At 37.0% G+C, this 66,067-nt stretch overlaps 4 protein-coding genes across 4 annotated transcripts in view; 2 read left to right on the top strand and 2 right to left on the bottom strand.

Moving 5' to 3' along the window:
• Window positions 1-1,856: 1,856 nt before the first annotated feature.
• LOC145219454 (G-protein coupled receptor GRL101-like) lies at window positions 1,857-3,832 on the top strand. The gene is made up of 7 exons (XM_080086818.1): window positions 1,857-2,055; window positions 2,123-2,287; window positions 2,381-2,677; window positions 2,742-2,922; window positions 2,994-3,171; window positions 3,249-3,460; window positions 3,521-3,832. Exons 1-7 carry the CDS (start codon window positions 1,870-1,872, stop codon window positions 3,811-3,813), a joined length of 1,512 nt encoding a protein of 503 aa, XP_079942944.1. The 5' UTR covers window positions 1,857-1,869; the 3' UTR covers window positions 3,814-3,832.
• A 20,280-nt stretch (window positions 3,833-24,112) lies between these two features.
• On the top strand, window positions 24,113-47,417 carry LOC145218152 (matrix metalloproteinase-14-like). Its single transcript, XM_080085548.1, has 11 exons — window positions 24,113-24,374; window positions 34,578-34,766; window positions 36,594-36,673; window positions 40,032-40,318; window positions 41,523-41,684; window positions 42,827-42,935; window positions 43,445-43,573; window positions 43,935-44,077; window positions 44,686-44,823; window positions 45,130-45,249; window positions 45,632-47,417. Exons 1-11 carry the CDS (start codon window positions 24,195-24,197, stop codon window positions 46,036-46,038), a joined length of 1,944 nt encoding a protein of 647 aa, XP_079941674.1. The 5' UTR covers window positions 24,113-24,194; the 3' UTR covers window positions 46,039-47,417.
• Window positions 47,418-49,108: 1,691 nt separating this feature from the next.
• LOC145218795 (protein O-glucosyltransferase 2-like) lies at window positions 49,109-60,819 on the bottom strand. The gene is made up of 10 exons (XM_080086200.1): window positions 60,605-60,819; window positions 59,119-59,324; window positions 57,316-57,515; window positions 54,444-54,521; window positions 53,563-53,729; window positions 52,172-52,409; window positions 51,449-51,658; window positions 50,266-50,355; window positions 49,827-49,934; window positions 49,109-49,216 (listed from the first exon to the last, which is right to left on the bottom strand). Exons 1-10 carry the CDS (start codon window positions 60,766-60,768, stop codon window positions 49,199-49,201), a joined length of 1,479 nt encoding a protein of 492 aa, XP_079942326.1. The 5' UTR covers window positions 60,769-60,819; the 3' UTR covers window positions 49,109-49,198.
• Window positions 60,820-64,422: 3,603 nt separating this feature from the next.
• Window positions 64,423-66,067, bottom strand: part of LOC145219453 (colipase-like) — a 2,473-nt gene continuing 828 nt past the window's right edge. Inside the window, exons 2-3 of the mRNA XM_080086817.1 lie at window positions 65,741-65,860; window positions 64,423-64,527 (exon numbers count right to left, since the gene is read on the bottom strand). Of these exons, the coding sequence (XP_079942943.1) occupies window positions 64,423-64,527; window positions 65,741-65,860 (225 nt within the window). The remainder of the gene's footprint in view (window positions 64,528-65,740; window positions 65,861-66,067) is intronic.

The raw sequence follows: 66,067 nt of genomic DNA, 5'->3' as shown, positions 1-66,067 counted from the left end.
GTCACAAGTGACATTTGGTTGCTAAAATGGGTCGCGACAAAAAAAGGTTGAAAACCACTGGTTTACTACGTGGACATAGTAAATGGTTTTGTGGTAAATAATATGCATGTGTTTAGTGGCAATGAGAGTGTGGAGGCCGATTGCTCAACCTCAACAACAACCGACACCATTCTTAAAATCAATTGGAAATGTTATTTTCCATACGTAAGCATATACGTTGTGTTATATTGTTTTATGCTCTGAATCAAGATGCTAATCTATCCACTTGAATGCAGTAGATAATTGTTGTAGAATCAATAGTTATATAGGAGCATGCGTGGATGAAAGTTATAAAACGAAATAAAGTTGTCTAAACATTGTTACTACCTTTTTTGAGGACATAATTCTGTCATTGCATGTTTAGCAATTAAAAAACGTAAAAAACTGTAATATGAACAAAATAGTTGATGGAAGAAAAAATGTTGTTTTCGTTTTTGCACTTATTCTCGGCCGTGGATTTAAATCTATTCGCTTTAATGCGGCAGAGAAACAAGTTAGTTGGTACTCGCCACGCAATGTAAATAATCGCACTAAAATAACACATAACCACCACGATTTATGCTTCAGAGTTTCAATCTCGCAGTAAACAAATGTTAACATGGGCACAAAATAATAAATTCACGATGCTGATAGAAAATTTGCAAATGTAAAGTTGATTAATTTGTCCCAATCTGATAAAGATTAATCTTAAAATTTTGTTTGTGGTTTAATAATTGCTTTTTCGCACTGATTTCGTACCAAATATTTAAACCAAGCAAACTAGACTTTACACTGGTGACAAGGGTTTCAAATCCCACACTGTTACGATGGTAAGAAACTAGCGCGACAAGAGCATCTCCATATCACTTAAATGTTGATTTTTGATTGGTTTGTATCTTTATGTTGGTCGATAAGCGCCACTATTTATACTTGACATACACTGTATTGCTGCAACATCATTAAACGTTTTGTTTACTTATTGGACTGAATTTTTAATATTTTGTTTTTCGTTTCGTTGCTTTTGGTGAAGTTTTAGTTTGATAATTTGCGATTTAACTTGGTATGCCATATTTATATACATTTTATTATTGCTTGTTTTTCATTATTTTTTATCACGAGGAAGTTGTAAGATGAGCCCAGCTTTTTCCATTTTATTGAAACGGGTGTGTCGATAACTGGGTGATTTCCCCAACTTAATTCGAGCACGACATCACACTCGGCCACATAGCTGTAGTAATTTTACTTTCGTTGTTATAATTTTTGATACTTTTTTGAGTTTAATTTTAACGAATTTTTCTGTTTGGGCTGCAGTTTCAAGACTCCATACTCTTCTCGATCACGAACCGACATTTTATCATAAATACGTCTTTTATGTTTCCATTGAGCGAAGTAAATTAAAGTATAATTGAGGGCAGCTGTTTATACAAGCTTGTTTATCACAACATATGTAGGGTAACAAGTGTTTTTATTGGCAAAATTGTTTGCATGTTTTGGTTGGAAGATTTATCCAAACACCGAACTGTTGTGCGACGGGAAAAGAGATTGTCCATATAAAATTAACTACTTCTACGGTCGTCGACACTTCGCTCACGATGAGGATCCTCGTCTTTGCAAAGGTTTAAAATATTGTCCAACGCCTGATGGACTTTTTCACATCCTTCAATCTCAAGTTTGCGATGGCGCCATCCACTGTCAAGACGGAAGTGACGAAACTGCATCCGAAATTCCAAAAAAATATCTTTTAAAAGTTTGCGACGGTTTTGTCCAATGTAAAGACAAGAGTGACGAACATCCTGAAAATTGTGCAAATCATGATAGATTTTATTGCTCAGCGTTAAATGGAGCTAAGGTATGCTGTTTTGTAAGGTAATGATTTTTAATTGCAACATAATTCATTGTTTTCAGGTTTCCATTAGCAACGCAGAGGTTTGTGATTTCACTATAAACTGCGATGATGGAAGTGATGAAAAAAACTGCACGAGTGACGGAAGGTTCTATTGCGAAAACAAACAACCACTCTTTGTTAAAAAGGAAAAGGTATTACTAAATTAAATGACTACTGAGTGATTTCGTTCTTAAACATAGAAATGTTTCCAACCAAAAGAAATTCAATGGATTTGGAGATTGTTCTGACTGGAGCGACGAATGTCCATCAAAGTCGACCAGAACAGATGAGAACATTTTTTCCTCGCGATACGAGCTGATTGCTAATCCATTCCTACGAGCTGTTGTGTGGATCATGGGCTTTCTTGCAATCTTTGGAAATTTGGTATGTTTAGACTTGATTTACTTATACCGCATGAAATGCAAAATAAAAACAACACATGAAGAATTACAGTTGAATTTTGCATTTACATCACAGGTCGTCATGGTAACGGAAGCAAAAACTCTGATGACAACAGAATCACAAACTACTGCATTTCGCACCAACCATCTTCTTGTCCTCAATCTTTCTGTTTCTGACCTGCTCATGGGAGTTTATCTGATCATGCTGGGCGCAGCTGGTGTTAACTACTCTGGAAAATACTGCGCCAATGACCTTGTTTGGAGGTCAAGTGGAAGTTGCACTACAATGGGAATATTGGTTTTGCTTTCCAGCGAAACCTCAGTATTTACAATGGTTCTGCTGACATCATTTCGACTCTATGCTGTAAAATACGTAAGTAACTCAGTTCTGTATGTGCAGATCCATGCTTTGTCAAACAATGAAAGATATTTTGCAGCCTTTCAACGCATCTCTACACCCAAAGCTTAAAGTTGTCATCCTTACCATTCTATTGTCGTGGTCAATTTCATTCACTCTGGCATTTATTCCTCTCACATCTGAATTCCAACATTTGTTTGAAACCAAAGCGTGGATGAAGGAAAACCCGTTTTTCCAAAGTGCTGCAGTGGACTATTCAAGTAAGATTTTGTACATCCATTCAAATCATAGTTATTTATTGGTTCGGTTTAAAATGTTACATTTGGTGTAGGCATGGAAAATTTCATGGAACAGTTTGTACATTTTCAACACAATTTCACTATTAACGATTCCCAGCAGTATGAAACTGCAATTGCGAAGCTAGAAAATGCTTATTCCTGGCTGGATTTTGTGAATGTTCTCAAAGATTATAACTACACTGATATGTTTGGCATTGCAGGATATTTCGGGTATGTGGTTGCAAATACTGATGGTTTGTAAAGTATTGAGTGTTTTATTACCTTAATATTTTTTATTACCTTAATAGATACTACAGCACCAACAGCGTTTGCATCAGTAAACTTTACGTGAAACAAACAGACAAGGCTTGGGCATACTCACTTGGTATCATCATACTCAACTTCTTGGCTTTTCTATTTGTGGCAGTGACGTACATTTGGATTTACAAAAAGTCAACGGCCAGTGGCAGGAAAGTAAATGAGAGGGCGAGAAACCCAAGAGCGGAAAAACAATACCAAGGTAAACCTAATGAGATGTGTTTGTGTAAGAAAAACAGCAAAACTGTTTTGTTTTTCACAGAAATGCAGAAGAAAATCATCCGACTGATCTTCACCGATTTCTTCTGCTGGATTCCAATTTCGATCATGGCTTTCTTGAACTTCGGTGGAACAACTGTACCTCCAGTGATCTACGCAGTTTCGGCAATAATCCTGCTTCCCATCAACAGCTCCCTTAATCCTCTCATCTACTCAAACGCACCGAAAATGCTCTTTGATTATATTCGGGAGCGTTTGCATGAGTTTCGTCCACGTCAACAGCCAGAAGCCGACCGACGAGTGAACGTGATAGTAGTGGACGAAACCCCACTTTAAATGATACATGACCATGTTGTAGGATTGCCAATCGGACTTGTATACCGAACTGACAATATCTTGTGAGCCTTGTACATATTTATCTTCCTGTGTTTACTGTTTCAGTTGCTGGAAAATGTTTTAACTCTTCAAGATGATTTTTCCACGTTGTTTACGTTGATTGTTCCTTTGCATTTCTGTGCAAAATCAACCTGTGGTAAATTGTTTTAAGGCCTAATAAAGTGTAAATACGTTTTTGGTTTAATGTGGGAATAGGTTTGTTAGTTTGCAGGTTTCGGTTTCAGGCTGTTGGGTTTGTTTTGCTTTTGTCATTAGTATTAATGCATTGACATCTCTTCCTATTACAAAGACCTTGCGCATGATTTCGACTTGGTTAAAAATATTGGCTAAAACTTGTTTGCCATAATGATACCAGCTCGTTGTGGACATAAACAATATCAATCCAAATTGTTTTGCTAAACACACTTTAGCCTTATTTTTGATATGCAGATACTTTGATCCGTTATGTGAAACCACCAAGCCCTCAGTATGGTTGCATTAGCAAAAATCCTGACAACAGGAATATCCTAAAGTCATTTATGTCTTGGTATATTTAAAATCATATTTATATATACATTGAAACACAAACAGTCATTTGGACATCGCCATCACACACAGTTGAGCACCGAACTTGGAAATGTCCTTGCTATTACAAAGAGATTTTTCACATAGAAAACACCTATGGCAGACACTTCTGTTGAATATGAGCCTAAAAATTAACATTAAGTATTGAATTAATCATAAAGTTTCTTGATGTATTGGAAATGCCAATACTGTATTGGAAATAACACGAATGACTGAATGCTCGACAAAATATTTGTTTGAAACTTTGGCTTATTTTTAGCTTCCATGATTCTGAAGTAATTTCTATTTTTTCAATTGATAATTAGGATTTCCTTTCTTACATCAAGGTAAACACAACGTTTGTTCCCGTGTAAATAGTCTCTGAAATATATCGAATGGCATCATACAAAATTGTATATCACACCATGTCAGACTATTTTTCAACACTCGGCAACCGAAAAATTTGTTTTTTTCTTGTGTCTGAAATGTTTTCACTGATTTTGACTAATTCTAGTGCCCTGATTTCAAAAATGCAATATGTTTATTTGTATCACGTCTAGTTTTCTTGTTATGGTACATCCACGTTTGAAAAACAATATATATGTATACACTATAGTGAAACTGGTTTTGAGAATTTTATTTGGAATTAACGTTATTGCCAGAACAAAATTTCAAATTTAGTTTTAAATGTAACAGGTGGACACTCCTAACAAACAAAATTCAACAAATAAACCAAAAAAAGGTTTCAAATTTGTAAGTCATCAGGTATAGGCCTACATATGTACTTCTGAAACTTTCGAAACTTACTGGCAGCAATATCGTCAAGTTTAATTGACCAACAGTAATTTGCTAGGATCACATTATTCCCTCTTCCCTGATACAGTCCATTTCACCGATATCCTGTTGGAACCAACAGCTTAATTCTCATCATTTATATCCCCAACGTTTTAGGACAGTATAGCTTTATACTCATTTTTGTACCGAATTTTTTTGACCGCTTAATACTTAATTATGTACTCTTTCTCATAATTTTAGTCCCTTTCTACTGTTTTTCTCCATTACTGCAATATTCCAATCAATATTAGGTAGTGGAGCCCATTGCTTGTCCTAAACCTTAAAAGCCACATCGAAGTGTGCAAATGATATGCACATTTGATACAGATCTTTTTTTTTCTTTTTAGTTGTGTTGTATGGGTGTTCACCAGTAATGTAGCATAAAACATCTTGGCAATTCATGCAACACCTTATAGATGGCCTAGCCACTACTAATTTTAGTTGTACCACCTTGCTTTACTAAAAAAAATCACCCCACAAAACACGTATAGTTTAAAGTTACCACTAGCCTCCCCCAACCATTTTCAGACAGAGCATAAGCACAGAACACATATTCATGCTATGAAACTGACTGCACTGTAGGAAATTGATGTGTATAATGTAAAAAAAACTTTAAAAACGCACAAAAGCGTGATTTCAAAGTTATTGAATCAATATGGTCATAAATTTTGATTTTGTAAAAAACTTAAAAAGTTGATCTGATTGAAGAAAACCGTAATGATTTTTGAAACCAGTACCCCAGAATTAGTCAATATCAGTTTAAACATTTATGACACCAAAAATTGTGTGGGCCAGTGATATAATTATAATTTGAGGACTTCTGTAACGGCTAATAAATGAAAAAAAGAAGATTAAATGTTCCGAACCACACTACTTATGGTTAAATTCTAGTACATGTTCCTACACCATTTCACGAAAAAATCTTCTAAACATATCATTGAAAAAAAGAAACATGATAGACCGCAGAAAAAAGTAAAACTAAGAAAGCAGAATAAAAATTTTGTACTGTCATTGATTATCGATTTTATCAAAAAGTATTTTACCAAATCAAAAATACAAAATCACTATCTATCGTATTTGTGTCGTCACAATCCATCGCATATAACTTAGAAGAATATATTTTTTAATGAAATTAATGATTGATGACATTAATAATTGAAATCTACTGAAAAAAAGTAAAAACATATAACTTAGTAAAACTTTGTACGTGCATGGCCGCACATTAAAATAGCGTGTATCAATTGACTGTGTGATTGAATACAAGCAATATATAGGGGCTGTATGAAATGCACGACCAATCCCTTTGTAGAAAATTTTGCTTGGAGATTGACTTAACTGGCAGAAAAATACAATGATTTAGTTTCATCCGATGAAAAAAATGAAAAATAGATTTGAAAATAAGATTGCCAAAAATAAAATGAAAATAAGATTGCCATCAAACCAGCAGCCTCTACTAGTATAAGACCGTTTGCACAATCGCAGAAAGACGCTCTCTGGGAAATTAACCAGTACACAAACTGAAATTAGGTAGGATAAAATCTAACGATTTTAACAAACTAAGTAAGTTGAAATTACTTCTAAACGGTTGCATAGTTTTAGTTTATAGCAAATAGAATAAATTGCGATAAAAAAGGATTGAACTTGCAAACTTGTAATTGTAGCCAGATACTCTTTTTATCCGATGAGTGCAGCAATAATGCGAAACGAACACTTCATTATTCGCGCAGCATTGTCGATCGCCCGTTAGTAAATAATCGCATTTGCCAACAGGCTGTAAATACTGATTAGATTCAACTAAACGCGTTATACAAACCAACTAGAAATGGAAGTTGGAACCTGCTTGAAAAGTTGCAGTTGCATCTCATCATCGGATAAAAAAAACGGACATTCACATGTTTCTAACTATCTCGAAGGGATTTTACAAACTTGATATCATGGTCAGAAATCGCTTGCACAGTTTGGTACGCAAATGAGAAGCTATCACCTTCATTGTTTGCGCAGAAAAACCGCTTGAATAGAAATCGATTTTTATTTTAAACAAGAAAAAGACAACAACAAAAAAGGGATTTAAAAACGAAACAGAAACGGATTATTTTTGAGGACTACGCGGCCGATAACATGATTGAAGCAGGTCGCTACACCTTATTGGCATCAAAGCACGAACGAACGGATACAAAACAAAACGGTTTTTAAGAGTCAACATGAAATTGCAGTCACAAACAGCTCGCAAAGTTTAAATTTGTCCAGGTTAGTAAAACAGAAATGACAAGCGAATATACTACATATTTTCGTGGGCACGAGCGTTAACGCGATCGAAGCCGATCGCTGTCAGTATATTAGAAATTACTAAGAAACAAAGATAAAATTGAACGGTTTTTATGAGCCAACTTGGAATTGCAGTCAGAAACTGCTCGCAAAGGGGCAATTTGATGAGGTTAGCAAAACAGAAATACCATCATTTTTATCATTGCAGGCACGACACTTAACGCAACAGAAGCACGTCGCTGTTATCATACATAATTGGGTCTAAAACAAGCACAAACTAAGAAAAAAAATTGAACGGATTTCAAGTTTTGACTTGAAATTACATTCAGATACTCCCTACAAAGTTTCAGTTTGTTCAGGTTAGCAAAACCGAAATAGTATCATATTTATTTCTGCAGGCACGACCGCGATAGAAGTACCTAGCTGTTACCATACCTAATTGGTTCCATAACATGAACGAACCTAGATAAAATTAAACGGTTTGCACAAGCCAACTTGGAATTGCAGTGAGAAAAGGTTTGCAAAGTTTCAAAATGTTCAGATTAGCAAAACGGAAATGACAAACGAAGGTCATACTTATTTTCATGGCCACAATGGTTAACGCGATAGAAGGAAGTCGCATATGGCATACCTTATTGGCTACAAAACACGAACGAACTGAGATGAAATTCAACGGATTACACAAGCCAATCTTGAATTGCAGTCAAATTCTGCTCGCAAAGTTCCAGATTGTTCAAGTTAGCAAAACAAAAATCACAAGCGTTCATCATTCTTAATTTCGTAGGCACTGAAGTTAAAGCTCTAAAACACGAACAAACAGAGATAAAATTAAACGGTTTACACGAGTCAACTTGGAATTGCTGTGAGTATATGCTCGAAAACTCTCAGATTGTTCAGGTTGGCAAAACGGAAATGATGAACGAACGTCATACTTATTTTCATGGGCACAATGGTTAACGCGATAGAAGGAGTTCGCATTTAGTATACATTATTGGCTACAAAACAACAACAAACTGAAATAAAACGGATTTTACAAGTCAACTGAAAATTGCAGTGAGAAAATGCTCAAAAGTTTCACATTGTTCAGGTTAGCGAAACGGAAGTCACAAGCATACATCATTCTTATTTTGGTAGGAACGACCGTTAAAACGATAGAATAGTTCGCTTTCTCTATACCTTATTAGCTCTAAAACACGAACAAACAGAGATAAAATGAATTGGTTTGCACGAGCCAACTTGGAATTGCAGTCAGATACTGCTCACAAAGTTTCAGTTTGTTCAGGTTAGCAAAACCGAAATAACATTATATTTTTTTCTGCTAACGCGACTGTTAACGCAATAAGAGCACCTCGCTGTTACCATAACTTATTGGTTCGAAAACACGAACGAACAAAGATAAAATTAAACGGTTTTCACGAGCCAACTTGGAAATGCAGTGAGAAAATGCTCGCGAAGTTTTTTGTCGTTCAGATTACCGAGACGGGAATCACAAGCGTACACTATTCTTATTTTCGTAGGTATCGTCGTTAAAGCAATAGAATAGTTCGCTTTCAGCATACGTTATTGACTACCAAACACGAACGAATTGAGTAAAAATTAAACGGTTTTCACTAACCAACTTGGAATTGCAGTCAGATACTTCTCCCAAAGTTTTAGTTTCTTTAGGATAGGGAACCAAAAATTACCAGCGAACGTCATATTTATTTTCATGGGCACAATGGTTAGCGCGATAAAAAGAGGTCGTATTTAGCATATCTTAATGGCTACAAAACACGAACGAATTTAGATCAAATTACTGCTCGCCAATTTTCTGTTTCTTTAGGATACTAAGCCGGAAATCACAAGCGAACACCATTCTTATTTTCGTACGGCCTATCGTCAAATGTATAGAATTGTTCGCTTTCTGTATACCTTGTTAGCTCCAAAACACGAACAAACAGAGATAAAATTCAACAGTTTACACGAGCCAAACTTTTGTATTGTTCAGGTTAGCGAAACGGAAATCACGAGCGAACGTCATACTTATTTTCATAGGCACAATGGTTAACGCGATAAAAGGACGTCGCATTTAGTATACCTTATTGGCTACAAAACAAGAACTAACTGAAATGAAATTAAACGATTTTTACGAGTTAACTTGGAATTGCAGTCAGATACTTCTCAAAGTTTCAGTTTCTTCAGGTTAGCATCACCGAAATAACATCATATTTATTTCTGCTAACACGACCGTTAACGCGATAGAAGCACCTCGCTCTTACCATAACTTATTGGTTCCAAAAAACGAACTATAAAATTAAACGGTTTTCAAGCGACAACTTGGAATTGCCGTGAAAAAATGCGCGCAAACTTTCATGTTGTTCAGAATACCGAGACTGAAATCACAAGCGTACATCATTCTTATTTTCGTAGGTATCACCGTTAAAGCAATAGAGTAGTTCGCTTTCTTCATACCTTATTGACTACAAAACGCGAACGAATTGAGATAAAATTAAACGATTTTTACAAGTCAACTCGGAATTGCAGTTAGAAAATGCTCGCAAAGTTTCAGATTGTTTGGGTTAGCGAGACGGAAAGCACAAGCGTACATAATTCTTATTTTCGTAGATATTGCCGTTAAAGCGATAGAATAGTTTGCTTTTGGTATACCTTGTCAGCACTAAAACACAAACAAACAGAGATAAAATTAAACAGTTTTCACGAGTCAACTTGGAATTGCAGTCAGATACTGCTCGCAAAGTTTCAGAATCTTCATGATAGCGAAACGGAAATGACAAGCGAAGGTCATACTTATTTTCAATGTCACATTGGTTAACGCAATAGATGGGGGTTGCATTTCGCATACCTCTCTGGCTACAAAATACGAACAAATTGAGATAAAATTAAACGGTTTACACAATCCAATTTTGAATTGCAGTCAGATACTGCTAGCGAAGTTTCAGTTTGTTCAGGTTAGCGAGACGGAAGTCACAAGCGGACATCATTCTTATTTTGGAGGAACGACCGTTAAAACGATAGAATAGTTCGCCATCTGTATACCTTATTAGCTCAAAAATAGGAACAAACAGAGATAAAATTAATTGGTTTGCACGAGCCAACTTGGAATTGCAGTTAGAAAATGCTCGCCAAGTTTCAGACTGTTTGGGTTAGCGAGACGGAAAGCACAAGCGTACATAATTCTTTTTTTCGTAGGTATTGCCGTTAAAGCGATAGAATAGTTCGCTTTCGGTATACCTTGTTTGCTCTAAAAAACAAACAAACAAAGATAAAATTAAACAGTTTTCACGAGTCAACTTGGAATTGCAGTCAGATACTGCTCGCAAAGTTTCAGTTTCTTCAGGATAGTGAAACGGAAATGACAAGCGAAGGTCATACTTATTTTCAATGGCACATTGCTCAAAGCGACAAAAGAAGGGCGCATTTAGCATACCTCATTGGCTACATAACATGAACGAATTGAGATTAAATTAAGCTGTTTACACAAGCAAATTTTGAATTGCAGTCAGATACTGCTGGCAAAGTTTCAGTTTCTTCAGGTTGGCAAAACTAAAATAGCATCATATTTGTTTCTGCAAACACGACGGTTAACGCGATAGAAGCACCTCGCTGTTACCATAACTTATTGGTTCCAAAACACGAAAGAACAAAGATAAAATTAAAAGGTTTTTACGAGCCAACTTGGAATTGCCGTGAGAGAATGCTCGTGAAGTTTCAGATTGTTCAGGTCAGCGAGACTGGAATCACAAACGTACATCTTTTCTATTTTTGTACAAACGACCCTTAAAGCGGCAAAATAGTTCGCTTTCTGCATAACTTGATAGCTCTAAAACACCAACAAACAAAGATAAAATTAAACGGATTTTACAAGCCAACTGAAAATTGCAGTTATAAAATGCTCCAAAAGTTTCACATTGTTCAGGTTTGCGAAACGGAAATGACAATCGCACATCATTCTTATTTTGGTGGGATCGACTGTGAAAACGATAGAATAGTTCACTTTCTGTATACCTTATTAGCTTTGAAACACGAAAAAACAGAAATGAAATTAAACGGTTTTCATGAGCCAACTTGGAATTGCAGCCAGATACTGCTCACAAAGTTTCAGATTGTTCAAGATAGCAAATCGGAAACGACAAGCGAAAGCCATACTTATTTTTATGGGCACGATGGGTAACGCGATAAAAGGAGTTCGCTTTTAGCACACCTTATTGCCTGCAAAACACGAACGAATTGAAATAAAATTGAACGGTTTTGCAAGCCAACTTGGAATTGCAGTGAGAAAATGCTAGCGAAGTTTCAGATTGTTCAGGTTAGCGAGATGGAAATCACATGCGTACACCATTCTTATTTTCGTAGGTACTGCCATAACGGCGATAGAATAGTTTACTTTCTGTATACCTTGTTAGCTCCAAAAGGCGAACAAACAGAGATAAAATTAAATGGTTTTCACGAGTCAATTCGGAATTGCAGTCAGGTACTGCTCGCAAAGTTTCAGTTTGTTCAGGTTGGCAAAATCGAAATAACATCATATTTGTTTCTGCAAACACGACGGTTAACGCGATAGAAGCACCTCGCTGTTACCATAACTTATTGGTTCCCAAACACGAAAGAACAAAGATAAAATTAAACGGTTTTGACGAGCCAACTTGGAATTGCAGTGAGAAAATTCTCTCAAACTTTCAGTTTGTTCAGGTAAGCAAAACGGAAATGACAAGCGAAGGTCATACTTATTTTCATTGGCGCGATGATTAAAGCGACAAAAGGAGGTCGCATTCAGCATACCATATTGGCTACAAAACACGAACGAATTGAGATAAAAATAAACGGTCCACACAAGCCAGCTTGGAATTGCATTTTGAAACTGCTCGCAAAGTTTCAGTTTGTTCAGGTTAGCAAAGCTGAAATAACATTATACTTAATTCTCGAAAGACGACCGTTAACGCAGCAGAAGCACCTCGCTGTTACCATATATCTTATTGGTTCCAAAACACGAACGAACCGAGATAAAATTATACAGTTTTCACGAGCCAACTTAGAATAGCAGTGAGAAAATTTTTGTAAAGTTTCAGATTGTTTAGGTTAGCGAGACGGAAAACACAAGCGCACATCATTCTTATTTTCGTAGGTTCTGTCGTTAAAGCGACAGAATAGTTCGCTTTCTGTAGTGTTAAATAAGGTGTCTCGGTACAAGCTATAAACCGAGTCACTACAAATTAAAAGAGGTATACCACCGTCCTTAACATCCCAAGCTCCTGAGCTTGTCAGGACAGAGTCCTGGAAACTCCACACACGTGTCTTGCACTTCGGTTCGTTTGTTTATTGGAGAGAATGAGAAACATAAGAAGAGAGCGAAAAAGATAGAAATGAACGAGTGCGGTTTTATATATACCCCGGATAAAGGCGTTAAATCGTACACATGTGCTCTTGCGATTGGCTCTTGCACAATTCCCACACAAAGCAGTGTCACAGCATGAGACAAAACATACGGTTAAAGTTCGCAAACACCAAATCACAAAGTCGCATCCTAATTAACCGCGACAGGAAATATTACAAGGTCCGAACATGATTTCTCAATACAGTGGGATTTGGTGCTACACATTTTAACTTCCTCGCAAGCTTTGAGCTAGCGAGTCAAAAACGAGCTACTTTGGTAAACAATTATCGCAAAGTTTGTACAAATTATGTCGCAATCGCTACAACCTTGTTAGCTATAAACCACGAACAAACAGAGACAAAATTATACGGTTTGCTCTTGAAACGAGTCAACTTATAATTGCAGTCAGATACTGCTCTCAAACTTTCAGATTGTTCAGGTTAGCGAAACGGAAATGACAAGCGTAGGTCATACTTATTTTCATGGGCACAATGGTTATATCGCGATAAAAGTAAGTCGCATTTAGCATTGCTTATTCGTTTCACTCATCGGATAAAACAGACATCGGAGACGAAATTTCTCATTATTCGCGCAGCAAGACCACTCACGCAATAACATAAACTCGCTCTTGGCATAACTAACTATCTCTCAAACACGGTCGGATTTAGGCAAAAATTAAATGGTTTTCTCAAGTCAACAAACTGCTAGCCGAATTTCAAATTGTTGCCAAAAGTTAAACGAAAACGAAGAACATACATTCTTAATATGAGCGCAATTGGGCTGTTGCTTTACATAGGAAATTCGCTCTTGATATAACTAACTGGCACGAGGGTGCTCAGATAAAATCTTATCTGATGAGCGAAAAGAAATTCGGAAACTCCCGGTTTTCACTAGCCAAGTTATAACTGAATTCTGCAACAACTTGCAAAGTTGTAGGTAAACCGATAAAACTTTTTCTGTTTTCAGTTTCAATTTTCATTTTGTGGCGATCAGTTAAACGGAAATAAAAAGTGAACAGAATTAAATGAACAAATGTTTGAAATGAACCATTACTCGGAAATATTGATGCTGTGTTGTAAAGGTATCTTAATTGTTTGCAGCAATAAAACTCCTCTTACATTGGTATATTTTGGAAATAAATATTTACGATCCTGGAAATTTCGGATCGAAATATATGATTGCCATTTCCATGTCTGTTGTTCCGCATCAAAAATGCAAACCGACATAAATAACGTATTATTTCGTATGCTAAAAATTGTCTGCAAATTGATTATGATTATAGTGAGCATCTAATCATTTAGTTGAAAAGACTAAACAGGCGTTTCGCCCACAAGGTTGCATATTTAACAATTTTTTGTTCAACTGTTGTAATGCTAAACAAAATACTAGTTGTTGTTTCGAGAACTATTTAAAATTTGATTTAAGTAGCTCTGTTTAGACACCTAGTGGAAAAGCATCAAACAAAACCATATTAGACTCAAAAAGACATTGCCATGCATTATATATGATCGTTGCTTACAAAATGAATCTCATAACTGTGTTGTGTAAGTCAGTTATTATGTAGTCGTCACTCAACAACGTCGACCTACGATAATGAATTTCGCCTGTCAATGGGCTCATCATGGTTAATATAAATGTATATCAAACCTGCGTATGACGATTAAATATTCGAATACAAATGCAATTACCGGGTAGTTTGTAGCATAATTAATGCATTCCTGTGTTGGTATTTTATAAACTTTATGTTATTAAAATCCTAAAATCACGTAAAATATAAACTAATCAAACTGGGTTCATAGATTTTTAGCGATTGGTAATAAATGTCATAGTTTTGTTGTGTCAAGCTATATCCAATGCCGATTGCTTGTCTAATATGAAAAACCTAAAATCGGTCATCTTGTGCCCATCGCATTACGAAACAATTTTAACGCATCACATCACGCCACCAAATCTTACATGAATGGTTTGGCGCAGTGCGCTATCAAAACATTTTGGACCAGTTTAAAACCAAATGGCACGTTTGACAAGAAACGCTCTCACGTATATACGCATCTATCTGTTGGTTATGTGGAAAAATAATTAAAAGTCAATGTAATGAGCAAAACTTTAAAGTTATCCAATACTTGAAAAAGTTGATGTTATGATTAAACGCACTACAGTCTTTACGTGGGACGCCAGAATACACAGTTTGTAACAGCATATAAATTGTTAAATGCAGTAAACATGCGCTGGGTTTGAAGTTTTTTGAGCAAGTATTAAACTTCCCAGAATTTCAATTATTATTAAATATATGATTGACATTTCCATGTCTGTTGTTCCGCATCACAAATTCAATCCGAACGGCTCAATGTTATTTGTGGCTCAACATCGCACATCATGTCACGCAAGAAGTTAATTTACCACATAAAATACGTAGGTTTTTTGCAAAGAAAATTCTCTACAAAACAAGAACACAAGTCACACCTTTAATAGTCAAGTACTTTGTTGGGTAAAATGGTAAAAGATGCTGACATTCATCATTCCTGTTTTCCCAGAATTATAATATATTTAATGGTGAAAACAACCGCCCAAATAGACGTGAAAGACGACATGCTTTATATTTCCTTCGTTTCGGCAAATGCTCATGCCATCATCAGTGAAACCAGGCGAAACCTTGGAACGCGAGTAATCGAACACCAACAAAGCGAAACGTTCGAGGTTTATCAACACCTTCAGACCAGCAAAGGCCATGTAGTGTTTCTTTTTACTTATTTATTACTGGACTTATTGCTCATTTTGATGTTACGTGTTGTCCTATTATTGTAATCTTTGCTTGAAATTGTATATTGTTGTAGTTGCTACGCCCCTGTTCGCTATACTTCGCACACATTCAGGTGGCTTACTCCTCGCTTCTGCGCATCTTTTTATCTATCGCATGGGACGCTTGTTTCGCACCTTTTTATCATTCCTTCACGTGACTCAAGTGTATGTAAACGGGTGTAACTGATTTGCCTTCATATCACTGATGATGGCATGAGCATTTGCCGAAACGTTTGAAATATAAAGCATGTCGGTTTTTACGTCTATTTGGGCCGTTATTTGCATCTTCAAACTTATGAGCAGATCCGTACATGGTGTTCCAAATATACTATATTTCAGAATGTAATTTTTTTTTGAAATTGGTTTGTTTGTGATGTTAATAACTTTCAAAGCAAAAAACGCAAAATAAAATATACAGTCTCAAAACATAATTATAAGATTGCAACATGAAAATGTCATTTTGTAGTAAAACGTTGTAAAGGTCTAAACTGACTATTTTTTCAAACATATGCAATAACGCGGTGTACATGCATGATCGTGCATATTAAAAGCTCAACTGTTGACAAGAAATTAAGTCAGTTCAATATAAATAGGCACTTTCGCAGACTACACGAAAATCAAACCCGGTTAAAATATGTACATTTATGCTTTATCCAGAGAGCAATGATTGACTGCACGGCGATCGTTTGGACAACGTTTTTGTATTTAGAAATGCAATGAAATACGACGAAGTGCTACAGCTGATTGCATTAAGCTCGCCTTGATAAACACGTTTTAATTCGGGCATGTGAAATATGATAAATTTGCATGTAAAATATGGTGCTATGGTACACTGCACGACCCTTGTATTTTGTTCGGCAAGCAAGACAGAATCAACACAACAATTTCTACTAATAAATTGATTTGAGTAACTCTCTAGAGACATCTCGTGAGAAGCATTTAAAAAAAAACTTTGTCATTTTGAAAGACATTGCCATTCATTAATAATTACACGATTGTTGCTTCCACATAGTGGCGTTGTATTCTGAACGCAAGCTGTGTTTGGAAGAAAAACTCAACGGTTATAAGAGCTACATGGAACTGATTCCAAATAGTCAGGGCTCACCGCACCGATCTTGTTTGAAAACGTGCTTTTGACCAGTGGTTTCACAAACTTTTTTGATCGCGACCCTTTTTAATCTCTATCAATTTTCCGCTACCCTTCATTGATAATATGATAAACAATGCAAAAATACGTTTATTGTATTTATTGAAAGGCTAATTCGAGCGAAAACCAAAAACAACCTACCGGTACTCGCAGTCTACTACTTTACACGTCTACCTTTTTCGTGCTTTGGTCTTTAGTTTCTGCCACATTGTTTTGCAAATAGGCAGTTATTACCTTGGACCAAGTTTTGACCGCTGCAGTGCTTTGCAAACGGACATTTAACATTGCTTAGAAAACGTAAATGTTTTGCCTATTTTTATTGAAGAAAGTTATTGCTCCACACCATACTTAATTAAACATTAGTCTATAACTCTATATGTCATCCTTATGTTGCATTAAAATGCCTGTGTATTTCAAAACAATTGCAATTGTTGCGTTTTAACCGACGTTTGTTCGATCAATGGCGTCACTGCAAGCACGTTTGCGCTTAGCTGGAAACGTTTGAAACCGACATAACTTAAACAAAAATGACATTGTGACGCTATACAAAGGTCAAGGCCGGGGGTATGCGGCATCCCCGTACTATGCCAGTGTATGGAGCACTTTCTTCAAAATTGGTACAGCTCTCTGCGACCCCTCAAGTTTGTTAAGGGGTCGCGACCCCCAGTTTGGGAAGCCCTGCTTTAGACGTTGCCCTTTACGCAACGAGCGTTATGGTTTAGTCACACCGAACTTTAGAGCACAAATATAGTTTGAAAACCTGTTTTGAGCCTTACATATCATGTATTTAACAAGCATTATAGCTCACTGCATGTGTGGAGATGACATCGGTTAGGATTTTAAGGTTGGGCTAAGGTTTTATGATAATATGAACAATATAGCCCACTCATAAACTTAGTTCCTAAGCCTATCCCAGTCTCACTGTTGATTTAAAGCAATCAACGCTGTAAACATATCGTGAAACATTGTAAATGGTTTCAATCATTTGTGCATGAATATTTTACTTAGTTTTTGTTTTGTTGTTTCGTTTTTTCGTGTTTTTCTTCGTTTGTTAATTATTGTTGTACAAAATGTTTGCGAATTTTATCGACAAACGAAACAGAATTAAAATTAAACTTTGTCATAATAAACTTTTTGTACTTGCTCTACTTGGCTGACAAACTCAACAGGCCGGCATTTTGGCAACATATACTAATGTTGCACGAAATTTTCAAATTTTCAGCTTTTCACTTTGCAAATTGGTAATAAGATATTCGTGTTTGTATTTTTAACACAGCGGCTAAATTTCCGTTTTTTGCACAGTTCAAAATTGCCATGATACAATGATCCTGTATTAAAGAAGAAAATGTTTAACCTTAAGATTTACCTATAGCACCAAAAGAGTAGGTTTCGACATATATTTGGCTATTTCGTAGCATAGGTAAAACACAACACTTTTTTTTTCGAAGGAAAGAAAGTACGCCAGGTCTATTGGAGGCTTCATACGGAATAAGCCGGTCACCAAGCATTCGGTATGATGTCTTTAATAGGCCTGGCGTATTATCATTTCTACACAAGTGTGCGTCAGGGCTGGTCCCAGCTATTCATCTATGTCTTTATCAAAGGGTTCGAATTACGGACGTTACCGCAAACCAGATTTGTAAACAAGCCGGAAATTCTAGCCCGAACCCGAATTGTTTTTGAGAGACCCGTTTAGGCCCGAAAGTTTGATTGACAGGCCTATACATGGAAGCCTCGTGAAAGACCAAGATGGCAAACACAATTGGTCTCAAACAAGGCGTTTTAGGGCTGTTTGACAGTAGGTCAGGTACAGAAACCTGTTACTTAGCTAGTAAAATTTATTCCCAAAAAATCCTGACACAGAGTGTAAAATCAGGCCCGAATTAAAAAAAAAAAAATTAACCCCGAATCCGCGGCCTGAACCCGACCCGAATCCGACCCGAACTCCAACCCGGCCCGAAAAGTCCGGCGAACATACCGGATTAAGGCTTTTTATGTCTGTATATGGGTCGGGCGCCGTTAACTATACAAACTAAAACCGAAAATTGAATTGATTTCTTAATCTCTATTTAGTGTCTGATATTTTTTAATAATTTGGCCACAACAAGTCAGTAGAGAGCAACAAACTCCGCGTGCGAACTCCTTCTGCATGTAAAATGGATTGCAGTAGGCTCAGCCTTCAAGCGGTCGCACGTTATCAAAATACAGGTTACCGTAAAGGCTTTCTAGTGCTTTATGATAACATAAACGCGTTAATTTTATTGCTTTACGTTGCTAAAATAGAGGCACCATAAGACTTTGAAAAGATGTAATTAGTTTAAAAAAATTGTTTCGAAAAACATGAAGGTTATTAGAACAGCAAATTCAGTCTTTTCATACCAGAAAGTATCACCGCTTTGCGCTCCTAGCCCATTTTCGGCGTTTTACCGAGTCAAGCCGGTCACCAAGAATTTCCACAGATGGCAATGTGTAGTCTTGAAAAATCTGGCCTGCGGTGGGATTCGAACCCACGACAGGAGTCTTACGGGGCTGGCGCACTACCAACTGAGCTACACTGGCTAGCTAGAGGGCTTATTGATAGCCCAATACAAACATACCTTACGTACCACAAATTTCAAGTTTTATCTCGTAATACTTTGTGATTGGCCAATTTTTGGAAAGTTATCTTTAATTCCATGCAACTTCACAAAACAAATCGCTTTAAAGACTTTTTAAAGAACCCAACATGATCAAAGTGTGTTCAACATTTTAAATTCTGTATACTTTATGTGCAAAGTCAGTTACTAATTAAATTGAGTTAATTGTTTTTGATGCAAACATATATCCTGAAAACAATTTTAAGATAAAATTAAGGTGTATTAATTAAATTGTATCATTTTTGTTCAAACGTAACAATTTTGCAACAGTACATTTCATATGGTGCAATTTATCAAATTTTAGCAAAAAATTGATTAAAAGTCAAAACGCATCATCCAAAATAATAATTTATTGGGGTTAATTAAGTTGTATAATTTTTTGTTCAAACGCAACGACTTTGCAACCGTAACTTTCCTGTGGTGCTATTTATCAAATGTTAGCAAACATTTGATTAAAACCGGAAACGCGTCATCAAAAATTGTCATTTGGGGTAAATCATAATTTCCTTTGAAATAACAATTTTAAATCAGCAGTAACGAGAATTTGATTTTGAGTGCAATAAACACAATTCTCCAAAATGCGATCCAGAATTTTCGCGTTTGGGTTTTGGCTGCCATCAACATTGGTTTCCTCTTGGTGCATTCGTCACAAAGACGTTTTATGACGTCACAATGTCGCCAGGGCGAAAGAACTGGTATTTCTAAAGCAGAAATCGTGGGAGAGAAGAAATTTATTTTGGAGCGTCAGACGACCGCTGGAATTACTTCCGGTGACTCAAGGGTCGCCATGGAAACACCTGATACCGATTGCCATGTGATATTGAATCATCGCGTCTTTACGAAGTTAATACCCTTGATAAATCCAAAAGCTGCATTGCATGGATTAGCACTTGTTAAGTAATAGGCCAAAGGAATTACTGTTCGATTTAAGGGGCCTTTGTTAAGCAAATTCAAGTATTTGGATAATTGGAAAACAGGTGTTTGTGTCGCAAACAACAGATTGTTGGTGCTAGATGCTGTTTGTTGACTAAGAAAATGATGCTATTTATTCGTGGGCTACTCTAAAATACGCAAACTACGCAATCTATACGCAATCTACTAGTAAAACTAATAAAAATGTTGACGGTTGAGGGCTATTAAGGTCAGGGTGAGGGTTTGTAATGCAAATAGCTAATTCAATCTTAAAAACTCTTTTGGACCTAGTGTTCTTACAAGTGTAAACATGCGGTAACCACGGTTTTAGTACCACCCTCAACACATATAACACAAGAACGTTAAGTCCAAAATGAGTATCTAAAATTAAATTATAGTGTTATTTTTATTATAAACCCTCACACAACCCTAAAAGCCCTAACCGTCACACATTTTTATTAGTTTTACTAGTAGATTGCGTAGTTTGTGCAGATTGCGTATTTTAGAGGATTTCTTTGTTCGTTAGCTAATGTAAAAATGTGGCATTACCTTTAACTTGTATTAACTGTGCTTGGTGTTTTATATATTATTAGAGAGCAAGGATTCAATATTCGCGAAGGAGACAACAGTCGCGTATTATAACCAGTAGTAAACTTTTTTATCATTACCTTATTCGAATAGAATCGAATATACTGAAAATGCTTATTTCATAGATTAAATATACATACTCAATATGAACGATTAAAACGTACAGTTTATTACAGTTTACTGAGTTTTGGGTCAAGTTAGTGTACAGACTTTTTGCAAATCAGAAAAAAATTATAATTTTTTTCTTTGAAAAGTTTTGAAGTATAGATAAAGTAATGGTAAATAACTTATATTCAAAGAGCTGTTTATTTTGAGGAAACACAATAGTAACGTTTCATTAAAATACAAATAAAGAAACCACTTGTTTTTAGTCAATATGCCATGTCGGTGTCGCATTCAAAAACAAAATATTTTTAGAATGAATTTTTTTTACAAAATCTTCCTTGTTATGTTGTAACGACGTTTGATGTCCTTAGTTTTGTATGATTTTTAGATTTGTAAAACATACTTAGGTGTTGTTCGTTTTTAAGCTTTTCCGCATTTAAAAGTTTGCCTGGTTGCGCAATAAACAAGGCATACTTAATTTGTCGGAAGTGGGCGCAAGAGATAAACACGTTTAATCTTCCCGGCGCCACTCACAATTCTTCGTCTCACTGCGTTGTATTGTTGCAATGGGATGAGATAATGTGCTAGTAACAAGCTAAGCGTTGGGTATTCTGTATTAAAACCATTTTGTCTGGGTATAAAAGTTCTTTGGGGGAATAAAGTAGGAACAAGAAACGGTTAAATTCGACAGAATGATCTACTTTAGTTAGTACAGCCGTTTTTCAAAAAATAAGTTTTGGTAGCTTGTGGGTGAACCGCTTGGTCATTCAAGGTCAAACTAGGAGGATCAAATTCGGAGTAATAACTAGCATCTGTCCAAATTTGAATAAATTTGAAGCACTCTTTCTTGACAAAACGAGCGTTACAATCCAGCGTTATACTTAATACCAATCTCAACGAGCCGAACTCGAGCGAGAGAAAGAAAAAGGAGAAAAGGAACATCGAGAAAAAGGCGTACATACGAGACTTGCTGGCTTCGTTCATAACAGTTAGACTGAAGTCCATTCAGCCACAGCAAAGCAAATCAGATTTGAGAAATGCATGCTGTTTTGACTGATAAAAATAACGACTGACCGCCAATTGAGAATAGTTCATGAATGCAAACGCAGCAAATCAAAGTCAGGCGGTAGTTTCAAGTTTTGCTGGACTGCTGCTAGGCTTCTACTTTTGGTGGAACGTAATATGAGCTGCTAGACAATAAGTCCATTCTCTCCAGCGTTTTAAACAATAGATAACTCTACCAGTAGCCCATAGGTTTTAGAAAAAGGCTTGATCAAACAAAACCACAACTTCTGGGGAGCTTGTGTGCTTATATTGTTTGCTGTTTTCAACGTCAACTGTATTCAGAATGCCTACCTGTAAGTTCTCTAGCGGTATTGTGTTTGATTGATACAAGGTCTATTGCATTATAATCGACTTGTTTGAATTCTGTCTACGGTTTCCTTGACTCAAAACATGTGGTGCGGTTTGGCAGACAAGGGAAACGCTTAGCAATTCTGAATTTCCGCTCGTTTTAATATTGTACAGCACTGCTATACACACAGTCAATAAGTTAGGTGTACATTACCACGCTTGTCTATAGGATATGAATACTTGCAGATGTATTGCGATATAAAAAGTGCTGATTGGGCACAAATGGTCTAGCTTAAAACTGACAAGCAAAGCACTATTGTTTTAAATTTAGTTAATCAGCATACTATCTTAAGGGTGCTGGCAAACATAACCCAATTGTAATTGTAATGTAGCAATAGCAGCATTCTACAGCACGCAGAAGAGACTTAATAAGTTCTACGTTAATAATTGAAATTGAACACAGTTCTAAACCAAGGGGAGACATAAACTTTATGCCTTCACTGATTACGAGGTGATAAACTGCTTGATTGAGGGCTTTTGACTGCCATTGAAGCAAAGACAAGGTTTGTTTTTAGTATTGTTTGCTCTGGGCTAACAAAGGTGCTAGTTATTGTATAATAATGGAAGATAAGCAAGTTTGTCTGCATTTTTTCTTTTAACTTGATTGAAAACGGCCTAACAAGTTAACATTTATCTTAAATATTGGCATTGCTACTATTGGTAATTTAGTTTAAAAGTGTCAAATAACGTTTGATAACGGAAAGCGACACATTTAATTTGAATGTAATAACCGTATAGCCTTCTTGTAACACAAAACGAACAACTAACGCGACCTCTTTGTAATCATTATCATCGTTTGTTTAACATAAACAAAACACACGCCGGGGTGCTGAAATGAGGACAATGCTATTATTGCTGCTACTATCACGTATTGCTGTTTTGACGGCGCGTTTTTGTTACACTTTTAGCACCACTTAATCCTTTTTGATTCACAATTTTTGAATGACTGCACGAAAGTAACAACATTGAAAAAAGTATTTTTATTTAAACACTGAGTTTTAAAATTGCATGTTATTTAAAGGTTTTGAGTGGTAACAGTTTTCATACATTATATGCATCAAATTGCATAATTTAAACTTAAACACTTTTTAAAAGTTTTATGACAAGTATGACAAATAATACAAGCGATTTAAAATTTTAAAAAATAGGTAAAAAACGCAAAACAAACATGCGTAAAATTTGTACATAATTGTACGATGCAATTTCAAAACGGCATTCGCAATAATTTCGCGAAATTGTTGAATTGCATTTACGAAGTCACATTTCCGGGTCTCGACAAGAAACTCAGGGAAGTAGTTTATGACATCACAAAACGCCTGTTTGGGAAGTATTTGAGAGGCCACGCAGCTGTGCTTTTAATTCACTGACACGTAACGAAGCCATTTTAATATTTTTGTAGATTCTTTCTTCAAAGCGTTTTTGACGCAAAACGAAAAATGTCATTTGCATTAAATTACAATAAGGTGTAGCTGCACCGCGCTTGGTCATTGTCTTGCGCTCCATAACGTTTCAATATTGCACAGCAATTTTTGACTTGGTGATTATTCTAGCGCAACTGTGTCGCTATGTTTTCTTTCAGCAAGCAACAAATTTTCCCCAAATAACCTTTTTTGTGTGTTGTTTAATAGCGATTTTTCAGTAATTTGAAATATTTAGGATTTTTGTACATACTGTTAATTATTATTGTCGAAAAAACAAAACTGCTACGATGATACGGCTGCCTACGAAGAGGCTTTCTATTTTTCTACTTCTATTTATCTTACAACATCAAGTCGATGCAAAACAGAGTTTCAACCTCAAAGTGCTTTCCAAGCTCGCCAAATCAGCCAATCAGGAGACGCTCGGCAAGTCACGTGACAGAAGGGAGGCGGAAATATCCTTTGCGAAGGTAAGCAAACAAATGTTAGTTTTGACAAGAATTAGAAAAGTCAATATTGTTTGAAAACGGCAAACGCCTAGATGCAAATCATATCAGTGAAATGTTGTGATGTATTTATTTTGTTTTACCTTTTTAAACAATGATGTGCTGTGACAAGGGTTACAGTATGAATTAAGTGTTTCGTTTCACACACCCAAAGAAATTTTAAGAAACTTTTAGGCCATGGCCCTCTTTTTTGCACTATTTTACATTATTGCGTCTTGCCACAAAAAATGTTTGCCAGTACACTTAAGTGTTTTGCACATCATAGTTAAGTTGTAGTGACCCAAAGGAACCCAACTTATGTTACACGCGCCGTGCTACGTCGCGCATGACCGCTTTTGCGCCCACGTCATCAAACATTCTAATCTTCGCTAACAAGCAAAGAACATGTCGGTTCAATTTAATCTTATCATCGAAAACAAGCCTCTATTTCCTATGAGTCTTCTATTTTCGGCGAAGTGACGTAACAGCCATTGACCGGTGCCCACGCGCAATGACCCTCTCTGATTGTGACGTCACAATGCGTGACAGGAAGATTGCATTGTGTTTTTGTCAATAGTTTGTCGAAATTTGTGTTGCAACTTATAATGGCCACCGAAAAACATATGACTTGCTGAACTCTTTTGTAATTCCCAAGCTAACTACTATTGTGTATATTGAGGACATTGCAACACGTTATGTTACATTGCTGATTACAACCTTGTGTCAATGTTTTTGTCCAAAAAACGGTAAATAAATTAGCTTAGGTTTAAAGATTTGTACCCAATTTTACTTTCCCTGTTTAAATTTAATGACGTCACGGTCTGAATGCCTCATTTTTCCCAGACGCGTTTTTTTTCAGACAAAATCGCGTAGTGCTTATTGTTGCACAGCTGCGTCACAAACGTTGCTATGACGCCTAAAAAACACAAACAATAAATGCAATCGATTTGTGAGATACAGAGTTTTAGACAGACTCGTGTGTCTGCTTTCGACTTTGCATGACGTCATCACCCCATTATGACGCAATAATCGTGAAACAACTAACAGCTTACGTTTCGCAAACATTTTGAAAGCAAAACTCTTTGTTCACCTAAACTTACCCTACTGGCAAGGTAATTTATGTTACTCCAATTTCCAAACTGGACTTGCTGTCACCCAATCTTTTACAGGGTCGATACGGGATCGATTTGTTTGTCAAACAGTTTTACGTTAAGTTTCAATCGTTGCTTGTGATGTAAATTAATTTCAGCTATGCCTTTCGGTCCAAGTCAAATCCTATGGGATTTGAAACCAACGTGTACATTGTGCCTTGTTGCACAGTGTTTTGTCATGTACACTATTTTAAGCACAACATTTAAAACACGGTTCAAATCAATGTCCAAGTTATACAATTTTAACAATCCAAGTTTGTAAAATTTTATTTTGCTTACGAAAGGATATTTAAAAGGGGCTAGTTTTCAGACACTATATGTTTACCTATTTGGAACCTAATACAGACGGCCGTTTTAGCCTTATTAGTGGACATAATGGGTCCTTTTAGGCGCCTGTGGTGTTTACTGTATGGCTAATGCCTTTTAAACAACTTTGACTACAACGCCTATTCAAACAGGATAGGCAAATTAACAAGGCACTGTGTGTTCGATTTCTATGTACCTCAACCGTGTGAACTAACTTCCGGGGTTGCACCTAGCTTTTAAGTTTCGCGTTGTGGGAAATATACTAGTGTTTGGATTAGTGAGTCATAGATTTAGACAACTTTTGTAGATGCTGTTTGATAAGACGGCGATTTTGGATGATTTCATGCTTTACTTTACAGTAAAACGGGATGTTCGTCTTCCGTTAAATGACTAATAAATACTCTTAAATACAGATTTTCAATTTTTTAGAATTTTTTTCGAAACATTGCGCATGTATATAAGCTATTGCTGTCAGGCGTAATATCAAGTTTAAAGAGCTCTTCTGGCAATTGTGTTTTTATTCCGACGTTTCGACGTCCTATAGAGGTCGCCTTCATCAGGGTAAATAACACTAAATGCGCGTAGTGCACTGCACGATAAACAAAACAAAAAAGAATTAAACACAAGCACGTCACAACGCAACGAACACTGCGCGATATTGAATGATTGGGCCTCTAATCTTTGAGCAGGTGCCTGTAGCACGCTTAAAGCATCACTTCTGTTTTGATATTCATTGTGTTGTCCCGTTGGTGAATATTCCATGATATATATAATTTTCACTTAAATTCGTGTATTAGTGTAAAACACCTATAATGGGATTACCACAATACAAGGTAGGGGGTCAGTGTGCACCCCCTGATTAATAGGCAATAAATAAAGAACTTCAACAACAAATTACGTCAGGAAAAATAACCCGGACTTTTAACGGTAATATCCCATCGTTCACGATCAAATTGTCTTGACGTCAAATAAGTGATTGCCCATAACACCGGAAGTGGCGTAGTGCAACCGGATGTCGTCACGTGCGTTTCAATTGAACTGAAACCTAGGGGGTGTTACGTAACCGCTTGAACCAGTGTGAACTATATAGAAAGGGTAAAATGGCTTTTCCCGAAGGAAAAACATAACCGAATTTGGTATGTTGCTCTGAATAGAAATTTTATGGAAATATTCAAAAACTTGATTGAGCGACTGCCTATACCTGGTGCAATGAAACCGGAAGTATGACCAAAGGTCAACTAAGAGTATAAATTCTGCGTCAAAAGGGGTTGCATGAAAAGTACCACGTTCGCAAATATATTTATAGTTTATTGTTTTCATTTTAACCTAAATAAGGACTTTAGTGTATGCTTTAAACACGAAACGGTTTAATGGTTTAGCCTTACCAACTCTCTTGCTAATACATAACGTTTCAGTAGGAGGGCAAAGTGCACCCCCAGACACCTTAAAAATTTTACGTCATCAAACTGAACGTAAAAAAACTCTTTAAGCGCTTTTAATGTTGGTGCATATCTTTCTTTTGTGTTAAAGGCAGTTGTCTTTTTCGGAATTACGTAGGCGATGACATCATCTCGCACGTGTTGCATCGATTTTTCTGTCCAATCGCATTTTCATGTTTTTATCGGACCGCCGACACCCGCCACGCTTGTTACGTCATGATTATTTTGGCGGTCGATTAATGCACATCGATTGGTCAACACAGGTCATGTGACATTGCAGGTTCTTAAGACTGTGAAGGACGAATACTTGTCCATTCTAAATTCTCTTAAATACGTTTTTGGATTTTTTTACTTTTTATTATGTACAGGACATGTATAGTACTAGAGGTCACTTGTGACTGCTCAAAGCTCGTTTGTGAACCCACTTTAACCTCATAGAGATGTGAACATCAAATCATAAAATATAGAGTAGGCCACACGAGGCTTTTTGGAAACGATGAGATTTAACTAAACAGTTGATTTGAATGAAAGCTTAAGGCTTGCCAAGAAACCCGCTTTAATTGTACAAACTGCAGTTATAACAGAAACGCGCGATTGGCTCTATAAAGCTCGCTATGAAACCCGCTTTAAGTGTACAAACTGCAGTTATAACAGAAATGTACGGTTAGCTTGATAAAGCTCGCTAGGAAACCCGCTTTAAGTGTACACGGCCGTTGAAATAAATGGTAAATTTGGTTGACTGAACGAAGCAGGTTAGAGAACCCGCTTTATTTACCAAAAAGTATACGGTGTGCTGGATAAGGCTCGCTAGGAAACGCGCTTTATGCGTGCACAGCGGTAAATATAACAAGTAAATGCGGTTGACTGCACGAAGCTGGTTAGGAAACCCGTTTCAATCCCACAAAAGCATGAACAAATGTCACCCCAGCTAGTAAAGCGTCACCCATTTTCAAGTACTCTCTCATTTACACTTGAGACTGTCCAGTTTGTTTCACCAACATTCACTTGCCCACGCCAATGGTCAAGTGGCTCACGACGTCATTAACTACTTTTTAAAGAAAAACCACTTGATTTTGAGTTAGTGCTTGCTTAAAGGTAAACTGTTTTTAATTAGTTAAAGTTATAGATTTTGGAGTTAAATGAACAGTGTTGATTTGAATATACAATATATTAAAGGAAAACTTGCCGTGTTTAAAAGATTAACATTAATGGTAAACCTACATTATTATTTCTGAACCCAAATTTATTTATGCGAAGTAATGTTTTCGTTTTACTCTTTTGTCAATTTATTTTACACCTCTTATATCTGATCATATTATCTGAAACTTGACCTAATTTTGATACCATCTTTTTACTGACTAATACACCCCTTCGCAGGACTTTGTTATGCACCAATGCCTAAAAAAGGTAAAACTATCTGTTGACACTGTTTGCTAAGTGTTAGTCAAGCGATAAGTACAGATTACCCACAAAAGATTTGGGTACCATATCAAGTTTCAGCAATTCGTTTGGGCAATTGAATTTGTCTGGATTTAAATGCTTTGTTTGTCTGCAAACAATGGGTCTTTGCGTTTTTCTGGCTGTTTAGTTTAGCACGAAAATTGAATAGGTACATATTGTCTTTATTGACAAACTGGGATACATATCATGCAAAAAACTGCTTTAATCATACATACAAACATATTATACCGCTGTTTGGAGTGTGTAACTGTAAATGTGATTTTGAAGTAACTGATATATTTGCACAAAATAACTAAAACAGCACTCGAAAAGGTTATCACCTAATATGCTTGTCAATCAGTTTTAGGTCAAGTATAACACTCTAGGAGCTAGAATTGTTGGCAAAATGGTATCTTTACGTCGTGTGTCTGTAAATTTTGTCTGACAGACTTCTAATTAGGCCCTCAGCCGTGCGTAATTGAGGCATACCTGACAGTCAACGAGTTTAGCGTAGGTGCAAGAGATAATCATCTCAATATTAAGGAGAATTTCACTTTTTCCGCCTCCAAATCGATAAATCGGTAAAAAAAACTAGTTAACAATTTGGGATTTTTGCATAACCAACACGCGTTACAGCTTAGTGATTCAGTAACTGTTGCGTCATAGTGCGTACTGTCGTGCAACAAAGTATTTCGTCATTCGTGAATAATCACACTTTAGGCATGCGTTTTTCTTATAAGCGATGGATTTAAGGCAGATTTTCGTCGAATTGTGGGTCAGCGGCTTCGTTTTTTTGTGTAATCGCTAACGACTTTGCGCTAGAATGCAACCGAATGTACACAAAGGGCTTTGCATTGACGTAAAGGGGTAATAGGATCAAATTGCGCACGTTTCTTAAACACTTGGTACATTTACCGAGACGATAAACGTCTGACACATTTGTGCAAAACAATGCATCAATTAAACCTTGTTTACGTCCAACTTATTTGTGCTTTTATTGGCAGACAAAATAGACATATTCTTATGGTCGGTGAGGCGCCGGTTTTAACAAAGCAAATAAAATATGTGTTTTTATTTAACAAAGCAAATAAAACTTACTAGTGTGTAGTAACTCAACAAAGTTTTGGAAACACTGCTTTAGGCTAAAAAGTTAAAAAAATGCCAAATTTTTTGCGCAGACAGTTTATCTTATGATTCACTAAAAGTTAGAAAGCACAAAACGGGCTCTTAGGAGCGTTAAAATAAACAAACAAACATTTGAGTAATCGCGGTCCCGTCGCTCGAGCAAACTTAACGCGTCACGCGTCACCGGATTTACGTCACAGGTCATTGTGACGAGTCAAAGCAAAATCTTAAATTTTCAATTTCTGCGCCAATCCGACCGAAATCCAGGCCATTAAACCGCGGGGGTTCGGAAATCAAAATTTTCGCTCAGACGTCTGCGCTCTGTTCAAGGAAGGGAGTGCTTCTCCCCCCCCCCCAACATTCGCTGTGACGTCATAATTGTCTAGATCCAGAAACCGCTTTTCTGTAATGTGGTAAAAACAAATTTACCATTATTTTTTTTGGGGGGGGGGTGTAATAAGACGTCATCAGTTTTTTTCTTCTGTTGCTAAGATTGTACTAAAAAGGTTTTAAAGGGACTTTTGTCTATATGGCGCAATATGGGCATTTTTGCCACTACAAAATCGATTAGGACATAATCGTTTTAGCGAATTCACAGTCAACCATTGCGTAATAATTATGACGTATTAGTCGTGACCTCATACCTTTAATGTGTTGCCATCGAACGTAGATTAAATTTTAACATTCATTAAATCCAGATTACAAATCAATTTCTGCTTATCGGAAAACAACGGCTTTAAAAGTGTAACATTATGTTAAGGGCCATATGGCGGGATCATCAACTAGCTTTAACCAGCCAACCATGACAAAATTAGTTCATAAAAGTGTTAAAAGTTTGTGGAAATATGAGTTTTTATGCTAGACTAAATCAATTTTCTGGAGAACCCGTTCAAAAGGGTAAAACATTTGCGTGACGTCATTTAGGCATTACGTCTTCCTTAAAAGAAATGACGTCATGACATTAAAAAATATTAAACTCCCATTGTCAAAAAACAGCCTTTGTTCATGGTTATGTAAACATTGTTCATTATAAAGTTGCCAGTTGTTTTACTCCCCTTGTGCGTTTCGCTTATAGTTTTAAGTGTAAAACATCTTTATGTACGAATGGAAGCAGAGTTGTAAGTCGGGCCGGGTTCGGGCTTATGTTTTTTCAAAAAAACGGGCTTGATTCGGGCCTGACTTTACACATGTGTGAGTATTTAAAAAAATAAAAGCTAAATAGCCAGTTGCTGGACCTGACCTAATGTCAAACAGCCCTAAAACGCCTTGTTCGAGACCAATTGTCTATTGTGTTTGCTGTCTTGGTGTTTTCGAAAGCGTTTTCTAAAGTATAGGCCTGTCAATCAAACTTTCGGGCCTAAACGGGCTTTTCAAAAACCATTCGGGTTCGGCCTGGGTTTCGGGCTTGTACTTTCGGGTTCGGGCTTCAATTTCAGGCCCGTTTACAACTATGAATGGAAGCTCACTCAATGACGTCATCGCCTGTTTTTTGACCCCATCGTTGAGTTCAAGACGTTGACTCAAAAACTAAAATCACTTTCGGCTAACGCTTAGCATTTCTTAACACAAAATTGCAAGTCGACGTAAATAAACAAACCTTAAGGTTTTAGGTTTTCATGGAAAATGAGTCAGTTGTAATCGTTCATACTGCGACGGTTTAAAAGAAATTTGAGCTACCTTGCTATCAGACAATAACGGGTGATTTTTCACATAGTATGAATCATAGTTTTGCCGGATATTAAACCTAAACCCAGTGTTTTGTGCCAGAATATGAAGGCATTTGTTGTCCTTGCGCTTTTTTCGCGTTTTTTTACTATTTTTGTCACAAAATGGCTACTTTACAATATTACACACACAATATGTATGTATTTTAAGTTGTAAACTGCAAATTTGGCCGTATTTTGCCCATAGGTTCCACGATGTAAAACTTTGTTTATTTACTAAAACATATATTTTTGTCATAAAAAACTTTAGCAAAGTCAACCGTAGCGTACGCCTAAAATGGGTTTCCCGGTTACCTTTGCGCATTTATTTGTGAAACTTGCTTCAAAATGAATTTAACTTTGCATAGGTCATTTGTTTTTCGACAAACTGTCAAAACGGCTGGCAAAAAAATGTTTTCATTCCGTCCTCAGTCAAGCGTAACGCTTCACTCTGACGTCATTGGGGGAGCGGTTCCCAGCTTGGGGTTGCAAAACTATTCTGTTCGAAATTAAACTCGACCGAAACACTTAAATGTGCAAAAATGCAAAAGTAAAACCACTTTAGTTAAGGTGTCAATTTTGTGTGACTCAAATGAAACATTACCTTGGGTTATTTATCTAGTAGTTTAAAATTCTGTGGGAAAGTGTTTGCTTACTCTACTTTTTTCTTGATAAAAAATGCGCTCAACATCCTTGAGTGTGTTACTGAAAGGCTGGTAACTCGGGTTTGGAAAATAGCATGTTATTTTGTTCTTTAAACAAATCCTTTTTCGTCACAACTGTTATTTTTAAAAATAATGTCGCGAAATTTAATTAAATCGTACTAAAAATGACAAATTACTTTTAAAACATGCAGTATAATTAATTGCACACAGATTGTCTACAATTTATCATGCATTAAAAGGTTTACTGTATAAATTGAACAGTCCGATTGTTACACAATGGATTGATTCTAATTCAAACAACAGGATTGTTACGTCACAAATATGCAGTGTCTGTTGCATTTCAATGTTCACAGTTGATGCAGTAAAACGCCTTGGGGCAAAATTAAAAGTGTCAAATTTGCCGAATGATTAGTGTGATGCGTCATAATTGGGCAACAACGGTGCTTTATGACGCACCAATAAAATTTAAACCTGGTTAACCTCTATAATATTTTTCACTGATTTTTTATATACGCCTATAGGGTATGTTAGATGATTGTTTTGGCTTTGTTTAAGCGGATTTTTAGCAGTTTTGTGCAGTGTGAACGGATCAAACACTGTGTTTGACTGGACAAAGCTTATTAGGAAACCTGATTTAATATTTAAGAAATTGTACATCCTTATAATTTTTACCATTACAAACAGTGCCAATAAAACGGATAGACAAACACGTTAGCTGTTTTGGGGCAATTGTGTACATATATCAAGAACTGTTTTTGACTGCATAAAGCTTATTAGGAAACCTGCTTTATAATTTAAAAAATCGTAATAGTTTTTACTGTTACGACCAGAGCCATTAAAACGGATAGACTAATACATTACCTCTTGATGCGGTCGCATTTCAAATAAGCACACAGCCTTCCTTTTCCCAACGGTAAAATAAACTAACAGCGTTTTATTCCCAACGGATCATAAGGATGCGCTGCCTGTTTTTCGTCACAAGTAGCCCTGCAGGGACCGTGCTTGCCTCCTGTGTGACATCACAAAGGCGGTAATAATGATTTATCGGCAGTCTGGATTAAATAACTGCTGTTATCTATGTATTACCTCTTTGGGCGGGTGTCTATACGCAAAAGCCTTATCTAAGATTTGATAACGTTTTTGTGGCAATTGTACTTAGAGGTTGGGTACCTTATCTAACCTACTTTTTGTGGTGTTATTTTTAGCAGCCTAGTGACTGTAAAATGTTGCTAAATTGGTTTCAAAAGTGGTTTATGTTTTTTCTTATCAGATGCTATTACTGTCTGAAACAAAACGTTAATTTGACATTGAAAACAAACAATTATGAGCTTTTAACGGAAAACACCGAACAATTGCTAATATTGCATCAATTAAATTCAACACAATTTATTTTAAATTTTTAGTGTTGTTTCAAATGAACCGAGGACAAAAACATCACTATGACGTCACTATTACTACCCCCTGTGACGTCATAGTGGGTAAAAATCGTTTGAGTCATTTTTGCCCGAAAAATACATGACACCTTGTTGGTTTTTGAACTGGCATCAAACTTTTCAGCGCCTATGCCTTGCCATGACAATCGTCGCGATCTTTTAAGCCGTTTTGCAAAAAGCAGATGCTCCCACTAAATAATTCATTGATTTTAGAACGTCTGCGACGCCTCTTTCCTTTATTACGTCACTGTGCAGTTCGACACTTAATCCCCTGCAACTTAGCAAATGCTTGTTTAACGATAATTGTACTTTAAAAAGATTATTAACTGTTTTTGATGCAGGGGGGCGTTTCCACCCCCAAAAATATCTCGACTACACATTTTATATGTCCAAGTTGCGACACAGTATCTTGTTCTGAAATTTGTTTGTTTTTTCCTGAACTTTGCATTTTTTTGCTTTTTTCCCTATGTTTATGATCCTATTTATGTTCAGTGACTTAATAAACTAAATGTTGTATGATTAGTCTCATTTTTGTACATGCAATATGTTCAATAACACAATAACATTGTTATATTGGCACACACAATCCTTGAATGCCTAAGATTAAATTTCCAATAAAACAACACCATTGTTTTGCCAAAACTGTAATACCATTGGAATTTGTCTTGTAATATATGCTATTATCCTGATGAAGGCGTCTTGTATGGGACGTCGAAACGTCGATTATTTATTACAAAAACTGCTGGAAGAGCATGCAATACTCGTTTATACGTTATGTCTGGCAGCAATAGCTTTTATGCAATTATAAAGTTTAAATATCTTTTTTCACATAAGACTCGAACATATAGGTCTTTCTGTTCAAACCAGGTGTTCATTTCGTCCATAGGCAAAAAAACACCTGATTAAACTCTTTTTTTATTTAACAGCAACATCTAATGAAGTACGGTTACGTAGCACCTGACGCACTGAAGGGTGATGGTTCTCCTGCAGCATTGCAGAGCTGGGAGAAAGCTCTGATGGAATATCAAGAGTTTTTAGGCCTTGATGTAACTGGAGAATTTAACCAGGAAACTATGGAAATGATGCAAAAACCAAGATGTGCTAACCCAGATAAGGTCAGTTGTTTGTGATAATCTTCAAAAACTTAATACATTAATCTGACTTAAACCGTCAGTAACATACTCAACTAGAGTTGAGGCTTGAGTGTTTAAAAGCACTCAAATTAAGGCTGGAAGTCATTAACGTGACTTAAATCGGCTGTAATACACTCAACTGAAGTCAAGGCTTGAGTGGCTAAAACGTCTCACTGTGCACTTAAATTGAGGCTTTGAGTCATTAACTTGACTTGACTTAAACTTTCCCTTAGTGGTCTCAAATTGAGTTATCACTTAAGTCAACAAATTGACTCAAATAAAACCTTTTAATTTTAGACAGGGCTTTAAGTCATTAGTCTGACTTGACTTAAACCTTCTTGTTGTGCACACAAATGAAGTTAGCGCTTTAAGTTATGAACTTAACTTGAGTAAAACCTTTTCATTGTGCGCTCAAATTGAGTAGCAACTTATCTACCAACCTGACGTGACTCAAATCTTTTCATTGACGACTCAAATTTACCAGAAACTTAAGTACCAAATGGACTCGACTAAAACCATCATTAATATCCTCAACTGAAGTTAGGCTTAAGTCAGCAACTTAACTTGAGTAAAAGCTTCTTATTGTGCACTTAAATTGAGTTAGGGCTTTAAGTCATCAACTTAAGTTAAGTAATTGCTTATTATTGTGCACTCAAATTGAGGTAGGGCTTTAAGTCATCAACTTAACTTAAGAAAATGCTTATTATTGGGCACTCAAATTGAGTGAGGTCTTAGGTCAACAGAAAAGTTTAAGTAAAATATTTTTATTGTTGACTGAATTAAGTTTTGGACACATATTTTGAGTGACACCTCATATGATCTTGAGCACTACACATCAAAAAAACCTGTACATGTGTATTTAGCTGGTTAAGGCCTTAAGTAAAAAGCTCATTAAATGTGTTGTTAGAATTTTCCATCACTTTTTTAATGAAAAAATCAAGCTGAAAAGTGTTTTCAATCTTTATGCGACGACGGGTAAAGTTGAAAGTTGGGTGAAAGTCCAAGGAATAAACGCATTTAATCCACTAATTATGCCAGCAGAGACGGAACACAATCAATAAGTTTGTCTGCATACAAAATCCCATAGGATTTAAATCAGTCTGCGGAGTGCCATCAACTTGAACGAATTAAATTGATTAGACCTTTTTCCGTTTGCAGCTGGTAGCTGCCAGGGCCGGTTTAAACAAAAAAACGGGGGAAGGGCATAAAAATCGGCAAAAAGGTTGTGAAGAAGGGTCTCTAGGATAAAGATTTGGGTGATAGTGGGTAATACAAATAAGAGGGCGTATTATTGGAGGCTTTGGGTGAGGTATGTTAAGTTATTCTGTACGAGAATTCTGTTTTTATGGGGGGAACAGGGGAAATTGGGTTGGTTTATATCCTCGGTGGGCGGGCAATGCCTGAATGCGTTATGCTCACATGAGTCCGCCGTCGAGCTGCCTGTTTTTATTGCAAGTCGGTTGAATCATTTTTTTCAATTGTTTTTTCGGTTTTAGGCAGTTGGTGACTTAAATTTAGTTCAACCCACCAGAAACCACTGGGTTGGAGCAATGCCGCTCAAGTTTCTTGCTCAAGGAAACACAAGCGACCGAAATAGGATTAGAACCCACAGCTTGTGACCACTCGGCCAACTTGGCGGTTTATTTAGGACTAATTGGGGGCATTTTACTGCAATCTTTGCAAATAAATTAAATATCTCAATTGACTACTCCGTTTTACCTCAAAATCTCGCCCATGCTAAACGCTAAGGGTATTGCTAAACTGGTACTCGCAAATGACGTAACCGCTGTCGTGTTTGTGACGTAATAGGTTGCTGTGGAGGGGAATCTACGACGTCGACGTTACGTGGCAGTTGGATCGCAATGGAATCAGCCGACCGTTACATACAAGTAAGTTTAAAAAATATTTTTTTTGTGAACTTGGGAGGCTTCAAATTTTCTGACGTCATTGTGTATGACTTCAAAATATGACGTCATTGTGTAGGAACTCAAAATACTTTGTTTCGGTTCGTTTGCTTGTTTTGTTGTACGATTTCTATCCAAAAGTTTTAAGATTTCTATGAACACCTGTTTTTGTAGGAAATACAATTATGATTATATTTAGCTGCCTTTGTAAAAAATCTCCTCCAAACTGGGAAAAAAATAATCCAAACTGTTCTTAAATTAAATGCCACGCCAAAATAGACACCAATAACTTTGCATAACATCCTAAAAAGTAACTTTAAGACAGTTGATTGGAGTTGTCTTGATATGTACTGAAAAAAAAACTCCAAAATGTTCTTAAATTAAACTCCACGCCAAAATAGACAACAATAACTTCGCATAACATCCTAAAATGTAACTTTAAGACAGTTGATTGGAACGTGTTTTTGATTTGCACTGGCCTTTCCTGGATATCTTGTGATAAACTGTCAGATTTTAACATTTGGAGTGAAGGTTCCTCGCGCGACTTCCCTCTTGCGTTTGTAAACTCCAACTATGACGTCACAATGCTGGCGTTCGAATAGTGCCTTTTGAAGTCTTTTTCCGGGTTCGACTCGGGTGCATTATTTTTTTTTTTTGCTTTCTTTTTAGAGTTAACTATCAGTGGGAATTTGGCTACTAACACAAGAAACATTTAAAGTGCATTAAATACTGATAAATGGCGTAAAAAAGCAAAGTTAATTAAAATCTTTTTAGTTTTTATTATATAACCTCACACCAACTCTAATACCCCTAACCGTCAGCATTTTCACACAACTTACTTTCAAATGTTTCTTTAATGCTCTTTGTGACATCCATCAGTATTTAGCATGACTTTTTTGCGTTAGGACAATTTTCTGGGATTAGCAATCTTCCTTTTAACCATTTCCAAGCTTAAATAAATAATATAACGTTTGGGTCTAATCATGGGTAGCTTCGTTTAAATCTTAATCTCAGCGCAGTCTACATTTGTACCGTCTTTATTTCTAAGATTTGTCTTTACTTTGAAGGGCAATGTCTTAGTAAAATTTATTGTCCTTATTTCTAAGAAAAATCCTTGTTTTTGACCTGAGTTCTTATTTGTCTGTTTTTCAACAATTACAAGGAACAAACGTAGTGAAATGACATTCAAATTCCTGCAATAGGCAAAAGTAAACCTATAGACTTGAGCTGTCTTACGAATTATTTTTTAGAAACAAGGATTTGCTGGAACAGATTGTTTCTGGCAAAATATGTGTTATATGATATGTCATGGCTCGTATAAATGCAAAACTTTGTTCGAAAACGTTTGTTTCGTTATGTATTTCAATTTATTAGTTTGGTTGTCCTTACTTTGGGGGGCAACCCTTAAGTATACTTGACCTTATCCAAACAATTGCTCTTTATCGCTCACACGTGGCCAATTTTTCGATATTTTACATCAGGGGTCGGCAACCTTTTTTGCACTGCGGACCGTTTTTGAAACTAAAATTTTATCGCGGACCGGTCTTTAAAAAACTGCAAATATTTAGCAATAAAAACGCTTAAATTAGTTATCATCCCTGGGATACATGGGCAAAATGTTTTATAGCATTTAACCTGAAAAATTATACGGCCCGGTAACGAACTCCTCGCGGACCGGTACCGGGCCGCGGACCTGCCGACCACTGTTTTACATTACGTCACTTTTTTCTGTCTTCGTTCGCGCTGTGCGGGGCTTACATGAAATATTCATTGGAAATTGATTGTTTGAAACGCTCGCGTCTCTAGTTTCGTGTCTACAAGGTTTGTGACGTCACAATCGATGTGCGTGTTTGCGTTCTAAATCGCTGCGGAGACAATACTCACCGAAAAAGTGAAAAAAAATGTCTTTTTCAATTGAAAAAAATTATTGCACTCATGACGTCATAGCTTTATCACATTAAAGATTTTTTATTAAAATGCCGAAATTGAACAATATTTGCAAAATCGGAAAAAATGCGCAATAACCTCAAAACTAGAATAAGAATTTTTTTCGGGTTGAAATACATCTGTTTATTTTTTTGTTTTTGACAATATATCACTTGTCGCCAAAACAACCTTGTCTGCTGTTACTCCTTTTTATCAGTCATTGTTTTGGCATTTTTTTGTTGCAAAACAGTTAAGTTAGCCCAGATGTGGCATCGAACAGAATAGGTGAAGCATGGCTTTTCAGCCTGTTACTCCCAACAAACTGGAGTGCCAATAGATGGCTACACTAGCCAATACTGTATATCTTTCGTCACCAGCTGGACTGATGAGACCTTATGGGTCGAAACAGTGTGCACTGCTTGCAGTTAAGAAAGCATTTGTGTATTATTCGCAACATGTACATTTCCTTCGGTAACATTTTGTATCCTAACCGCTCTCACAGTAAAGGCCAAATGCACGACCTTTAAGAACACATCAAAATGGCATTTGATTCAGTTTAAGCATAAACATAGCTGCTTTGATCCAAAGAAAACGACTTGATGTTTTCAAAATGACGAAATGAAAAGGTCAAATTGCAAAGCTATTTCAAGTGTTACTCCCCAACTTGGCAATGACTGTGGGAAAAGTGGCATATAAGGCCGTCACTTTTTCCTGAATGCACGTAGAACACTCCATAAGTTAAAGCTTACTACATAGCTCCTAAAGTGCTCTTCTATTTGTATGGGTTGCCTTGAATATAACAAAATGTTTTTTCCTTGTTTTGGCCATTTAAGTGTTTTTGTTCAAACGTTTTGGTCAAGCAAGAGTGGTCTAAACTTATTGCAATTTACATATTTCACAGACGGAGATTTAACGTTATGCACTGCGAATTTTGATCCTGTTTAACTTATTGGTTCATCTACAAACCAAAGTCTAATGAATTTTGTGGGTTTCAATTTAAACATTTAGATGCACATCCCTGCAGAATTAAATAATACACAGTTAACATTATAGTGTCTTTACACAAAACCAATTTAGAGCAATAATGGGGAAAAATGAATTGGTTCCATATTCAATAACCCATTTTTGAAACCAAGTGAACATATACAGTAAGAGGTTTGTTGATCTTATCTGGCTCTCAGGCCGGGTCTTGGTTTCAGTTTCAACAAAACGGGGTTGATACAGGCATGACGTCACATTCGGTCTCGTTTGCGACGCAATTTTGCCTTGGTAATTTTTTCTTGTTAACTTTGAGCCTGATTTGAAAAACAACAGCTTCGGATCCTAGTTTTGAGTCGACTTAAAATCTTATCCACAACTTTACCAAACAATAAATTCCATACAGCTTGAACTTAACATGATTTTGTTGTTGTTCCAGTATTATCAACTACACACCGAAGTTGGGCAAAAAATTGACGCACGAAGCTATAGACGCAGCTTTTCGAGTGTGGGGCCGCCATACCCCTATAAAGTTTGTAAAACTGGGGGTCACTGATGACGCTGACATCAAGACGCTCTTTGCTGAAGGTTTTCATAACGACAACACAGCTTTCGACGGAGTTGGGGGGTATCTTGCGCATGCGTACTACCCTGGCAGTGGAATCGGCGGCGACACTCACTTTGACGGTGCCGAGCCTTGGACACTACACGAAGCCGCAAATCAAGGTATTTTTTGAGGAAATGTGTTTATTGTTGCGGCATGTGACGTACGGCATGATGTTTCGTCACTCGAATGTGACGTAATACTTTGAAATCACTCCCGATACATAGTGTTTATTTACGTTAGAACAAAAAAATAAATACTGGGGGGTGCGACGTATTATTGCGCGATGACGTCACAGAACATGTCATTACGTCACTCGAGTGTGACGTCATCAATGAAGGTAGCATCGCAGCGTATGTAAACCTTCTACCAATCAAACCCTGTACTTTTTGCGCTTTACAAGGTCTGAAACTGCAGCTGTTTCGGACTTTAATGCTGCAAAGTTGGCACTTAGCAAGGCCAAACCACAGTGTCCTGTAAATCGGACACAGAAGTTCCGGGCCAATTTAAAGTTGGACCCAAACTTAACACCAGAAAACACAAACTTTGTACTGATTTCCGATTGTACAATTGGCCCAAAGTTATATACAAGTCTTCTAGTCTGAAATATTACCAATAGTGACTGTGCTGACCTGCTCAAAATTCAATTGCTTCCCTTTTAAGTGAACTTGCCCGAGTAAAGACCGGATTTTATTTGGGAGAAAGCGACGACAATTCGGAAGTCGCGAACCACCGGAGCGGAAACGCATAGTGTCACGTGACAGACGGATTAGCGCCAATTGGGCGCGTCGCATGTCGCGTGTCGCATGTCGCGCAAAATAAAGAAAACGCATGGATCTTTCCTAAATAGTAATTAGTTCGGATCATCGAACCTGTAACGCATTTAAACACCTTTGCGTCATTTTTGCTACGTCACATGATATCATTATGACGTCACTATGTATTTCTATAAATTTAATAAGAATAGACAACAAGAAAAAAAGTGATTTTCGCGCCAACGTTTTTGCAATATGCGTGACGTCACTAACGATTACGTCATTCTTGCTAGGTCACATAACAGCATATTACGTCACTATGGATTTATACAAATTTAATAAGAATAGACAACAAGAAAAAAGGGATTTTCGCGCCAACGTTTTGCAGCAATGCGTGACGTCACTAACGATTGCGTCATTTTTGCTACGTCACATGACATCAATATTACATCACTATGGATTTAAATAAATTTAATAAGAATAGACAAAATAAAAAAGAGTGATTTTCGCGCCAACGTTTTTGCAACAATGTGCGACGTCACTTACGATTACTATTACGTCATTCTTTCAGGGAACGATCTTTTTCTTGTGGCCGTTCATGAACTTGGCCACGCACTGGGACTTGGCCATTCCTCAGATTCTTCAGCCATCATGGCTCCAATTTACAAATACCATGATACCAATAACTTTGTACTGCCCCAGGACGACATCTACGGGATACAAAGCATTTATGGTGAGTCCGCTAGATGGTAATATAGAGCTACGTACGTTTCTAGTATAGAGCTACGCTGTAACATTTCTCTTAAGGCAGTGGTTGTCAAACTGGGGTCCGCAGTCCTTTAGGGGCCGTGAAGCAATTTTGCGGGGACCGCGAAAAGGTTGACGTACTTCTATAATCATATTTGGAGTCAGCTTGTGCCACTGAATCAGTTTAAATCAAAGTAGGATTGAGAATCGACTGTCTCTATTGCTAAACAATAGTCTTTTATTCTGTGATGTCGCAAACTGTCTTTGGAACATTGTTATGCGTAGTTTTAGTTAAAGTTTGCAAATTAACTTTCGTTTTTCTAAATTACACATTCAGGCTTAAGAACCGCGAGCGCTCGATATAATGACAAAAGGACCGCTTTGAAAAAATAATGAAAAAGTTTGAGAACCACTGTCTTAAAGGGACACATGTTGATTTTATTAGTATTTTTTGTCAAACGCTGGTTTGCTTCAAGCGTTTGGTCAAGAAAGACTGATTCAAATTTACACACATGTTAGTTAGTTATCCAAATTAAGTACTCCCAAAGTTTGAAACCAGATGACCTGGCGGTTCACTACAGGCTCTCAAAAGGTATTTTTTTTAAATGGCCCTGCTTACTGAAGTACATGATCTAGAATTTGTTGGTTGGTGCATTATAAAGCATTTTTGTGACTTGTAATTGAATAAAATCATTTTTCACACCACTACCCCAAAAACTGTTTTTAGGTTTCTGTTTAGTCATAAATGCAACCCATTTTTACAGAAATTTTATAAAGTTGTTTGTAAAATGTTTGTGATATTTAAGGTTTTTTATTGTATGGAAATAACGCCTATAGTTTCGTAACCCAACAATTGAAAGAAGTGAATTTAGCTGTATGCAAGTATTAGGGTTCTTCTTAAATCATTTCCTGCAACTAAATAACAGTTATACACCGCACAAACCGATCCTAAATTTTGCAGAGTGCCCAAAAAAACAAAAATAAGCAATTATCTTTTATGTATTCAAGTCCCATTGGGTCCATGTATTAACGGTTCGATCTAATAAGCTATCCTTTTAACAGATTGTTCATTTTGCTTAATGCTCGGTTATATTGTTGCATAAGTCTATTGTTGCTTTTGTTGGCCAGGTGTTCCGAAAAGGCGGCCCAGTAAGCCCATATCACCTAACACAGAGCTGCCTCCCGCTGCTACAACAGTACCAACAACTACATACAAAATGCCTACAAAACGGCCATTGTAAGTAACATTAGTGTGGTAAAATATAAAAGCTATTGCTGCCAGGCATAATATCAAATTTATATAGCTCTTCTGGCAATTGTATTTTTATTCCGACGTTTCGACGTCCTATATACAGATCGCCTTCATCAGGGTAAATAACACTGAATGCGATTGGATATTTTTACGTGATAAGGTGCTCACGAAAAACTCTCACGAAATCATATGATTTCGGGTTCGGATAGTTTTTACGTGAAAGGCTGCTTACGCAAAACTCTCACGAACTCATATGATTTTCGGGATTGGATGCTTTCTACGTGATAAGGTGCCCGCGAAAAACTCTCACGAACTCGTATGATTTTCGGAATCGGATATTTTTTACGTGATAAGGTGCTCACGAAAAACTCTCACAAAATCATATGAATTTCGGGATTGAACACTTCTAGCAGGCTGGATTAGAAATCATTTGTTCTAAGAGAAAAAAGGCTAAAAAAATTTGGCATTTAATCAACAAATGCACATTTTTGCAGCAAACCACCTGTAACTTATGCACCTACAGCAAGAACAACAACAACAACAAAACCTGATCTTCCTGACGTATGTGCGTTACGAAAGTATGACGCAATCACTTATCTAAGAGGGGAACTGTATTTATTCAGGTAATAGTTGCATTTAAAAATAGCGATTTAAAATCAAAGAAAAAATAGACTTAAAATATATTTTAGGATTTGAATTTTTTGGTTATGGAATAGAAAGATAAAATTTTACGTTTCAATAAAAAAAATAAACAAGTTTAGTTTTGCATAGAATTTTTAATTTTTCTCATAGTGAATTATAACATTTACATTGTTCTTTTTTACGACATTTTGTGTGTAAAGACATAAAATAATTTTTTGATCTGATTTTCAATTTTGTTACTTCTGTTAATTCAAAAAAAAAAACGAATAAAAATATTTTAAATTGTGAATTTTTAACACCTCAATTTTCGTTTTAACAAACAATTCAATTGTGTTATCACAGTGGACAGTACATGTGGCGAAAATGGGATCATCAGAAAGAAGTAAACGGGCCTTTCCGGATTTCTGAATTTTGGCCAGAAGTTGAAAAAGACGTTGACGCAGTTTACGAAAACCAAAATCGAAATTTAATCTACTTTTTCAAAGGTACTTTACTTTTTTTACTTTAAGCGTGCAAAGTCGTGCATTTAACTAGCGCTTTTGTTGACTGCACGAAGCTCGTTTGAAAACCAGCTTTAAGCGTGCAAAGTCGTGTATGTAACAGGCGCTATAGTTCACTGCAGAAAGCTCGTTAGAGAACCCGTATTAAGCGTGTAAAGTCGTACCTACAAATACAACTTGTGTAAAAAAAAATCCTTGGATTATTACAATTGTGTATGCTTTTGCATAAAAAGTGCTATAGTTAAATGCACAAAGGTTGTTAGGTCACCCGCTTTATGCTTGCAAAGTCGTGCATGTAACACGCGCTATGGTTGACTGCACTAAGCTCGTTAGGAAACCCGCCTTAAGCGTGCAAAGTCTTGTATGCAACAAGCGCTGTGGTTGACTGCACGAAGCTCGTTAGGAAACCCGCTTTAATCGTGCAAAGTCGTCTATGCAACAAGCGCCATGGTTGACTGCATGAAGCTTGTTAGCAAACCCGTATTAAGCGTGCAAAGTTGTGCTTACACGTACAACTTGTGCAAAAACGCTTGTATTGTTACAATTATGTATGTTTTTGTATTATTTCATTTTTTACTTTTATTCTATCGCAGGGCACATGTTCTGGGTGTACCAAGGTACAAAGCTCCTTTCCAACTATCCACGCCATGTGAGGGCGCTAGGGCTACAAAACGAGCACATTGGCGCCGCGGTGTGGTGGCACCGAAACGGAAAAAGTTATTTCTTCAAAGGTACAAATATATATATTTTTTTTTGTTGATAAAATAATTTCAAATTTTTGACCTCATTGTGCACATATTTTCACTGATTTTCACATAGCATAGTTTTTTGTTGAAGTCACGCATGTCCTATGACGTCACTACCGATTGATGGCGTCACTGTGTAAAATGTAATTTATGACGTCATGTTTGCCTAACCTGTGTTTTTTTGGACAAAAAAAATTCAGTTCGCAGCCTTTGGGATTCCATTCAATTTTATGACGTCATGAACTATGTGACATTGCATTACGTCAACTCCATCTTTTGTGCTTGTTTTAGGCGAATATTATTGGAGGTTTTCGGGCGATCGAGTTGAAAAAGATTATCCGAAGAAAATCGATGTTTGGAAGGGTGTACCATCTAATGTCGATGCCGCTTTTGCTGGAAATGGAATAAAAGGTAAAAAAAAAAATTCCTCAAAAAAATCCCCGCAAGAAACCTGTCAAAAATTTGCTCTTTCTTGTAAAAAAATTTACGACCTCCAGTAAACCCAGAATGTTGATGGCCTTTAGTAACCTCGTGTCCACGAAATTGACATTTTGTTTTCATTATGTTAACATTAAATTAAATTAACGTTTTTTTGTTAAACCTCGTTTAAAGTTGACCCGAAGTAACCCTAAAATTGAATGAACTTTATTAACCCTTTACAAGTCAGTTTTTGTCGAAAACATCAGCAAACTATAACCAACTAAAAAATTAACCTAGCGTTTGTGATCTATAATAACCCATTTTCACAGGCCCGTGTCTTTTTGACCTATAATAACCCCGATTGTGTTTTTAGGGCGCAACTACACTTATTTCGTTAACGGGACGGACTACCTCGTTTTTGACAACTGGAAAATCCAGGTTATTCGAGGAGCGAGGTCATTCAGGGTCGATTGGCTGGGATGTGACGTTATCACCAAGGAAGAGGGACAATCTACGTCAGTTCCGGCCATCGTGTCAGTCCTTATTGTGATTGTTGCCTTGGTGATTTGTGCGATTTGCTACGTCGTTTGGCGAAGGCGTCAAGTCTCATATAAAGGCACCGGGACCTCGGTCACTGTATCGGGACACCCGTACACCCCGGGTTTCACAAACCGTTTGGCGGGATATGAAGCCCCGAAATCTGGCCAAAAGACAATGTGCGTTACGGCCGCGCAGCAAAAAATCCGAAGAATCCATTATACTTTCCAAGGCAAAGTGTGAACTCATAGAAAATTTGCATGTCCTCGTTTCTTTATTTTGCTAAAGAGAAGATGGTCTATATCAGTTTGTCACAGGTTTGGGGGTGCATCCAAAAAACTTTGCCCCCCAAACCAGTCAAGAAATTCTAAAATGCACTTCATAACAGCAGTATTTTCCATTTACCATCAGCATACAATTTGAGATTACAAATTAAGTACCATTCTCACTTTATTTATTGTAACCACATCATTTACCCATACCAGTGGAGTATTGGTGCTGTTAATGACGCAATACGTCTGACGTCATCGGCTGGTTTCGATGACGTCACGCATTTGTGTGCATTCTCACAGTGGCAGTCCTACCAACCGAAATCCTTTTACGAAAATTTTCGCCGCTGTAATTACGACGTCACAAACAGTCACAATGACGTCATGAGTTATAAAACCGTGTTAAGTGTGAAATGTTATGAATGGCTGGAGATCAATTTGCCTTTGTTTTTCGTTGGTTCTTGAAAGATTCGGTTTGCAAAGATGACGTTTTGGTCGTTTAAAGATGGTTTTACTCGAAACGTTATGAAATTAATGGTTACATTTCTATGTGGCGTTTCATTTGTTCTATATCTAAAACGAAAGTATTCATTGCGTTTTAAAATCATATGCTCAATGTCTAAATATCAAGTGTTTTTAAAACATTTTATTCTAGTCCTTATGATTTTACGCTAAAAACTGTAAACAGATTTTTTAAATTGAACAACAGATTCACTTTTACCGAATGTCCATTTTAGAGATTTCGAATCCGAATCTGAAATATTCGAGTCAAATTCTTTGATTCAAGAATACTCGCGTTTCGATTCGAATCAATATAATTTTAAGTATTCGAATCATATTTTTCTAACTTAAGAAAACTTAAATTTGGATTCGAATAAATATTCAAAACAAGTTTACGTTCCTGAAAAAATTACTCGGAATAAACGCACTTTTAGAATCCGAATCTCAAAGATTCGGAGCTCTGTAATGCCCAGCAAATTTGTTACCTAAATCGCGAAAATTTGTAGTGCATTTTAATCTTAAAGTTTCTTATTTGTGAACTTTATGCAAGTTTACGTCATTTCTGTGACGTAATATGTGTGACGTATTTGTGTGCTTTACGTGTTGCAGTGCGATCTTCAATTTTTCGATGACGTTGTTGCTTCGTCATAACACGCAAGTTAGTTTTATTACGTCATCATCACCTTATAGCACACATTACTTAAACTTTTTTTTTTGCTTTTCATTTCTTTAATCCTGTACTGCAGTTCTACGTCAAAGCCCTTTTTTCCTTTTTCTCTTCTTTCGTTTTTCACCCTGCCCGTTTTATTTTTACATTCCTAAGTTTTGAATAAAATTCTTCGTCTGCCAAAACTAGAGTAAATATGTGAACAGTCAGACACCAAGTCCCAAGGGAGTGATTAGGGCGGTTTAATGCATAGGGGAGGTCTTTGTCTCAAAGTTGTAAGTCGGGCCAGGTTCGGGCTTAGGCTTCTTTGAAAAAACGGGTCTGATTCGGGCAAGACTTTACACTCTGATTCAGTATTTTTTTGAATAAATTTATCTTGCTAAGTAGCCAGTTGCTGGACCTCACCTAATATCAAAAAACCCCAAAACGCCTTGTTAATACCCAACCGTCTATTGGTTTTTTTGTTTTGGTCTTTCCTGAGGCTTTAATATATAGGCCTGTCAATCAAATTTTCGGGCCTAAACGGACTTCAAAAACGATTCGGGTTCGGGCCGGGTTTCGGGCTTGTGCTTTCGGGTTTGGGCTCCAGTTTCAGGCCCGTTCACAACTCCGCTCTGCCTGCTTAACGGATAAACAGACATGTTACTGGGCAGTCTTTAGTGATTAGAAATCAACTGTTTTGCACCGCAAAATCTTTAAGTTGATATGTACATTTTTTCTGGTTCTTACGGTTGAATATACCGGTAATACCTTATTGTTTTGCCAAGTTATAATTGGTCTGGCAAAAAGTTGTACATGAAGGGTAAAAGATGAACTGCATGTCTCCTAAAACCTCGTTAATTGGTCAATAAATGGTCATATGTCATATTGGCAAATTGCTTAGTACATTGGTTCTCAACTGTTTGTCCATGGTTGTTATATACAGTGGTGGGATTCAATTTTTTTGTAAGTCGGTTCTATCACAAAAGTCATATTTTTTAGCCGGTTCTGTTACAAAAAGCCCATTGAAAGTAGTCAGTATTGCTAACCGATTTGCTGATCTAATAAAATTTCGTGAGACGGTTCTATAGAACCGGTGCGAACTGGCTGAATCCCACCACTGGTTATATGCATTATAACTTATTCAATGAATATTTGGTAAACTGGTCCACTATATTCATTTAATTGGACTAATGGTCCATCGCCTGAAACCAGTTGAAAACCACTGACTTAGCATGTATTATGAGCAGTTGGGGACAGTGATTTAAAAGCAGATAGACTAAGCCTAAGCGTTTCACTATGTTTCACAGTTCAATTCATGTCCAAATAATAAAAAAAAAAAAAAACATGAAGCCTGCGGTGCTCACTCAAAAACACTATAAATTTTAACTTTACAGGACAACTCGGTACTAATATAATTCGGTACATAATACTCAGGACATAATAATAACTAAGCAACCAATTTTGTTAAAGTGGTCATATAATACTCATCATATATTAGCCTACTGGCAGTTTTGCTGAAATAATTTAACCATAGTTGCGTTTAAAATTGAAGCACGAACCGGTAGCAAGAGCCCGAAACCCGGTTCGTTTTTAAGAAGCCAGTTAGGCCCGTAAGTTTTTTGACAGGCGTATATACATTGAAGCACCAGGCAAGATAAAAAGGCGTTTTGGGGCTGTTTGACCTTATAGGTCAGGTCCAGCAACTAGTTCTTTAGCTAGTCAAATTTATTCTAAAAAATACTGACACAGACTGTAAAGTCAGGTCCCAATCAGGCCCGTTTTTTTAATAAACTACAAGCCCAAAGCCGAAAAGCCCGAAACCGAAACCGACCCGAACTAGAACCCGACTCGATTTACAACTATCATTTTTTTTAAAAACTCCTTTTGTCACACATTTGTTGATGTAAAAAATGTATTGAACTTGCATACAAAAGATGTGTGTATATTTTTCACTGCATTTTAAATGACGTTTCGTAGTTGCTTTTTATAGTTCATCTTTTGCCTGCAAAACAAAAAAAATGCAGTGAAACTAATAGAAATATATATGTTACATAGAGGAATTTTTGCACACACAAAAAAATTACCGACAGTTCGCCTTTAAAGCAAATTAAATATACTCGCTTTTCCTTTAATAACTTATTCTGATTTTTTACGAAAAAGAGCTCGTTAGGAAACCTGCTTGCCAAGGCGTACATGTAACAAAGTTATTCGGGTTAGGAGTAGGATATTATTACTAAAAATTAAAACTTAGATCATAGTGCAAAATTTATTTCCCTCTTTAATAATTTAGCTCTTTGTGCCACCTAAATGTAGATAAACGTAAGTCTGCCGTGAAGTATGGTAAAACTACTAACACAGGAACTCCCTGCACGCAGGTTTGCTAAATTCCGGTAGGTGACGCACTAGGGTTAGTCTGAGGTTTCATAATAATAAGAAGAATAAAATTAACCTAAAAACCCTAGTTGTTTATGTTAAATTTAGTCCCTAACCCTATCCCGGTGTTTTTACTGTTTTTAGCTGCGCTCTTTGCGCCCTCAATCGGTATTTAGAAAACCGTGTGTGCTGTGAGTTCCTGTGTTAGTAGCTCTCCCGAAAATGACACAAACCATCACCTTATTTTTGTTTTTCCTGCGGCAACGACAGGATTTTTGTTCCGGCTGATCCAGTTTCTCCATTCCCTCCAACACCTCAACGGTCCCATTCTGCTTCGCCGCGTACGCCTGACAAAACAGATGACGTCATACGAGTGACGTAGTTGCAAAAATGGTTTTAAACAAAATTTTTGGCCAAAATATCACTTTTAACTTTTTTATGACGTCACACATCACACACACATCATGACGTCACCAAATTTTTGGCCTTTTATATTACGTCACACATCACATTATGACGTCACTAAATGAGTATACTATATTAAAATTTAAAAAAAACGTAAAACGGTCAAGTTTGAAGGACATTTTTTTGCTTCAGTGTGGATGGAAATGACGACATAAATGACGTCATGCATTACTTGACGTCACAGACACAAAATGAGGAAACATATTGGCATACATTGAACAATGCCACGTGGTAGCAAAGTATATTAGCCGGAGTCAGAATTTCTCTTGCAAGTTTGGTTCCAGTCTCTTGAATTTCTCGAACCTAAAAAAAAGAATTTCGTTTAATTACATGATATGATTTTTTCGATTTAAACCAGTGCTCTTCAACCGGGGTTCCGCGGAACCCTAAGGTTCCCAACAACCCTTACAGGGGTCTCGTGAACTTTTAGGGTTCGCAGCGGTTTGGTGTAGCAATTCAAACACGAATGATTCATAATATTTTTGTTGCGAACAGCAATGCTCGCCCATGCAATCTAGTTAACCTTGGTTACACCACTTGATCAACAATAAACACAACCTTAATACACTCTAAATTGGGAGATAAATGTAGAAACGACCGATCCGAATAAAATGGCAATGCGTTTTAGTGAATCGTTTCAGTCAACTTTTATTATGTGCTTGGGACGTGTTAAGTAAAAATGCATGTTTTTTCTTTGTCGTAGCCTACTTGTATAACATTCATTAAATTATTTTATGGGGGTTGCGACCATGCCTCACGGGAGATTCACTTTCACAAGGGGGCGTAAAGAGCTAATGTTTTTATTTAGCGGCTAAAGAGGGGTTGGGTTGAGAAATAAGCTTTTGAAATTTTTACATTAGTAAAATTTTTGGGTTAGTTTTATTGAATTTTAAATGCTAATACCTGACCCCAACCCTAATCGCCCTAACCGTAGGCATATTTTGAGACGTACCGTTTTCAATAGAATATGTGCTCTTTACGCCACCTACCGAAAATTACCTAACTGTGCGACTGACGTGAGTTATGGTGTTACTAGATATTCCCTGGGTTGGAGGATTCTTACCTACTAACACCATATCTCACTGGAGACCCACATTTAGCTAATTTTCGAAAGGTGGCGCAAACAGCACTTATTACATTTAAAACGTTATATCTCCAAAAATGCTCACGGTTAGGGCTATTAGGGTCGGGGTAAGGTATTTACCAAAAAATATAATTCAATAAAAACACTTAGTTACTAATGTAAAAAAATTAAACACTTATTTCTTAACGCAAGCCCTCTTAACCGCTAAATAAATAATTCTGCTCGTTACGCCACCTTGTGAAAGTGGATCGCCCATGAGGTATGGTGTTTATAGCTCTACCTTCAGGATTAGTAAATTAGTACCCACAATACCTTATCGTCGTTGGCTCGCGCCCATTTCAGCTTCTCTATAACATCAGTGAGGTCGTGTTTGATTGGAATGTAATGTTTATTCGGTTCCAGTTGCTTGTAGAAGTGTTCGTAATATCCTGAATCCTGTTTAAAGACTGCAGAATTTCCCAACATCAGGTAAGGGAACCGGTAAGCAGCAACTGTTCCGTCGACATTTATCTGGTATTTGTACTGGAAAAAGCAAGATCTTTTTAACTTTTGTTATTCGGTTACTCGGTGCTCCGAGTGACGACATAGTGCATTTGTGACGTCATATAGTGACCTGTGACGTAATATAGTGACCTTGTGGCGTAATATAGTGCGCTTGAGACATTATCTAGTGCCCTTATGCGACGTAATAGTAACCTTGTGACGTAATATTACAATTGTGATGTCATAGTGACCTAGTGACGTCATAAAGTGACCTTGTGACGTAATATTGGGCTCTGGAAACATTATATATAGTGCCCTTGTAACGTAATAATAACCTCTTTCATGGCGTCATAGTGCCTTGTGACGTTGTAGTGCCCTTATGACGTCACACGTAAAAAGTTAAAAAACGTGTTGTTAATACGAAATAATTCGAAAAAACAATTGTCAACAAAAATGTGATAATGTGACGTAACAATTACGATTGTTTCAACACATTGTGACGTAGCTACGATTAAATCATATCAATCAATTATTGGACAAAGAATATTTTACCTTGAAAAAATCGTAGAATGAAACGTGTTGGACCGGTTTGCCATACTTGACTTCGTCTTTCTTGAAGAAAAAATAACGAGTTATTCCCGCTTCCAGAATTTCAGGGTTCTTTAGACTCATAGCAGCCAGGTCAAGACGTTCCTGGCGACTGTCTCGGCCCCGAAAGAAGCCCTTGTCCTCTTTTTCGGACCACTTGGGTTTTGAATTGGCTTGCACAGAAAATACATCCAGACTGACTCTAAAGAAAACCAAAAAATAGACAATTAAAATGCAAACAGTGCACACTGTTTCGACCTATAAGGTCTTATCAGTGCAGCTGGTGGCAAGAGATAGGCCGTATTGGCTAGTGTAGCCATCCAACGGCACTCCAGTTTGTTGGGATTACTGGCTAAAAAGTCATGCCTCGCCTATTCTGTTCGAAGCCACAACTGGGCATACACCACAAAGGAAACTGGCTCGATGCTTTTTCATGATCAATTAGGGTTTTGAAAGAAACTATATTGGACATAGAATCAAAAAAGTAACATTATTTTAAACACGGTGTAGCTGCAGCGCGTTTAGCCATGATGTACCAATTGTGCCTTTCACTGTTTTGCGCTTGATAGTTTTGCAACGTTGCACAGCTATTTCCAACTTGGTAATGATATATTAATTGTTTGTTTTTTTTTGCTCAGAAACTAAGTGTAATTTTTACTAGTACGCCAATTAGTAACTAGTTTTAAATCTATCTATCTAAGAAGCACGATGGCTAAGTGGGCAGCGCAAACACCTTGTGTTCGAAAGGCTGTGGATTCTAATTCTACCTCGGTCGCTTGTGTTTCCCTGAGCAGGAAACTTAAGCGGCACTGCTGCTGACCATTGTTAAACTAAATTACAGTCACCCACTAAAAAAAATCACATAAAAACTGATTTAACAGACTTTTCAATAAAACAGAGTTGTAGCTCGAAGTAGAGTTGTAAACGGGCCTGAAATTGGAGTCCGAATCCGGCCCGAAACTGAAAGTACAAGCCCGAAACCCGGCCCGAACCCGAATCGATTTTGGGAAGCCCGTTTAGACCCGGAACGTTGATTGACAGGCCTATACTTGAAGCCTCAGGAGACACCAAGAAAACAAACACAACAGACAATAATAGATTATTATTGGTCTTGAGCAAGGCGTTTTAGGGCTGTTTGACGTTAGGTTAGGTCCAGCAACTGGCTACTTAGCTAGTTAAGTTAATTCAAAAACGAAATACTGGCACAAAGTGTAAAGTCAGGGCCGTTTTTTTTTTTAAGAAACTTGAGCCCGAACCCGGCCCTACTTACAACCCTTGCTCGAAGGCAGACTCATTGTGAGCATTCAGGCGTTGCCCGCCCACTGAGGATAAAAATGAAAGTCAAAAACATGTACCTTCCAAGCATTTCCAGCACTGAGTTTGTGATGTCATAAGTTGGCAATATGATGTCATAGGAGTCTTCTGAACCACACCAGGATACAATTGGAAGGGGATTTCCTTTATTTTTCTCCAAAGGCCAATCACCGAGATTTATGAAAAACGAAATGTCGGGGAGTTTCACCTACAGAAACATGTTACTGTAAATATGTCGACATTTTTTATAAATTGGCTGGGAAAGGTTAAAGCGGGTTTCGTAACGAGCTTCGTGCAGTCAACCAAAGCGTTTGTTACATGCACGACTTTGCACGCTTAAAGTCGGTTTCTTACGAGCAACGTGTAGTCAACTATGGCAATTGTTACACACACACGACTTTGCACGCTAAAAGCGGGTTTAACAACGAGTTTCGTGCAGTCAACCATAGCACTTGTTACACGCACGACTGTTTAGACTTTAGAGGATTTTTAAACGAGCTCCGTGCATTCAACGATAGCGCTTGTTACATGCACGACTTTGTACGCATAAAGCGGGTTTCCTAACGAGCTTCATGTAGTCTACCATGGCGCTTGTTACATGCACGACTTTGTACGCATAAAGCGGGTTTTCTAACGAGCTTCATGTAGTCTACCATAGCGCTTGTTACATACACGACTTGGAACACCTAAAGCGGGTTTCATAACGAGCTTCGTGCAGTCAACTAAATCACTTGTTACATGCACGACTTTGCACGCTTAAAGCGGGTTTCCTAACGAGCTTCATGTAGTCTACCATGGCGCTTGTTACATGCACGACTTCGCACACTTAAAAGGGCTTACCAGCGAGCTTCGTGCAGCTGCTAAACAACGGCTATGGTTCACTGCACAAAGACGGTTAGGTTCAAAATAAAATGTGTTTTACCTTTCTTGCTAAGTTTAGCAAAGGTGCGTCCATAAACATCTTGAAATCTGTGATGCTTCCATGACATTCACGAAATACCTTCGAAAAAATATTAAACAATAATGTTATATGTATAATTCTTTTTCTTCTATACTCTAAATTACAACAGTTTATAAACCAGAATTTGTTACTTTGAAAAAAAAGTCAAGAAAATGGCTTTGAGTTGGTGTTTCTGGTGAACCTACACCTGTTGCCCTCTGGAACACAACCCTCCTGGGGGGTTCATGGGCCCTGGTTGAGAACCACTGGTCTAAACCATTGTAAAACTAGAAGGGTGGCTTAGCACACATATATATTGCCCTTGCACATACACTATGATATATTTTAAAACATAAATATATTTCCTATGCTTATTTTGTATTGGGTCCCATATTAGCCATTGTCTTTTATAACCTTGGTTGTTTCTGCAAGCAAAAACTCATGGGTCCCCACACATGCAAAGTTGTAGATAATCCATTTCAATAGATAACAATGAGTAAGTTTGGTATTGTGAAGACAAACACAGTGATTGGTACTGTGCATATTTAAATATGCTATATGGAGTAAAAACTATTTAAATTAAAACACTCATTTTAGGGGGCTAGTATGATAACTAATGGAGGTTCAACACACACAAACTTAAAAGTAGGAAACCACAATGACCCAATCAATAGTACTGCAAAATTTCAGTCCAATCTGCCAACGTTTACAATTTCAACCACTAGAGGTGTTTTGAGCAACAACCGTTAATGTTTCTGACGTCAAAGGGCTGTTAACAACCCCCGAACTGCAATGGCGCAATAACGATAACTGGCATACTTTACAAGCTATCTAAATTTTAGCCAATTCTGACATTGTTTACAAACTCACCCCTTTTAGGGGGCTAGCGGGGTAAATACTAGGGTTATACAGACAAACAAAATGGGATGCACATCTACATAACTATATCTACCATCTGTATAAGTTTCAGCCACATCCATCAAGCATTTGATGGCAAACGAGTCAGACAAACTTCGGGGAAAAAACTATTTTAGGGGCTATCGGGGTAAACACTGGGGTTACCAACAAAAACAAAGTGGGATGCACATCTACATAACTACATCTACCATCTGTATAAGTTTCAGCCACATCCATCAAGCATTTGATGGCAAAACGAGTCAGACAAACTTCGGGGGAAAAACATTTTAGGGGGCTAGCGGGGTAAATACTGGGGTTATCAACAAAAACAAAGTGGGATGCACATCTACATAACTATATCTACCATCTGTGTAAATTTCATCCAAATCCATCAAACATTTGATGGAAAAACGAGTCGGACAAACTTTGGGTAAAAACACCCATTTTAGGGGGTGAGCGGGGTAAATACTAGGGTTATACAGACAAACAAAATGGGATGCACATCTACATAACTATATCTACCATCTGTATAAGTTTCAGCCACATCCATCAAGCATTTCATGGCAAACGAATCAGACAAACTTCGGGGAAAAAACTATTTGAGGGGCTATCGGGGTAAACACTGGGGTTACCAACAAAAACAAAGTGGGATGCACATCTACATAACTACATCTACCATCTGTGTAAATTTAAGCCGAATCCATCAAACATTTGATAGAAAAACAAGTCGGACAAACTTCAGGGGAAAATACCCATTTTATGGGGCTAGCGGGGTAAATGCTGGGGTTAACAACAAAAACAAAGCAGGATGCACATCTACATAACTACATCTACCATCTGTGTAAATTTCATCCAAATCCATCAAACATTTGATGGAAAAACGAGTCGGACAAACTTCGGGGAAAAAACTATTTGAGGGGCTATCGGGGTAAACACTGGGGTTACCAACAAAAACAAAGTGGGATGCACATCTACATAACTACATCTACCATCTGTGTAAATTTAAGCCGAATCCATCAAACATTTGATAGAAAAACGAGTCGGACAAACTTCGGGAAAAAATACCCATTTTATGGGGCTAGCGGGGTAAATGCTGGGGTTAACAACAAAAACAAAGCGGGATGCACATCTACATAACTACATCTACCATCTGTGTAAATTTCATCCAAATCCATCAAACATTTGATGGAAAAACGAGTCGGACAAACTTCAGGGGAAAATACCCATTTTATGGGGCTAGCGGGGTAAACACTGGGGTTATCAACAAAAACAAAGCGGGATGCACATCTACATAACTACATCTACCATCTGTGTAAATTTCATCCAAATCCATCAAACATTTGATGGAAAAACGAGTCGGACAAACTTCAGGGGAAAATACCCATTTTATGGGGCTAGCGGGGTAAACACTGGGGTTATCAACAAAAACAAAGCGGGATGCACATCTACATAACTACATCTACCATCTGTGTAAATTTCATCCAAATCCATCAAACATTTGATGGAAAAACGAGTCGGACAAACTTCGGGAAAAAATACCCATTTTATGGGGCTAGCGGGGTAAATGCTGGGGTTAACAACAAAAACAAAGCGGGATGCACATCTACATAACTACATCTACCATCTGTGTAAATTTCATCCAAATCCATCAAACATTTGATAGAAAAACGAGTCGGACAAACTTCAGGGGAAAATACCCATTTTATGGGGCTAGCGGGGTAAACACTGGGGTTATCAACAAAAACAAAGCGGGATGCACATCTACATAACTACATCTACCATCTGTGTAAATTTCATCCAAATCCATCAAACATTTGATGGAAAAACGAGTCTGACAAACTTCGGGTAGAAAAAAAAGGAAGAAAAAAACAAACATTTTGAGTAAAATCAATATGTGTCCCTTTCTTTCACTAATTGAATTCTTTAAAAAAAAATATTTCAGCAAACAAAATAATACCTCGTTATTTTTAATCACATAGTTACAGAAAGAATGATGTTTTCCAAATCTTTCCAGCATTTTTTCTCGTAGTGTCGAAACTTCAATTTTGTCATGAATCTGGAAGTCGTCCTCAATTTGCTGAAAGCTTTTTGGACACTCGAGGGCTTTAAACCACTTCTTCTGATTTGTCGGACAAAAACAGTCATTCCCGTAAACCTCTGTTAAAATGTTAAACGGTTTTAAAGCTTGTGTACAGTCAGATTTGGCTAAAAGTAACTGCAATCAGCTTTAACTATAAAAGCATGTATACCATGGGTGTCCAACATGTGTCTTTAAACTATTTCTTTGTTTTTAGGCATAAACAGAATAAAAAGTTTCTACCAGAGTACCGCATAAACAAGTTTACTCAAGCCAATACCGTTTAGGACAAGATTATTGGCACATGAGTAACTTTTAAAACCATTCGCATTTGATTCTAGCCACATGTTGCTAGGTCGCATAAAAATAGCACCGGGTGCTCAAAAATGTATAATAGTTGGACTCTTGCAAGTACAATTGAAATCCAGGCGTCTCTGCGGGCCGGTTAACCTTTATTCAAGGGCCACATTTGACCCGCGGGCCGGAGGTTGCACACCCCTGCTTTATTCTGATAAAATAATGGATATTAATATGTATAAATTGTTACTAGCTCCAAATGTTGATAAGAAAGATAATCTAAATAATATTGTGGCATTAAATACGTCAGCCATAAAACTAACTTAGCTTACATAAAACTTCTGTGATAAAATTAACCTAGCTTGCATAAATTCTAACAGCTAAGAGCAAGTTAATAACAGTCGTTGTCTATATTTAATAACACTATTAAAAATTAACATAAATGTTTGTAAAAAACTTGGTTTCCTCGTTATCATAATTGTTGTGTTTAATTTACCTTCAAGGTGTTTACTAAATGGAAATTCTACCAATGTAAAAACTAAAATCAGACAATTTTGCTAAATACTAATAGGTAGCACAAAAAATATTAGCAAATGTTTAAAATCAAATTGTGTAAAAATGCTAATGGTTATGTTTATGGCTATTAAGCTTAGAATAAGGTTTCATAATAATAAATTTATTTCCTAACCATTTCCAGTGGTAGGATTCAAATTTTTTCACAAAATTCATAGTTTTTAGCTGCTTCTGTTACCTATAGTCAATTGATAGTAACCAGTAATACTAACTGGCTCAAGATTTAATAAAATTTCATGAGATCGTTCTACAAAACCGGTGCCGGCTGAATCCCACCACTGACCCTATCCCAGTCTCACTGTTGATATAAATAACTTTGCTCTTTTGCCATCTATCGGTATTTAGCAACCTTTGTCTGTTGTGAGTTCTAATGTTAATAGCTCTAGCTCAGTGATTTTCAACCAGTGTTCTGCAGAACGATTGTCAGGTTTTCCACATGAAATTGATTAGTTGAATTATTGTTTCATATAACACCGGTTAAAAATCACTGGTGTAACACTAAGCGTAAATATCTTTAATTTTTTGAAAGTATATATATGTCCAATCACCAATTCAAAGGTTCTAGTGGTTTGCTTTATTTATTGTCGATTAATAATAAGGTTCTTTGTGTATAATACTCAGAATGTAATTGTGTGGGCCAGTCTGCAGAATGTGGCAGGTTGAGGCGCTATGTTTTGGGAACAGATTTTTTTGCACGCAAATTTTTTTGTTTGGTGTTCCACACGATTTTTTAATGCATTAAGTAGTTCGAAAAAGGTTGAAAAGCACTGCTCTACCTTAGGAAACCCAAAAACCAAAATAACCAATTCAAACCTTTTAAATGATACGGCGAATTGGCAACATGTTTTCCTTTGTGTGTGAGTGAAATGGTTAGTTCTCCAGAAAAATCATAAAGTCTAAATCGAGCAACATAACTTCCATTAAGTCGGTTCAAAACCTGAGCCCATGCTCTGACCCGCTGTCCACTAGGTGACGATAAAGATAACTTGAATGCATCATCTCCTAAATCTTTTTTAATGCTAAAAAATAAATGAATAATTTAGATATTTTTATGATAAAATTTGCAATACTTTAGAGCCAAACATTCATTAACACACTTCAGTGGCAAAATAATGTGTAAAATTAAGGACTATGTTTCGAAACTGTTGTCTAAGCTGCAAACAGTGCACACTGTCTTTTGTGGTTTGGTATTGAACAGATTTGGTGAGGAATGGCTTTCAGCCTGTTACTCTGAAAAAACTGAAGCGCTATTAGAAGGCTGTGATAGCCAATCCAACCCATGCCTTGTCACCAGCTGTACTGATAAGACCTTATAGGTCGAAACAGTGTGCACTGGTTGCAGCTTATCATTTATTGCCTCTACGGTTTCCAATTAATACTGTGACACTGAGCCGACTTCACTTTGGTTCCAAAGCAGTTGCTTGGCCGTTGTGAGCCAGTTTCCTCTGTGGTGTATGCCCAGTTGTGGCATCGAACAGACTTGGTAAGGCAGGGGTTATTAACCAGGGCTACGTGTACCCCTTGTTGTACAAAGCACCAAAGCAGGGGGTATGACATGCAGGGTAAAATTATACGCTATTTAGGCATATTTGTGAAGAATGCGTAACAAGTTACTTTGTTATATTTCTAGAATGAGTTGGTTTGTACTACTTACAATACTGTTTTAATGCATGCATTCAACACGCAAGTTATAAATACACTGAGTTTAATTTCTATTATTACAATTTTAGTTACTTTCGTCGGCCATTGTAGATATGGAGTACGAGAAAATTTTATGAAAGCTCAAGGGGTACGAGCTCTAAAAAGGTTAAGAAACACTGGGGTAAGGCATGGGTTTTTATCCGTCACCAGTGGACTGATGAGACCTTATAGGTCAAAAAAGTGTGCACTGTCTGCAGCTTATCATTTATTGGCTCAAAGTAGATTTTGTTATGATAAAATTAGCAAAGCTTTGGAACCAAAAAAAAACATTAACACACTTAGCAGCAAAACCAAGAGTGAAATTGAAATATGTTTAGAAAACGCTTGTTTAAAAAGGCATACAAATTTTAAGTACACATTCTAACATACACTTTGCAAGCTAAAGAGAGACAAAAGTTTAAAGAAAGAAGTTCAAAATGTAATACAAAAGTTTTCCAATAATACAAGACCATTCCACCTTGGTGATTGTTCAGTATAGTTGTGACATTATGTGATTTTTCACCAAGCAAAAGCATTTAGATATTGAAATTTTAATTGAGTATCAAGTAATGGAGTATGCAATTAACCTAAAATTGTGGGTTACTAATTTTATACTTACATTTTGTTTTTCTTATCGTAGGCTTGAATATAAAAATATCTGACAGGTACATTGGCTTCAGCACGAAGGCCTGGTCCCCATAACTGGGTGTTGGCCACATTAATTTCAGCACCATTCACAAAATACAACAAAATAAGTGCGGACAAAATATGGTACAAAAACATTGTGTTCAGAAAACAAAGACTAAAAACACAAAAATAGTTTTTCTGATGAATTTGTGAGAGTATTTTGATATGCTACTTCATGTCACAATGGTTACCATGTTTACATGATTGCATGTCGCCCTTGATTTTAAGCCACCCCTAATTGTGAGCTGCATGCAGTGACGTTAGGTAATATTGTTTAATAACACATCATATGTTGCTACATAGTTCAACTATTAGTCAACAATTGTTAGTCACTCAAATAATTGTACCCAGCAGAGCGATTATAGACATGTAACGCAAATATGCAAAAGAATTTTAAACGCAAAACAAATCAAAAGGCCTGTGTCTAGAAATAATTTCAGAATGACATAAAAATGTAAGCCACCCACGGTTATAAGTTGTCCTTGATTGTAAGCTGCACAAGCGGTAGGGTAAAAACTTTGTCAAGGCTAACAATCGAATAAATACTGTACGTAAAGCACTCTGTTCTGTTAAACCTTATGCATTGTTTGACTGAATGCCACTAGTGATGGGACGATACCAGGTTTTGAAGCGAGTACCGATACCGAGTACGAGTACCACATGTATATACCTTCGATACCGAGTACCGAGTACGATTACCGAGTACTTAGGTGTAGTGTTGTACTTAGTTGTATATCACTGGCTAATTTATCTGCCATAGTCGGGGTACAGGCGTGCACACACACACGCCGAAAAATGTAATCTCCATGTGATAGCGAAAAAGATATACGTAAACTGGTGGAACTTTTTTCCAATTTTGTGCTGTCCAAAGCAAATATTGGCATAAAGTTGCCCGTATTCTTATGGTGTAAATCGGCCTTTGGTACTCGCACGTTGGTATCGAAAACTGAGGCAAAATATTTCGATACCGATTACGAGTATCGATACCACTGAAATCGTTCGATACCATCGATACCGAGTACCGAGTACCGGGTACCCGTCCCATCACTAAATGCCACATAAAGTGAATAAAAAAACAAACATTTTAAAATACACTAAGATAATTTGATTACAAAGATTTATTTAAATGTTTAACATTGTGCAGCTTTTTTGGATTGGTAATTGTTTTAGGGGTATTGTGCTGCTATGTTTACTTTTTTCAAGGTAAACCCAGTCTGCAGAACATGGCAGTTCCCAGCTAGATCTCGTGCATGCAGGACCTACATGTCCCGCATGTGCGCGTGGACGACCCGTAAGTCCGCGTGCAAGAGCAATTTTAGCAGGGGCAAAGCAAGTAAAAGAGGCCAAGACCGGCCAATTAAATGCCTTTGCCCTAATCCCCTATAAACCAGTGGTGGAATTTAGCAGGTTCACACCGGTTCTATAGAACCGTCTCACTAAAGTTTATGAGATCAGCGAACCGGTTAGCATTACTGATTACTGGCATTGGATTTTTTTTTTAGTAACAGAACCGGCTGAAAAATATGACTTTTGTGATAGAACCAGTTAACAAAAAATTTGAATCCCATCACTGCTATAAACTAACCACCCATGTTAGGGAAAGAGGGAGGGGTCCGACAGAAAATAAACCACCGAAAGAAACTCTGTCAGATAGTTTCAACCGCCAGAAAAAGGACACATATGAACAATGCTGTTAAATGCAATTAAATACTACACTTTGGATTAAATACTACACTACATTTGCTAGGTATTTAAGCTTAAAAGCGGTTATAACTTGGTTCTTTGCGCCTGTAACTATAATTAAAACCAGGAAACTGTGCCTAACCACACCTCTGCCTCCATTTATTACAAATGAACCGGAAATTTTCTGTTTTGCCACGTTAGGTCGGTTTCCACAGGGGAAAGTACCTACTATTGCCAAGTTCTCAATCGAGCATGACACAATCAGGATGAAAATTTGCTTTCATTGGGGAAATTCTTACAACAACAAATTAGGCTGTACCTGACGATTAAAAAAATCTTTTTTTAAACAATTATTAACAGAATAATATCTCAGAATTTTTTCTCGTTTTGTAATTATTACATTTTCATTAACCAGTCGTTTTTACTTTTATTGCGCCAACCTCACTTTCTTGTGAGCCCCAGTCACTTAATGCCTTGTAATGACGCTGTAGCTGCAGCGTGTTTGGCTCTCATCCACCAATTGTGCCCTCCACCTCCACTTTTAACGTTTCAACGTTGCGCAGCTATTTCCGGCTTGGTAATTGTTTTAGTGCAATTGTGTCGCTATGTTGTCTTTCACCAAGCGAAATAAACTCATCTAAACTCAACGCATATGTGAAAAACTGTTTGAAATTGAAATATATGTGTTACTCGCCATTGCACATATTATTATGTTTTTTATGTTTTCCGCCAGTAACCCTAACTCACTTGCATGGCGTTGGTGACATTTATCTACCACACAATCGGTTCTTATGATGTCATAACCTTGACATTGTTTTACTTAAGTTACATCTTGTAAGCGTGGCTGCTTCGTGTTTATAAGCGACTGGATGTTATAGAGGCATCATGCTTTATTAATTGACTGGTTATGTGTGCTTCTTCGGTAACGGATGGGAAATTTGAGCTAACTGAACTGTTGTTGGTCGTCCAATGTGTAATTGTGCATTTCTGAACCATAGATTCCACCATCGTCAGCCAACGTGTTGTTTCTGTAAATAAGTGTATTTTCCGGTAGGATTTTTGTTGCTTAAAGTCTCGCAGTTAGTTACTAATGTAGTTTAGTGATATTTAATTAATTTGATGCTGTATTTGCAAAACTTGAAGTCTGCTGGTCGCTTTGAATGTTACTGTGACTCTAGTCCTAAAATAGTTCAGTAATAGTCCTAGTCAACTGTACTGATAATTTCTCGTTTGATGCCTTAAAAAGTAGTACATATTAGCTGGAACCGATTTTATCTGTGTGCTGTTCTTGCTGCCAGTTCTTTTTGTCCAGTTGTGGTATCGAACAGGTTGGTGAGGTATAACTTTTTAGCCTGCAATCTGGAGTGTCGTAAGGTGACTACTTTAAGCTTTTATTGTCTATCTCTCATGGCCAGCTGCACGCATGAGACCTTATAGGTCGAGAAACTGTGTACTCTGACTGCTGCTAATCTTAATTAAACAATGGCGAACTTCCTGGGAAGGAATTCCGTCGGATTAAAAATCACTGCTTTAGACTAAAGCATATATAAAACACAAGTAGTCTAACCCATTGTTACACGATAGGTCCCCATTAATACAGCAGGTATAGGGAAAAACACATAAATTGTTTGATTTTACAACCTGTTGGGCTTTAACCCGAATTTGAATGACCAAATCGAAAAAAAACTCTGGGGTTCTAACATTTTAGGCTGAATGCAAATATTTAAGGTTTCCATGAAAAATAAGCGACCAAATTTACACGAAAAAAAGCAATATAGCTTGTAATATTACGTTAAAATGTTATAACCTGAAATTTTCATTTAACTTGGCGAATCAAATTCGCGTTTGATCTCTCCAGTTTGCAAAAATCAGACAATTTAAGCTTATGTGTTATTTTTCTATACCTGCTTTATCATTTTGAATACAAAATGGCTCGATAGGCTTTATTGCATAAGAATAAGTTGGACAACTTATTTTTTACGTAGACTTTGCTTTAGTCTATTTTTTTGGACCATTTTTTTCCATAAACACACAATTCACACGACCATGTCTGATTTATTGACCATATTAGTACGGTGGATCATTTGGGTCAACACAGATCTTGACATCATTTACTTCTTCGCATTTCAAGCCAGCCTCGCAAGGACAATGTTCGTAGAAGTCAATGACAAGCTGAAAAGAGTAAAGTATAACAGTTGTTGTCAAGTTAAATCTTTATAATCAACAGCTTTAATGGTAGAGTTAATTTCTAGGTGTAAAAAAACTGAGCGACACAAATAAAGCACTAAACAAAATTGATTATTTAATGCAATAATACAGTTACGCAGCTATACGCCGTATTATAAAGCGTTATCTCACAAAATAGCTGCAGCTCACTTAGTCAATATCCACCAATAGTGCCCTTCACTGCTTAGCGGTTCATAACGTTTTAACGTTGCGCAGCTATTTCCGGCATGGTAATTGTTTTAGTGCAATTGTGTTCTTTCACCCAGCGAAATAAACTTAACCCAACTCAAAAATTATGAAAAACCGGATTTTCCTAAATAAAAAGTTTATGAGAATGTTTTCTAAACGCTGAAACCAACTACAAATTCGCTCGGTGAAAGAACACATAGTGCCACAATAGCACCAAAACAATCCAAGTAGGAAATAGCTGAACAACGACGAATAGTCAAAAAACGCAAAATAAGTGGTTGATCAAGACTAAACGCGCTGCAGCTACACCGTATTATGAAGCGTTGTGTGACTAAAGCTTAGCACTAAGTTTGGCGCATTGTGTGTAAACACGACTAGAACGTTGGTGGGACCAGTCGAGGGGGGCCCTAAAATGTAACCATCAGTTTTTGGGAAAGAGGGTGGGGTTCAACATAGAGATACCGATAATATTAAACACATAACCTGTGTGTGAGCCTGGAGTTTAACCTGTTTATTAAAACTTAAACAGGGCCGAAAAGAAACCCAGCCTATAACTTTGGCCTACTCACAGCGCAAGCGCGCGTGTATAAAGTAAATCTGACGATTTTGTTTCAATTTTTGTTCCTACAAACCCAAGAGCCCTGAGTACAAAATTCCAGATTAGTTTTTTTGTCTTTATATGGGTCTAGCGCGCAGGATCATTCGGCCAAGTCCATACTATATATCACACTACTTTTTTTACGATGTTTGAACGCAGGAAGCTACCGAGAACGAATCCTGGTCGAGGTTTTCATGTCTGTATGGGTCAGGCGCACCGAACAAATCGAGGTAATGTCCAATGTTTTTTTTCACGGGGTTTGAACCCAGGGCACTCCCGGGGACGAATCCTGGTCAAGGTTTTTTATGTCAGTATAGGACAGGCGTACCGAAAAAAATCGAGATTATGTCCAACTTTACAAAACTACATTACGTCTTTTTGGCATCTGGCGCCCTCTATCGACAGCGGACCACATCGTGCTAGCTCCCAATCAGGTTGCAAACAGCACGTCGATTTGCACTGAGTACCTTCTAAGCACAGCTCTCCTTCGTCCTGAAAAGAAATAAAATTAGTTTTAATTAGTGATGTGCCGAACCGGAATTGTAAACAGGCCCCATACTGGCTTAGAGCTCAAACGCCGTACCTCACGACAGACCCACATTTAGCCAAATTTTGATAGAGCTGAATGATTAGTTTACCAGCTAAAGAGGAATAGGGTTTGAAAGTAGGTTTTTGAATTTTTTTTATTAGAAAGTAAGT

This window comes from Phallusia mammillata, chromosome 3 (assembly GCF_965637545.1).
Source record: "Phallusia mammillata chromosome 3, kaPhaMamm4.hap1.1, whole genome shotgun sequence".
Lineage (NCBI taxonomy): Eukaryota > Metazoa > Chordata > Ascidiacea > Phlebobranchia > Ascidiidae > Phallusia > Phallusia mammillata.
The sequence above is the reverse complement of the archived record's forward strand: the minus strand, read 5'-3'. Positions and strand labels throughout refer to the sequence as shown.

What these genes read in the sequence shown, in the direction of transcription:
- LOC145219454 (XM_080086818.1), top strand. Translation starts at nt 1,870, where the DNA reads ATGCTGTTTTGTAAGGTAATGATTTTTAATTGCAACATAATTCATTGT. An exon ending in TTGCAATCTTTGGAAATTTG is followed by an intron (nt 2,288 to 2,380) that starts GTATGTTTAGAC and finishes TTTACATCACAG; the next exon opens with GTCGTCATGGTAACGGAAGC. An exon ending in GACTCTATGCTGTAAAATAC is followed by an intron (nt 2,678 to 2,741) that starts GTAAGTAACTCA and finishes GATATTTTGCAG; the next exon opens with CCTTTCAACGCATCTCTACA.
- LOC145218795 (XM_080086200.1), bottom strand. Translation starts at nt 60,768, where the DNA reads ATGTTTTTGTACCATATTTTGTCCGCACTTATTTTGTTGTATTTTGTG. An exon ending in GTGCTGGAAATGCTTGGAAG is followed by an intron (nt 52,410 to 53,562) that starts GTACATGTTTTT and finishes GGTTTTCTTTAG; the next exon opens with AGTCAGTCTGGATGTATTTT. An exon ending in CATTCTACGATTTTTTCAAG is followed by an intron (nt 51,659 to 52,171) that starts GTAAAATATTCT and finishes TGCTTTTTCCAG; the next exon opens with TACAAATACCAGATAAATGT.
- LOC145218152 (XM_080085548.1), top strand. Translation starts at nt 24,195, where the DNA reads ATGATACGGCTGCCTACGAAGAGGCTTTCTATTTTTCTACTTCTATTT. An exon ending in ACACGAAGCCGCAAATCAAG is followed by an intron (nt 40,319 to 41,522) that starts GTATTTTTTGAG and finishes TCATTCTTTCAG; the next exon opens with GGAACGATCTTTTTCTTGTG. An exon ending in TTTAATCTACTTTTTCAAAG is followed by an intron (nt 44,078 to 44,685) that starts GTACTTTACTTT and finishes ATTCTATCGCAG; the next exon opens with GGCACATGTTCTGGGTGTAC.